The sequence below is a fragment of the Lampetra planeri genome, chromosome 17 (genome assembly GCF_965212315.1).
Source record: "Lampetra planeri chromosome 17, kcLamPlan1.2.h2, whole genome shotgun sequence".
In the NCBI taxonomy this organism is placed as follows: domain Eukaryota; kingdom Metazoa; phylum Chordata; class Hyperoartia; order Petromyzontiformes; family Petromyzontidae; genus Lampetra; species Lampetra planeri.
In genome coordinates, this window is record NC_136123.1 from 12,841,592 (window position 1) to 12,901,192 (window position 59,601).

The following is a 59,601-nucleotide window of genomic DNA, read 5'->3' on the forward strand; positions in this document are numbered from 1 at the left end:
GTGTTGGAAAAAACATTAAAGGGATAGTACATTGTGTTGTAGCTGACAATCTCGGTGCACATTCTATCAGTGGACTAGTTGAAAGTTTCACGGGGCCGTACATCTGTATATTTTGTCTTGGACATTCTTCAGAGTACCAGACACACGAAGTGCGGACCGGAGTGTTTCCACCTCGGACAAAGAAGGAACATGGTTTGCATGTGCAAACTCAGAGAAAATCCAAATGTTACTCATTGCTTTGGCGTAAAGCGGTCGTGTCCATTGACTGATAAATTAAATCACTTTCATTTTGAGTCTGGGTACCCACCAGATGTACTACATGACCTTTTGGAAGGCATAGTCCCAAGGGAACTAGCATTGTTTTCAGATTTTCACCAAGAAGAAGTACTTCAGTTTGACTGAGCTTAACGAGTTAATAACTGAGTCTGACTGTCAAAGTTCTGCGTTATAGGCCTATACATCTGATAGGCTATCAGAGAATGCACTGATTTGTTATTGAAAGCTATCTTTATTTTTGTTTAATGTTTCTTGGGTGTTCTAACATTGTGCTTTCTTCTGATGTGACGCTGACCTAGGCCATTGCAAGTGTTTGTTCGAAAGGAATAGATGCAAGATGCATAGAACATATGTAGGCTGTACTAGTTTACTTGTTAGGAAACCATGCTTGTAATTGTGCATGTTAAAAAAGATAGGTCCACCCGGATTGTGGATTATGGCTACTAGTGTAATAAAAGACTTGACCACGATCTCTGGCTCAGTGTCCTTTATTCGGTCCGTACTGCGTTCCCACACGGCTGTCTCTCTTATTCTCTCTGTGCTGGTACCGATGTCACTCCAGTCCACATCAGCAGCCCCGCTGCTGTTCTTGTCGCTCTTGCAGCCCCACAGCAGCTCCGCTGCTGTACCCTCACACAGCTCCCTTGGCTGTTCCTGCTGCAGCTCTGACAGCCTCGTGCTGTCTCGCCTTCTCGTCGCTCCTGCGACTCTTGGCAGCCACCCCGCTGCCCCTCACACACAGCCTTACTGCCTATCTCTATCTGCAGCTTTACACCTCCCAGTAGCTCCCTACTGTTCCCAGGGTTGGCTCCCGCTTCTGACGGTGCCCCCTCGGCTCGTACGCCCGCGTGGCCCCACACCTTTCCATTCACACCCCGACTGCCTTCTCCTTCCGGTTTACCCGCTTAAGGACCCCCTACCTTTCACCCACGTCACCTGGCTCCGCCTCCTCGTGACGTCACATCCGGAAGGTCGCTTTCGCCCGCATTACACCACCCTCCCCCATAGAAAAAACCCAGCCGACCTCGGCTGAACAACACCAAAGCGTAATGCGGTGAACCGACCTTCCCCCTTAAAGGACACTAAGCATGCAATATAACAACAAGAACAACACACAAGTAACATCGACGAACGTACGAAAGCATGCGATAAATACGACGGCAAGAACAAGAACAATAACAACATACAATCAACGAAACGTAAGCGATTTGGAACGAGTGCGGGTCGCCGGCCCGTCCCGGACGGTCGGCGGCCCACTTGTAGAATGGGGACGCGATGGAACACGAGAAATGACAGGGGGTAATTCCCCTGCTGCGATTGGAAGTCCACCGACATCTCGTGTCCCTGACGAATCAGTCTTGGTCGTATTCCGCGAATGCGCCTGCAGCGGGGTCGGAAGGGTCGCCGGGCTTGAAGGTCCCGCAGCCCTGGCAGGCGCCCTCCGAACAGGCCCACTCCTCCCCCGCGGTGTCACGGTCGGCCTGTCTGGAACAGGTACGACAGGCGCTCTAGCAAGATCAATGGACGCAGGCGGGGAAGAGTCAGAGTCAGCAGCAACAGACCCCGGCAAGGCAACATTGGGAGATGACGCATCACGTAGGGGAGCAACATATGGTTTCAACCGCGACGTATGAACAAACCAACGGCGAGAACCAAACTGAACGCGCGCCGACTGTGGATTGGGAACCTCAATGAGGCGCACAGGACCATGCCAAGGTTTGTGCAATTTAGGAGAGGTCCCCGGCCGCACCTGCGGGCAATGGAGCCAGGCCAGGTCTCCCACCTTCCAGGGGCACTCCCCCTCAGACCGCCGAGCATACCGCTCGTTCCGGGCCTGGGCTTTGGCCGTAGCCACGCGGGCGTTTTCCCGCGCCTCCGTAACCCGGCGAACCGTGTCCTGAATGTATTCAGGGAGTGGTTTACGAGGTCCCTTCACCCCAGTACCCAATTGCACATCCACCGGAGGCACGTTTTCCCGACCATACATAAGGTAAAACGGCGAATACCCTGTAGCCGCATGGGGCGTCATCCTGTACGCCGAAAGCACTCCGGGGATGTGCAGATCCCAATCCGATTGCTGTTCACTCACAGTATGGCAAAGCATGGCAGACAATGTCCTGTTCAGCCGCTCAACCATACCATCCGTCTGCGGATGGTATGGAGATGTCCGTATCTTCTTAGTCCCAAGGCCTGCGCACACTTCAGCCAATAATTTAGAAGAGAAATTTCGGCCCTGGTCCGTGAGGAGTCTCTCCGGCGCCCCCTTGTCCATAATGTACCCAAACAAAAAGGCGTCGGTGATGGCCGCGGCCGACTGATCGGGCAACGGCCAGGCCATCGGCCAACGGGAGAGATACCCTACCAGCAAATATTTATTTCCCCTCGCCGATGGTGGGAAGGGTCCCAATATGTCCAGTGCCACCAATTCATTGACTCGAGACACCTGAATCGACTGGAGAGGCGGCACGTAAGGATGTTTAGGCGGCTTACGCCGGGCGCATTCAGGGCATGCGCGCACGTGCCCTACGACATCTGTCGCCATGCCGTGCCAAAAATAATGACGTTGTAACGTCAACAAGGTCTTCTGCACCCCTAAATGCAATAGTGTGTCACAATGGAGAGTTCTAATCAACTCAAATCGCAAGGACGTTGGTACCACCACACGCCAGCTTTCCTGGAACCTTTCTTGCCACATAAGCAGACCATCTCGGAGAGCGGTTCGCGGCCCCACAGCCGAACTCGGACTCCCATTGTCCCTCATAGACCGCTTCCGCATGGACAACAACGACTCGTCCATCATCTGTTCCCGAATCCAGACAGACCGCGGCAGATTCAAAACCCCATCAGTCGGTCCCGGTTCCATCGGAGTATCCGACTTCCCGACGGCCAACGTAAGCGGCTGAGGGGGGTTCAGAATCGGCGAACACCTATGCGTCCCCGACGCACATTTACAAGGGGCGCGCCCTGGTAATCTGGAAAGTGCGTCAGCGTTCGCATGGCGCACTCCCTTCCGATGTTGAATTTGGAAGGAAAATTCCTGCAGCGTGTCCAACCAACGTGCCCACTGTCCCGATGGCTGGTCCATTTTAAGTGCATATTGCAAGGCCGCATGATCCGTACGCACAATAAAAGAACGACCGTAAAGGTACGGTCGAAATTGCCGTAGGAAAAAAACAACCGCCAAAAGTTCTCTACGAGTGACACAGTAGCGTGTTTCCGCAGGCGACAAGACTCGGCTACCATACGCCACGACGCGCTCTACGCCCCCTTTAGACTGTGATAATACCGCCCCAATACCTGTGTCACTCGCGTCCGTATCAAGAATGAAAGGGCGATCAAAATCGGGATAATCCAATGTCGGGGCCGTAGCCAATAGATCACGCAGACTCCGAAAGGCCGCCTCTTCCGGCTCTCCCCAAACAAATTTCCGTCCTTTACCCGTAAGGAGATGCAAGGGCCTCGCAATCGTCGCAAACCCCGGCACAAATCTTCGGTAATACGAGGCAAATCCCAAAAACCGCCGAACATCCCCCACAGAGGCCGGAGTCGGCCAATCCCGGACACACGCCGTCTTTTCCGGATCCGTGGACACCCCCTCTGCACTCACAATGTGCCCCAAATAACGGACGGACCGTTGCAGTAGGTGGCATTTCTTTGGTTTGAATTTCAAATTGGCAGAGCGCATCCTCGTGAACACTGTCTCCAGCCGCGTTAAATGTTCCTCAAATGTGCGGCTGAACACAATAATATCGTCCAAATATATAAGACACGTCTCCCACTGCAACCCCGTCAAAACGAGCTCCATCAATCTTTGAAATGTAGCAGGGGCCGCATTCAATCCCATCGGGAGGCAGTTGAATTGAAATAACCCCTGCGGCGTACGGAATGCGGTTTTCTCCCGTGAGGACTCGTCAAGGGGAAGCTGCCAAAATCCCGAAGAGAGGTCTAGTGTGGAAAAGAACTTAGCCCCCGACAATGCGTCAAGGGAGTCGTCCATACGCGGCAGGGGGTACGCATCTGCCACCGATATCTTATTCAATTTCCGGAAATCGACACAAAATCGCAAGTTGCCATCCTTTTTCTTAACCAAGACCACAGGAGCGCCCCATGGGCTGTTAGATGGCGATATAATGTCCGCAGCCAACATGTCTTCCACCGCCCCCCGAACGTGTTCTCGCTCCGCTGGACTCATCCGATGCGAATTTAACCGAATAGGGGCAGCGTCGCCCGTCTCAATGTGATGGGAAAGCAACGATGTGCGACCCAAATCCAAATCGTCGGAGCTGAACACATCCGAATACGTCAGCAACAATTTACGCAGCGCATCACGTTGCCCCACGGACAGGGAAGAATTTTCGTCACATAAGGTAGCGATCCAACGATTATCCGAACCCCTTGGCTCGGAAACACCAGCGACCACTCCCCGGCGATGCGGACAATTGTGCGTCGCAAACGCCGTAGTGGCATGTGCCACAACCGTACCGGCCGGAACACGGATGTTTTCCACCCCCGCATTAAGCACCTGTAAAACCGGTAATTGATCCGGCCGGACGATGGTCTGTGCCCCAACTAACGCCAATCCCGTTGTTATCGTGGCGGATGGTGACAACAAGACCCCTAATGCTCCTAGCCGATTGGGCAGGGGCTTCCGATACCGCAAGGGTATAAGCATCTGTGAACCAGGAGGGATGTCCACAGATGCGACGGACAGCGCCTGCACCTGTACGGCCGAAGCAGGTCGCCCCCAGGGCGACGGCAGAAACGAGATTCGATGGCCCCCCGGCAATTCAATACAATTCTCATTGATTTTAATCAAAATGGGCATCTTAGCCAAAAAATCCGTGCCTAGTAAGCAAGGAACCGCCAAAGATCTCGATATTAACACAACGCCCGAAGCCGACACATCCCCTATAGATATCTTAGCATCCACCTGGCCCACGATACCCATACTACCCCCGTTCGCAGCGACGCAAGACCCATAAACCGGACGCACAGCCCCCGGTGGAATGCCCAACAGATGGAAAATGACATTCGATATAATAGTCGCAGACGCTCCCGAGTCGACCAAAATGCGCACGTCCACACCTTGTATGGACCCCGGTACAGTGGACGAACCCGTAGCGGCCGCGACAACTCTCCGTGCCAATTTGCGCCACTGCGTAACTGAATGACAAGGCCCCGTCGATGGCCTTTCTTTAACAACAACAATAGGATCGCGCAACAAAGGTGGTGGGTGAGGTGTAAAGCCTTGCCGAGTGTCTGGTGCGTGCCGACATGCCTGTTTCGGAGGTTCCTTGGTCGGCTTGTCCGGTGTTGTGGGCTCCTGCTGCGGCGGACCCAGGAAGCGGGCCCAGCAATCTTTGGCGTAATGGCCCCTACGGCCGCAGCGGAAGCAATCGGCCTCGTTGCGCCGAAGCGCAGGTCTTGCATCCCGGCGGCCCCGTCCCGATGGCGTAGCGCGCGGCCCCGGCCTTCCGTGTCCCGACCATGGAGAGGAGGCAGCCGTCAGCTCCTGTGGACCCCGCTCATCCGGCACATAGATCGCCCTTGTGGGGTCCCACCCCATCGCGCCTCCTTCCTTGACGGGCCCACCCGTCCATGCCGCCACTTGCTTCCAGCGACGGAGATTAAACTGCGCATCCAGACACTTTGCTGCCGCCCGGGACGTGAGCTTCTCATGCCCACACACAGGCATGGGGATCCCCAGATCCCGAGACAGCTCCAGCATTTTTCCCAATATGAGAGGCTCGAGCAGATCCTGTGGCGTGTCAGGATATGCTGCCATGGCCAGCTCCAACACCGCACCCCTGAACGCCACGGGCGATTCTTCGGGTGCTCGTTGTCGTTGAGCGAATCGCCGATGCGCGTCGTCAGGTGGCTCATAGGCGTCGGCCATTTCCTCAAAAACTCCACATAAAGTCTTCTTCTTATCGGCCGTTATGGAACGGAAAAATCGAACAGATTCGTCGTCCAGTAGAGTCGGCAACACTTCCAAGGCCTCCGCATCGGTCCATCTTGCTGAACGAACCGCCGCCAAAAATCGGCAGGCGAAAGCGCTCCAATCGCCCCCGATAGAGAATTCCTTAACTGTAGTAAGGTGGCGACTCCGACTCCTCTTTACGCCGTCTTCCAATGATGGTTGTTCTGGAGGCAAATTCAAAATGGCGTCGGCCCGCGGCGTGGCCAAGATGGCGGTTTGGCGCCGCGGAGCGCGCAAGATGGCGTCTTCTTGCCGCGTGGCCAATGGCGGCGGCAGGGCAGGCAACGTGGCGGCCCGTGGAGCACCTTCTCGTTCCATCGTCGTCCTTGGCGTAACGAGGTGACATAGATGCGCCAGGACGTCTTTGAGTGTCTCCAGTTGTTCTGCCACCTGTTGCCATCTTTGGTCAGCGTCCGATGTTGTTGACGGACCCGCCATCGCGCCGACATCTTCCACGCCCGTCCCCGTGCTCGCCTCAGCAGGGCTCTCCTCCACCACCCCAGCAGAATCCGTGGTCGGAGGGAATTCGTCGTCGTCGGACGAAGAAGCCGATGCTGGCGCCGGGGGAATTTTCTTCCTTACTTGCCGTTTCACTTCTGACTCCAGTGTAATAAAAGACTTGACCACGATCTCTGGCTCAGTGTCCTTTATTCGGTCCGTACTGCGTTCCCACACGGCTGTCTCTCTTATTCTCTCTGTGCTGGTTCCGATGTCACTCCAGTCCACATCAGCAGCCCCGCTGCTGTTCTTGTCGCTCTTGCAGCCCCACAGCAGCTCCGCTGCTGTACCCTCACACAGCTCCCTTGGCTGTTCCTGCTGCAGCTCTGACAGCCTCGTGCTGTCTCGCCTTCTCGTCGCTCCTGCGACTCTTGGCAGCCACCCCGCTGCCCCTCACACACAGCCTTACTGCCTATCTCTATCTGCAGCTTTACACCTCCCAGTAGCTCCCTACTGTTCCCAGGGTTGGCTCCCGCTTCTGACGGTGCCCCCTCGGCTCGTACCCGCTTAAGGACCCCCTACCTTTCACCCACGTCACCTGGCTCCGCCTCCTCGTGACGTCACATCCGGAAGGTCGCTTTCGCCCGCATTACACTAGTATAAGTACAGGGAATGCAAGTCAATTCACGCGATGTTTTAATCTCTTTTAGCTGTTTGAAAAACACATTGGCCCAATTTGCGCATATAGAAAAGAAATAATATGAAAGTATTTTTACAGATGTGTTTTTAAACATTGACGTAATTTAAATGTGCTAACAAGACTAAACCTTTAATCACATCCAAAAAAGTAATCTGTGCCTGTAACGCCCACAAATTATAAATACATCCAGTATTGTATCCCTATTGTACACATACATGATTTCTGTCTTTGTTTTGTACTTGTAATATGTTGGATAAACATGTTGAGACAAAATTGCACGAATAAATGTTAACCTGCTGTTCCTTTTCATGGTTCTTATCTTTTTCATGGTGATCGGTTGACTTAACGTAAGTGAATTGTGGCACCACGAAGGCATGATATTGGGTGGATTAGAAATAGAAAAGTTATGGCAACAGACATTTAATATAAGTCTTTTATTTAGTAAATCCAAATCATTTTGATCCAGATATTTAGTAAGCTTATATCAATTTCACCCAGACAATTAGTAAATGTAAATCAATTTCACCCAGATCATTAATAAATATTAATCAGATTCCACCAGATATTTAGTAAATCTAAATTACCATTGCTCAGATATTAAGTAAATATAAATCACTTTTCCTTGTAAAATCTATTTGGATTTAAACAATTTGTTTAGGCTATATAACTCATCATTTTGAATCCTATTACTAAATCCAACACATTTTAACTGTTGCTTTTATTACCATGTACTTATTTTTTATTATTATTTTTTAGTTAATTTATTCAATACTTTTTATTCAAAGTTGTAGTGCTTAAAATCGACTCAATTATATCACGTGTCACTTTGTTGCCATAATTTTTTAAAGTAACAATGTGTCACATTTTTTACAGTGCAGGGGCGCCCTAATGTATGTCTGTTGTTAAATGTTTTAATTTCCCGGCGCGTAGACGCCTACTTCCTCCTTACCTTGTTAATGCGTCTTAGACGCCCTAATAATTTTCATAATGGGATTCGGCTTGTCACCCTTTTTGCAGCTGAGACGGCTGACTTTTTACACCGGGGGGGGGGGGGTGATATAATGTGAGGATATATCAGGCTCAATGACGTATCACAACTTGTCATGATGATTGGCTCTGCCGGTCCTGGTTTATAGCCAATGGGGGGAAGCCTAGGGGCGTGGCCCTGACGTAATGGAAAGGTGACAGCTGGAAGTAGGGGATTAGTTCTGCTGGCTTTGGCCACAGCCAATGGGGAGATGAGTCAGGGGCGTGGTCCCGGCAGCTTACGAGGGGGCCTAGAATATTCCATGGAGGCTAGCCAGGATTGGAGGAAACGTATCACGTGACCCGGGTATTAAATAGGGGTGGAGACGAACGACACGTGGTCAGAACGGGAACGAACAGAGGAAAGGGGCCACGCGGGAGCGGGGCTCTGGGTTGCCACGTGGCAGTGTGTCTCTCTCGCTATCTGTCCCTCTCACGCTGCCTGTCAGCAGCGTGAAGGAAAAGCTGTATACAAGTTTAATAAAAGACGGATTCCAGAAGTCGTCTCAACGAGCTTTATTACACTATTTAAGGTGAAAGATTGGCCTGGCTAAGTGCTTTCGTTGCGAATGTTTAACAAATATAAAACGTCCAGTCAACGTTCTTTCGGTTGTGATTCACCATGTCAGACGTTACCATTCCGTATCATTACGCATCGACTTGTGAAAGCTTCTGTGTTGTGCCATTGCCCTGCATTGTCCTGTGCAACTGCGATGGCGACATCGCCAGCAGCATGCGAGTCTGTCTCCACTGCTTGACGAAGACCCCCTGTCTCGTCGAGAAATGACCGGTATGACATTAACATAAGCAATGAGACTGTTACTCGAATTGAATACATGCCCAAACCTCTTCTTGGTTCTTTCGGTAAAGTCACGTGACTTTACCGAAAGAACCAAGAAGATGAATCCCTGCAGTCACGAAAGCTTTAAATCGAAATTTTGCCCAAACCTGTTGGCAAATTTAAACAAATTCGACTATTTTATGAAAAACAAGAGTGTTAATCAGCAAATATACTGAAACTATAGTCGTCGGCAACTTCATTCATTGCAATTCTGGTAACCCACAGGGTGAGCCAATCAGCACGTTGTCCTTTCATCTACAATGTACGAAAAGGCCCGGGATAAACACGGTGCGAATTTAACTGAGAACAAGCAATCTTGTTATTCGTTTCTGTTTAACGTGTTAGATAAGTCACAGTATATGTATCCTAATATTCATAAGTTATTATAGACAACAGATGTTTAAGGCTAGGGTTAATGTTTGATTTGGATGAGAAAAGCGTTAATACATATGTAATGTAGTAACTCGGCGGGAGACGACTTCACGGGTAGCACACTCTTTATTTCACCAACTTCGGTTCACAGGCGACTAACACCCACTGTAGTATCTCGGGTGACCAACACCCACTTGGTTACTCGGGTGACTAACACCCACTTGGTTACCCGGGTGACTAACACCCACTTAGCTACTCGGGTGACTAACACCCACTTGGTTACTCGGGTGACTAACACCCACTTAGCTACTCGGGTGACTAACACCCACTTGGTTACTCGGGTGACTAACACCCACTTAGCTACTCGGGTGACTAACACCCACTGAGCTACTCGGGTGACCAACACCCACTTAGCTACTCTGGCGACTAACGCCCACTGAGCTACTCTGGCGACTAACGCCCACTGAGCTACTCGGGTGACAAACACCCACTGAGCTACTCGGGTGACCAACACCAACTTAGCTACTCTGGCGACTAACGCCCACTGAGCTACTCTGGCGACTAACGCCCACTGAGCTACTCGGGACACACCCTGCCGGGGTGTCCGTCTCGACTGTGGGTCCCCCAGTCCCGACCCACGTGGGCGTCGAACCACGGGTCCCACAGTCTCGCCTCCGAGCCACACAGGGCCCCGGTCCCTACAAGGACAGCGGGACTAGGGGTCTCGGGGCACTATGTCTTCAACTCCGTCTTCGATCTTCAACTGGTTAACAACCCCGAGTGCTCTCGCGCGTCCCCCTTTATACCCCACCTGCGGACGTCGCTGAGAGCACCCATCCTATTTGACCAATCACTGGGCGCTGGCTACGATCCTGTTTTCCCACATCTCAGCGTGCCTCACCACCCACGCCGTGCCGCCCCGTCATCCGTCACTCCCGGCGCGCGCGTCCATACCACGCCCACAACGCGTGCCCAACCCCGCACCCCGTGCCGCCCCGTGATCCATCACTGTCACAGTCGGCGCGCGTCAACACCACCACTACATCACCCCCTACCACATAGCTCGCAGCCGACCCGGCTGCTATAAAAATATACAACACCCCCTCCCCCCAGTGTGCCCCGTAACACAACAACAAGAACAACAACCAACGTAACAACACAACACAACGCGAACACTGCCATCCGCAACCATCAACCAATGCCACTACACAACAACAGAACAATATATACAATCCGGCGAGTGACAATACCAAATGTGTATGCAGAAAAGAAAAAGAAAAAAGAAAAATTTTTCCATTTTTTTTTTTTTCTTCTCTTCCGACTCGTGCAGCGTCCCATTCTATCCGAGCGTCCCTAGAACGGGATATTACCCCGGCAGAGGGGGAACACCGGGCGAGCTCGGTGTTGAAAAATGTCTTCATGAAAAGGGTTGTGCCCTAGCCCGAGTCCGCCTTGCCGGTCCGTCGTACAGCACCAGACGCGGTTGAGCGTCCGGCGGTGCCGGCAGTTCAGGAAGGCACGGGCCAGGCATCGGGGACCAGCGCGTGCCGCGGGGTTCCGGTTCCCGACGGTCAGCAGCCGTCAGGCCCGAGACACCTGGGGGAGGGTCAGGTGGAGACACGTGAGGATCAGCCTGCGACACATACCTCCCCGAGTCGACGGTCACATCACACGCCCGGTCGTTACGGCACAGAACGGGGTCACACGGTGCCGCATAGGGCTTCAGTCTGGAGGGGTGCACGTACCAACGGCGTTTTCCCCATTTAATCTGTATACTCTGGGGTCGTGCAACCCGCACAATTTCCACCGGTCCCCTCCAAGGTCTCAACAATTTGGGGGACGTAGCCAACGGTGCATGTGGACAATGCAGCCAGGCCTTATCGCCTGGTTTCCAATCGTGCGTATGCACCCTCCGTCCATGCAATCTCTCGTTCGCGATTTGCCGAGACCGCGAATTCAATCTCGCCGCCTCCCGCGCTTCAGCCAATTTGGCGATATTAAATTTGATGTGGTCTGCCAATTTTGATTTTGCACGTGGCTGGGAAATCCCCAGTTGGACGTCCATGGCCGGATCGGCCTCCCGCCCATACATGGGGAAAACCCCGTCGCCGCATGAGGGGCCATTCGATAGGCCGCGAGTACCCCCGGCACCTGTAAGTCCCAATCAACCTGATCGTCGCAGACCTGTTGGCACAGCATAGACGTAATCGTCCTGTTCAGACGCTCAACCATCCCGTCAGTCTGCGGGTGGTACGGGGAAGTCCGCACTTTCTTTGTACCCAACAGGTCGCACACCTCGCGCAACAAAACGCTCGAAAAATTCTTTCCTTGATCCGTCAGCAAGCGTTCGGGGGCGCCCTTGTCCAAAACATAACCCTGGACGAAGGCGTCCGCAACCGCTGCAGCCGACTGGTTGGCGAGTGGCCATGCCATGGGCCATCGGGAGAAGTACTCTACGCCAACCAGCAGGAACCTATTTCCCCTCGGCGTAGCAGGAAAGGGCCCCAAGATGTCTAACGCAACCAATTCGTTTGTGCGCGAAACTTGAATGGATTGCAGCGGTGGATTAGCCGCCAATGGTGGCGGTTTTCTTCGGGCGCACCCTACGCATCCCTTAAGAATGTTCGCCACGTCGTTACCCATCCCCGGCCAATAATAGTCTCGCTGGATTAGGGCGAGCGTTTTGTGAAAACCCAGATGCATGAGTCGTTCATGAGCAGCCAGAACGACCCTACCCCGCATAGCAAAAGGCACAACAAGCACGTGATGCCGGGACATGTTGTCCCAATTCATCAAGAGGCCCTGTCTGCACACCCAGGAACCGACCCGCGCATCCCCTACCTCGGGAGCGTCAACTTTTCGACGTAGCGTAAGCAGGGAGCTGTCGGACATTTGGAGACGGCCCCACTCAATGAGGGGCAACGATAACAGCGAGTCCCTCCCCGTGGGAGCGTCGACACCCGGGGTGTCAGTGGCGGCGAGCGCAACTCCCGCGGTGTCGGCGACCGGGGGTTTACACCGCGCCGATCCCAGCAAACATGCGCAGTCCGTGCGCGGTGGCAACCGCGACAAGGCGTCCGCATTTGAGTGTCGTAATCCCTTGCGGTAAATCGTCGTGAATTGGTAGTCCTGAAGGACCTCCAACCATCGGGACAATTGGCCCGATGGCTGCGCCACCCGCATAGCGTATTGGAGAGCCGCATGGTCCGTACGAACCGTAAAATGACGGCCGTAAAGATACGGCCTGAATTGCTGTGTAAAAAACACAATCGCTAACAATTCACGGCGAGTCACGCAATAGCGTTGTTCGGCGGGGGAAAGAACTCTACTACCGTAGGCGACCACCCGTTCAACCCCCCCGACCACCTGTGAGAGCACTCCCCCGATACCCGTGTTGCTGGCATCCGTGTCAAGCAAAAACGGTTGTGTGAAATCGGGGTAACACAAGGGGGGAGCCTGCACCAAGGCGTTACGAAGGGAGCAGAACGCAGCCTCCTCTTCTGCCCCCCAGTGAAACCGCACACCCTTAGCCGTCAAAGCGTGCAGGGGCCTGGCTATGGTGGCAAACTGCTTGACAAACCGACGGTAATAGGAGGCGAATCCAATAAAGCTGCGAACCTCCGTGACCGAGGTTGGCGTTGGCCATGAGCTGACGCAGTGCGTCTTAGCAGGGTCTGTCGAGATCCCTGAACGACTCACGATATGGCCCAAATACCTGACCGATTCCCGAAGCAGAAAACATTTAGCCGGTTTAAATTTAAGCTTAGCGGAACGCATCCTGAGGAACACCGCTCTCAGTCGCTGGAGGTGCTCCTCAAAAGTCCGGCTAAAAACGATGATATCGTCGAGATAAATCAAACAGGTGTCCCATTGGAGGCCCGACAAAACCAATTCCATGAGCCTCTGGAACGTGGCGGGAGCGGAATGTAAGCCCATGGGCAAACGGTTGAATTCAAATAGGCCACCAGGTGTCCGGAAAGCGGTTTTAGGTTTAGATTCGTTATCGAGGGGCAATTGCCAAAATCCGGAAAGCAGATCGAGTGTGGAAAAAAACTGTGCTCCCACCAAGGCATCCAGCGACTCATCCATTCTGGGGAGCGGATACGCATCCGCCATCGAGATTTTGTTTAAGCGGCGGAAATCGACACAGAACCGCAAAGACCCGTCCTGTTTTTTAACTAGGACAATAGGAGCACCCCACGGACTAGAAGAGGGCGAAATGATGTCGGCCGCCAACATATCATTAACCACCGACTGCACATGCTCCTTCTCGGCTGGGCTGAGCCGGAAGGGATTCTGTCGAATAGGGGCTACGTCCCCCATAGCTATGTGGTGGCGCAACAGGTCTGTGCAGCCGATATCGTACTTATGTCTGCTGAACACGTCAGCAAACTCGAGTAGCAAACCCCTCAATGCTCCCAATTGCACCTTGGACAAGTTAGCAGACCCGGCACACAACGAGTCCAACCACTCTGTCCCCTCATCACTTGGAGGATGCGACTCGACACTGAAATCGGCGTGAGCAACGAGCTGTTCCTAAACGGGTAGCGGCGCGGCGTGAGCCAGCACCGTTCCCTGCGTAATTATGGCCGGCTGCGACCCCGTATTCAGGACCATTACGAACGGCTCACTGTCCCCTCTCACCATGGTTTGAGCTACCGCCAAGTCGAGGCCACTTTTGGCCCTGTTAGACGGCCCCAACAGTACTCCCTGTGCCCCCGCACCCACCCCGAGTGGTTTCCTCAACCGAAGGGGTACCAACATTTGCGATCCCGGGGGCACCCGTACAGTCTGAGTTGCCAGCGCCTGCACCGTCGCACAAACCGTGCGTATTTTGGTAGGGCTTGTCAAGAACGCAACCCGCCGTCCCGACGGAAGCTCAATGCAGGCCTGATCTATGAGAATTTTGATGGGCATTTTGGACAAAAAGTCCGTACCTAGCAAACAAGGAACGGCCAGCGATGATGATACAAAAATAGGGCCCGCCAATTTGATGTCACCAATGCAAATACTCGCCCGAATCTGGCCGATGATCCCCAGGGATCCCCCATTCGCCGCATAAAATGGCACATCCACAGGCAGAAGGGGTCGACTTTGGACGGGAAGAATGTTATAAATAAGGTCCGAAATGATAGTGGCCGACGCACCCGTGTCCACAAGCACTCGGACCTCAACCCCGTCAATAAACCCCGTTACCACGGACGACCCGGCCGACGCAGCCACTATCCTGTGGGCCAATTCGGACCATTCGACTGCTTGCGGGCCGTGTACGGACCCCCCCCGCCGAAGTGAACCCCCGGCACCCAGCCGCGGACCCCCCACCGCCAAGCGGCGACCCGAACGTGCCGCGTATGTGGACCGGGCGTGTGAGGTGCCGCGACTTGCCGGGTTTAGTTGGGATGACTTGTGGGCCTGGTCGTCGTCCCGACGTGGTCCCGTGGCGCGCTGACGCGGAGCCCGGCACCCGGCTGCGACGTGACCCCGAAGGCCGCAGTTGTAGCAGACGACGAGGGACGTCGTAGGTTTCGGTTGCTCCAGCTTGCGGGATGAACGTGTGGGTGAACGACCTCCCGTTCTCCACTCCCCCGGACGCGATACAGCGAAGGCCTGCTCCCGATCCGCAGCTGGCTGAGGCTCGGCGATCGTGGCGGCCAGTGCCGCGTTCTCCGCCAATTTGCAGACGACCGTCGGCTTGCGCTTGAGGACCTCGTACGCGTGAATACTCGTGGCGATCGCCAGGGAGCAGATATCCGTTTCGTCCGCCACATTGATGGGAACTCCCAACTCGTGGGCCAACGCCAGCAGCTGCTCCGTCACCATGGCGTCCTTCCCCTCCTTGTCCATGCGGGGAAAAGCTGCGTCCGCCAAAGCGAGCAGCGCCGTGCGATAGGCGAGCGTTGTTTCCCCAACCACCTTCCGCCGATCGTAGAATTGGTGGTGGCAGGTCGAGGGCAGGCCGAACACCTTAGCCATGAGGTGTAGCGCGGCCTGGAGCGTTGAGCGAGACGACCTTGGGGCCGATGTGAAGGCTGCAAGCGCGTCGTCATCGAGCATCGCTGGCAGAGCACGCAGGGCAGTGGTGTCGGACCACCCCGACATTTCTTGATGTGCGAGGAACCTTCGGTGGAAGGCTCCCCAGTCGCCTCCGTCTGCCTTGAACGCCGACAGCGCGGGCAATCGTTGCTGGAGGACTCGGTCGTCGTCGTCGTCGGAACGATTTTCCCCCGCGCCACTGTGGTTGTACAAAATGTCGGCTCTGTCAGCAGTCGCACCCTGGAGAGCTCCGGCGCGCGCCGATGACGCGGGCCGCGCTGAGTGGAGATCTCCGGCCACGTGGTGTCCCCGCTTCCCGCCAAACAATGGCAGTCCCTCAAAAACGGCGCCAACCTCAAAACTTTTGTCGCGAAGCGCCTTCTGGCGGGAACCCTCCAGCCGCGCCGCCTCCTCCAACCCCGCAGCCGTCCCTCCGCCCGCTGGAACGGAGATCTCCGCCAAAACTGCAGCGGCGGCGAGCAGCAACTCCGCCAGGCGGGAGTGCGCGTCCTGTAGGCTGGTGTCGGAGGCGAGCTGAGCGTCGGCCATCGCCGCGAAGTGCTGCATCGGCGGCAACTCCTCGTCCTCTCCTCCCGAGGTTGGTGTCTCAAGTACGCCGTCGTCTTCCCGATCTCGCTCGTGGGTACGGGTAGTCTTCCTAGTATCCATTCTTCTTGAAGACAGGTTTACTTCTGACGCCAGTTGTAATGTAGTAACTCGGCGGGAGACGACTTCACGGGTAGCACACTCTTTATTTCACCAACTTCGGTTCACAGGCGACTAACACCCACTGTAGTATCTCAGGTGACCAACACCCACTTGGTTACTCGGGTGACTAACACCCACTTGGTTACCCGGGTGACTAACACCCACTTAGCTACTCGGGTGACTAACACCCACTTGGTTACTCGGGTGACTAACACCCACTTAGCTACTCGGGTGACTAACACCCACTTGGTTACTCGGGTGACTAACACCCACTTAGCTACTCGGGTGACTAACACCCACTGAGCTACTCGGGTGACCAACACCCACTTAGCTACTCTGGCGACTAACGCCCACTGAGCTACTCTGGCGACTAACGCCCACTGAGCTACTCGGGTGACAAACACCCACTGAGCTACTCGGGTGACCAACACCCACTTAGCTACTCTGGCGACTAACGCCCACTGAGCTACTCTGGCGGCTAACGCCCACTGAGCTACTCGGGACACACCCTGCCGGGGTGTCCGTCTCGACTGTGGGTCCCCCAGTCCCGACCCACGTGGGCGTCGTACCACGGGTCCCACAGTCTCGCCTCCGAGCCACACAGGGCCCCGGTCCCTACAAGGACAGCGGGACTAGGGGTCTCGGGGCACTATGTCTTCAACTCCGTCTTCGATCTTCAACTGGTTAACAACCCCGAGTGCTCTCGCGCGTCCCCCTTTATACCCCACCTGCGGACGTCGCTGAGAGCACCCATCCTATTTGACCAATCACTGGGCGCTGGCTACGATCCTGTTTTCCCACATCTCAGCGTGCCTCACCACCCACGCCGCGCCGCCCCGTCATCCGTCACTCCCGGCGCGCGCGTCCATACCACGCCCACAACGCGTGCCCAACCCCGCACCCCGTGCCGCCCCGTGATCCATCACTGTCACAGTCGGCGCGCGTCAACACCACCACTACACATACGTTGATGTTGTCAGTCTCAGTTGTTAACACGTCTCCATGATGCAGGCATCTGTATAGAGCAGGGGTTCTCAATCTTTTTGGTAATGTGCCACCCCCCCTCCCAATCTCAGCTCCAAATATAAAATGTTCTTTAACTCAGGGCCACGATAGATGGAGATAAATAGAGAGATCACATGTCCACGCATCTGGTCATTGTGTTTCGTGTGGTAGGCGAGTGCGTTTATCACCGCGAACAAGGCGTTGACATTTCAGCGCAATTTTGACATTTATCTTGCACGGCATCTACGCCGCAGACTGCTCCCCTTTCCGATCATCCTCTCAGCCCCAGAGGGTACGCGATCCCTCGATCAAAAGGTGCTGGCGTAGAACCACTGCTGAGATACCTCACAGCAATCTCTCATCACAATTCCAAGGGACTGCAACGGTAGTGAGATGTTAACTACCTCGCCTGGGTATGAAGGAGGTCGTGGGTTCGATCCGCAACCCTGATGCCTGTATATATTTGGAATTTGCATGTCTCTCCTCCTGTGGTCGTGTGGAATTTCTCCGTGTCCTCCGGTTTTCCCTTCCACATTTATCAACATGCATCGAGAAGTATTTGGCTGCTATCATTTCCACATAACAAACTAAAGCTATTAAACTATGTTTATTTTAGCAGGTAAGGCCCACTGAAAAATATTTCATTTTTTAGAAGCGACCTGGCAATCACACATGATAGCTCAACAAAGTGGCTTATCATGTGGAAATTCTAGCAGCGAAAGTCTAAACGTGGAGGGAAAACCGGAGAACCCGGAGAAAAATGCACGCGACCACGGGGAGAGAGGGAGACATGCAAACTCCAAATATACAGCAGGCGCCAGGGTTGGGATCGAACCCACGACCTTCTGAAAACCAAGCGAAATAGTTAACATCTCGCCACCGTGGCGAGATGTTGCCACATTTAGAAACATGCGCTTAGCCTTAGAGTCTTGACTTAAAGCTTTCGTGACTGCAGGAATTCATATTCTTGGGTCTTTCGGTAAAGTCACGTAGATAGGTGTTTTTTTTATTTTAACTTTACCGAAAGACCCAAGAATATGCGTTAAGAGCATTTGGCTGCTATAAATGCCCACATGATAAGCCACTTCGTTGAGCTATCATTTGTGATAGCCAGTTCGCTTCTGAAAAGAGCTACACAGCTCAGTGGGCCTTACCTGGTAAATTAAATCAAAACTTTAAAAAGTTCAACATCTCCGGCATCTCTGCTCACGCCAGGAATCGTCTGGCTCGGCACTGAGTGTCGGCTGCCGGGGGTCGCCACCGTCTTACACCGTAGAGGAGTGGGCGGGGCAACCCTCACGCCTCCTGGTGGCCACTCTCGCGCATCGCGTCCGTGAGAGCGCAGAGCTCGAGAGGAGGGGGCAGAATAGAAGGAGGAGGGGAGGGTAGGAGGAGGAGGGGGGCCTGGAGGGGGATGGAGGAGGGGGGCCTGGAGGGGGATGGAGGAGGGGGGCCTGGAGGGGGATGGAGGAGGGGGGCCTGGAGGGGGATGGAGGAGGGGGGCCTGGAGGGGGATGGAGGAGGGGGGCCTGGAGGGGGATGGAGGAGGGGGGCCTGGAGGGGGATGGAGGAGGGGGGCCTGGAGGGGGATGGAGGAGGGGGGCCTGGAGGGGGATGGAGGAGGGGGGCCTGGAGGGGGATGGAGGAGGGGGGCCTGGAGGGGGATGGAGGAGGGGGGCCTGGAGGGGGATGGAGGAGGGGGGCCTGGAGGGGGATGGAGGAGGGGGGCCTGGAGGGGGATGGAGGAGGGGGGCCTGGAGGGGGATGGAGGAGGGGGGCCTGGAGGGGGATGGAGGAGGGGGGCCTGGAGGGGGATGGAGGAGGGGGGCCTGGAGGGGGATGGAGGAGGGGGGCCTGGAGGGGGATGGAGGAGGGGGGCCTGGAGGGGGATGGAGGAGGGGGGCCTGGAGGGGGATGGAGGAGGGGGGCCTGGAGGGGGATGGAGGAGGGGGGCCTGGAGGGGGATGGAGGAGGGGGGCCTGGAGGGGGATGGAGGAGGGGGGCCTGGAGGGGGATGGAGGAGGGGGGCCTGGAGGGGGATGGAGGAGGGGGGCCTGGAGGGGGATGGAGGAGGGGGGCCTGGAGGGGGATGGAGGAGGGGGGCCTGGAGGGGGGTGGAGGAGGGGGGCCTGGAGGGGGATGGAGGAGGGGGGCCTGGAGGGGGATGGAGGAGGGGGGCCTGGAGGGGGATGGAGGAGGAATGAGATGGAGGGGGTAGGTAGGAGGGAAGGGGTGGAGGGGGAGGATGGATGAGGGAGGCGGGGCTGAATGAGAGAGGCGGGGCTGGAGGAGGGGGCGGGGCTGGAGGAGGGGGCGGGGCTGGAGGAGGGAGCGGGGCTGGAGGAGGGGGCTCCTGTCAGGGTGGACAGGAGGTGACGCGGCCGCCGCGGTGCATTGCGGCCGCCGGTACCACCACAAGGCGTCCGTCAGCACAGCGAGGCCCAAGGCGGCAAGGTCCCACGTAGCGAGGGTGCACGCAGTGAGGGGGTCGGGGGGCCACGCAGTGAGGGCCAGTAGAGCAACCAAGGAGTCCCTGCTCGGGCCCATGGCCTCGCCGCAGAAGAAGAGAGGCGGCGTTGGCGGCGTTAGTAACGGCGCCGTGAAGTCGCCTTGGAGCAAAGCGCTGAGCGCCGGCGCGCAATGGGGAGACAAGGCAAGAGGAGGCCCCGTCCCATCATCCCTCATCGATCTGATATCTCATCGATCTGATGTCTCATCGATCTCTGTCATGTCTCATCGATCTCTAAACTCTCATCTCTGGTTTCTCTCTCAACCGTGCCTAGATAAGGGCCAAGCCATTCCCTCCTGCTGCCTCTCATCTCGCCTCCATCGCTGTGGTGTCCATCAGCTCCCTGGGACGAGGCGGGCCCACCGCCTCGTCTCCAACCATCTCCCACCCCACCGCCTCCCACCCCACCATCTCCCACCGTCTCCCACCCCACCATCTCCCGCCGTCTCCCACCCCCACCATCTCCCGCCGTCTCCCACCCCTTCCAGCCCCCGTCTCCACGCGGCCCCCCCTGGCGAAGAGGCCCCCAGGGGGGACACCCAGTGGAGTAGCATGGGCGAGATGTTCACTCCCTCGCCTGGCGTACAGGAGGTCGTGGGTTCCATCCCTACCCTGACGAGGCCTGCTGCTGCTGTATATTTGGAGTTTGCGTGTCTCTCTCCTCGTAGTCGCGTGGATTTTTCTCCGGGTCCGCCGGTTTTTCTCCTCCACATTTAGAATCAACATCACGCGTTCAGATTATTTGGCTGCTTTACATTTTCACATTATAAGCCACTTTGTTGAGCTATCATTTGTTGCGTCTGATAAAGAGCTACACAGCTCAGTGCACTTTACCTGGTACAATATAAAATATATATAGTTGAGTGGAATGGTTTGTGGGGTTTCAAGTCGCTGCTTTTAAAGTGGCGACCAGAGACACATCAGCCGCACGTGAAACCCAATACATGCCCTTGCCACTTTCAGGCATGGCAGTATTTATTGCTTTACAAGTTTCAAAAATAGTCGCGTGACATTGCATCTCATTAAGACGTTTATTTATTATACCAATGCTCCGTAATATTTGTACATTCAGGGTAAGTATGCACATCTAGACACGACTTCAGTGTTGCATCTGGCGTTTGTCGCGTTAAAATCATTGCAGGAGCCGTGCAGGCGATATTCCTTGCACAAGAGAGTTGTCTCCGTGACTTCTCATTTGGTCGTGGGTTTTTGTTGGTTTGTTATATCTTTAAACAACTTATTTTGGCATTCTCTGCCAAGTATCGTTATTCTCCCGAGTGATCAATGGCGGTGGCTTCGGGTGGCGCGCGGGGTCTCCGTAACGGCTTCGTCTCTGCGATCCTCTTCAGGACGAGTTCCTGGACGTCATCTACTGGATCCGTCAGATCATTGGGCTGGTTCTGGGTGTCGTCTGGGGAGTCGTTCCCCTCAAGGGGATTGTCGCCATCCTGCTGTGAGTACGCGCAAACCAACAACGCAATGCTCGTGTACCACCCCGAGCTGCTTCGTGTGCGTGTCATCCTACCGCATTGATAAACTAAAACTCAACTATCTGTATTTGAAATTCAGCTATCGTTTTTTATTGTACCAGGGTAAGGCCCACTGAGCTGTGGTAGCTCCTTATCAGAAGTGACCTGACTCACACAAATGAAAGCTCAATTAAGTGGCTTGTGGAAATTTATAGCAGTCAAATACTCTTAAACGCCTGAGGTTGATTCTAAATATGGAGGGAAAAACCAGAGGACCTGGATAAAAATCCACGCGCCCACGGAGAAACACGCAAACTGAAAATATACAGCAGGCGTCAAGGTCAGGATTGAACCCACGACCTGCTGCATACCAGGCGAGGTAGTTAACATCTTACCAGTGACACCCACTTAGCACACAGGTCATCAGAAACTTGCAAATGTGTGATGTTCATATTTGATGGTGGTAAACACATCTGATTGGATTGTTGATGATGTAATGACCCACATTTAAAAACTGTATTTTTGTAAACACTGGTTTAACATATACGAATTGAAGCACTTTGATTCTTGTTATTAAAGTACATTAGGATCTATGGATGAAATGCACCTTACAAATAAAAATTATTATTAACATGAGCTTAACATGCTTTTTATTGATACCATCTGGCCAAGGAGGACAGAAATGGGGATGGAGCAGAAGCTGAATCCACAGAGCCACGTGGCTTATGGAGCACTGGAACAAGTATTGGAGCCAAGCTCTTGATTATGGAACAGCCCAGGAATATTGCTGGGCCGCCAAGCCAGTGATCGTGGACGCATAGCGTCAGTGTGTTATGAGAAGCGTATCTTTAGGCAACTGTGTGAAGCATTTTAAAAATATATACACTCGATTTAAGGTCCCTATTACTGTGATTTATTTTACGGGGAGGGGCGTTTGGTGAAGAAATTGAGCTCTCAAGACTTGCAACGTTACTCATCTTCACTCTGGTCTCAACACAAAAGATGACCGTATTATATGTGCGTAACTCTGTAACGTCAGAGGAATAACAGTAAACAATGGTTGTCCTAACTCTAAAGCAAGTCTCCCTGCTGAAACAAACCTGGGGCGATGCTCGTCTCTTGAAAGGAGATTGGTCACAGCTGAAATTTCTCACAGTTGACTTTCAAATATGACGATAGGCCGAGTTCTCCACGCATTGCTGAATACTTTAAAAGTTTGTCTGAAGTTTTAAGAAGCTGCAGTGGGGTCAGCACGGACTTGCAGGGGATGGCCAATCGTGGCCAACTTTGATCTCCCACTCGCTGGGTTGTCAGCTGTATTTAGACATAAACCACTCTCCCAGTCACAGTATGTGATGAGTTCTGATCGTCTGAACAAACAACGCTATCATATGGACACCATTAATGTTGCTCGCAACTCAGGGTTTAACGATTCACCACCTCCACAATTCAATGAGTTGTCAAACAGTGGTCACAGTTCAATTCACAAATACATTCCTATCTGCCATTATGCTGCATATAAAATCTATAAGTGGTATGAATGTATAACATGTAAACAATTGCTTTTTGCCTGCGCAGTGCAATGCATGTTTGAAACGTAAGATTCGATTTTGTTACCATACTGAGAACCCCCAATGAGCAAGATAAAAAAAGGCTGAGAACAAGACCCTGCCACTTGCCCCTTTTGATACATTTTCACGAGTCATATTTGAATCCAGCGTTATTCCCATTCAGGGAGCGCACATTTTGAGTTGTGTGGTCCTGGTCTGTGTGTTCCCACAGATTCTGCGTGATAAACGCAGGCTTGCTCTACTTGTACTTCAGTAACTTCCAAAAGGTGGACGAGGAGGAGTATGGTGGCACGTGGGAGCTGACCAAGGAGGGCTTCATGACATCTTTCTCTTTATTCTTGGTGAGACTGTCCTCATTCTTATTCAGCGCTTGGCATTCTCACAAACAGTAATTTTTAAAGTAAACTCATTTTAATTTGCAAGTTTGAATATTGTAGTATAATACTAAGGAAAACAAAGAGCTGTCGTAATCTGTAAAATATGGTCTATGGAATGCTTGATTTTCACTCGATCATATTTTCAGTAGCATATTTGAATATTGTTGCATGTAGCTATATTATGTCATTTGAATGTGAAGTTGTAAAAATCATTCGAGAGAATCTCATAAATCTTGACTTAAAGCTTTCGTGACTGCAGGAATTCATATTCTTTGGGTCTTTCGGTAAAGTCACGTAGAACAATTTTTTTAACAAAAAACTACGTTTCAATCGCAACAGAAGCAATCGTCATCAGGAGAAATATGACGATTTATTGTGTTGCGATGGAAACGTCGTAGTTTTTTGTAAAAAAAATTGTTCTACGTGACTTTACCGAAAGACCCAAAGAATAGAATCTCTGATACTAATCATGTACAAACCCTGTAGCCAAAATATCTTCAACAGCGATTGGAGCACGATCTTATTAGACTTCAGAAGGGAGGCCAAACCTGGTTACAACTTAGATGGTTGAGCATTATCTAAAGGTCATAATAAACAATTAAAGATCTACCAATGAGTGCACAAACAATCGGTAAAATTGAATTGTTTTTTTCAATCAATTTGGCAAATTCCAGCCCTGGGAAATTAGAAATACCTGTGGAGGGATGAACCTTTCACAGTGTAGTAAGGTGCATAGGAAAGTGTTTCCCCCTAGTGTGCGTGTAAAATAATGTTACTTGAAAAGGAATCGCGAAAGGCCGAATGCAGGCTTAATGATTCACATGGGCGATGCACTGCTGGCGAGGGATCTGAATGACCACACGGCCTCGTGACATGACACCAAAAGACACTGAATTTGAATACAAGTGAGAAAAAGGCAATTGATAATTGTTTTTTTACCCTTCTATCTGGCAACAAAACTGACACCTTTTTACAAGGAGTCATGTTTGCATAGACCGCAATACCTGCAGTCATAATACAAACAAAAGACATAACTCTGATAATGTGCACTGTCCTCAAGTAGGATGCCGGACCAGCTAATGATAATGTGCACTGTCCTCAAGGACAGTGCACATTATCAGAGTTATGTCTTTTGTTTGTATTATGACTGCAGGTATTGCGGTCTATGCAAACATGACTCCTTGTAAAAAGGTGTCAGTTTTGTTGCCAGATAGAAGGGTAAAAAAACAATTATCATATTTTTACTGGCAAATGAGGTTCCCATAGTGTAAAAAGGCAATTGTTTACATTGTTTTCCTTTTTTTCAGGTTGTCTGGGCGATCTTCTACACTGCATTACATTTCGAATGACCTTGGATAATTTTGAAAAATAAATATTTTTTTGTCCATAGTTATGGTAAAGTTTTTAAACATGTGTTTTAAACACTGCTATCCCATGCAAGCACCATTTATATTGTGGCCAGACTACTTTTTTTAATAGTTTGAACCACACTTTCATGTGTATGGGGACAGTTTAATGAAATATCATAGCCCAAGTCATAGTTCACTACATATTAATTCAAAGCTTTGGTATGGAGACTATTGAAAATGTGCCATCCGTCAGAAGGACATTTAAGGCTGGTCCGGCATCCTATTGTGAAAAATACGCATGCATTTAGATTCCTGAGCGATGACCAGTGTACAAGCAAGTTTCATCTCAAAAGCAATCGCGTGAACACATGGGCAGTAATCAACATTTTAAGTGTCCTTTTAAGAAGTACTGTGTTATGGTATTTTTAACCCACAAATTGGAAGATACCAAAGTAGCATATTTTATCCGACTACATTTTGGCAGCTGCCAGTATCTTAACAGGACTTATCTGCAAACAAGTTGTAGAATTTTTCAAACCCATCAGAGTGGGCTGTGCACCCACCACAGGTTAAGAGCTCATCCTCCACGCAGAATGTTAAGGTGGTTACGAAATGAATAAAAATTAAGCGATTTTATACGTGTTGTATTCTCAATCATTTAATCCACACATTTTTATTTTTTTACATTTATTTGCAGTGTCTATCTTAATACAGCATAGACTCCAATGTTAAATTTATGTTAAATTTAAATAATCACTGTAAACGTATACCTGTGACAATCTAAATCAAGATGCACTTTGTTACGAATGGCATAGGATACATTTTTAAGCTGTTGAATGAGGCACTTGAGCAGAGCCTTGCTCGACGATGCTTTAGAATTTGGATGCCGAGAGGCTGAGCATCCACTTGGGAACCTTTATGAAGCTGGGGATAACGCACGACATCCAGGCGAGCCCTGGGACCTGTGTCACCAAAAACTTGAGTGACGTGTAGTTAACTGGCGCGCTGCCTGCAACACAACATTCACAATAGTAAAACAAAACGAGAACAGCATCAGGCGAGGACCCTTTCCATCAGACTGTTCCCAAAAAAACTGGTGTCGCAGCAGCCATCGAAGTACCTGGGTTTCAGCCACTTCACGGAAATAATTTACATTTGAAAGGCGCATTTGATCCATATATTCCAATGTGCCATTGAAAGCAGTAAATAAACAGAACTAGGAAATAAAGCGCAGTTTTTAAAGAGATGAGTTTTCAAGACAGACAAATATTGCCACCGATTCTGTCTTATTAAGCTCACTTGCCAGCGTACGTTATGAAAATCTACCAGTAGCAAAAGGTGCGCATTTTATTTAGCACCTGTGCCGCTACCCCATGAATGCTGCTCCTGGTAAAGGTGTTTCGATTACATATATATTTGCACGTTATCTCTTCTAAGGCGTTTTTCTGTCTCGGTGCAGCAGATTTTCCAGTCTGGTCAGATGTTCCCAATGTACGGATATTTCACGTCAAATACCTCGTTGGATTATGGTTTTAACTCTACATAAAGCACCAGCCTTCACCCCTTATTGTCAAATAATTGTTTGTGTTCAACTGTATATTAGAGGTCGAGGCCCATTAAATGTGACAAAAATAATGGCCTCGAACGAAAAATATTTGACAAAAACTAATTATCGCTATAACCAGCAGAGGGCACTGGTGAATAAGTAGCGAGAGGGTCGCTTGTCCTCAGGATGGGATGACACGACACCTGACCCTCGCCAGACTAAATTATATAAACTTTATTTAATTTACCAGGTAAGGCCCACTGAGCTGTACAGCTCTTTTTAAATCCTTTATATTAAATTCGCTTGCTTGCTTGCGCACTTACGACCGTGCAAATCTTTCGGTCGTTTTTTAACCCACTTTCCGTGATCCAATCGAGCTGACATTTTGCACAGACTCGTTGTGCGTGACAATTTATTTTCGTGAAATTTTTTTTCAAAAATTTTCCACTTTTTAGGAAAAAAAAATTTCAGATTTAATTTAAAATACCAATGTGATAAAAATGAAACTCTTACTCAAGAAAAACAGAAATGAATAATAAAATAAAACCGATGCCACGCATATAAAGGATTTATAGTGAAAAACTTTGTTTTTACGGGTTAATTTTTTCAGAAGCGACCTGGCCACAAATGATAGTTCAACGAAGTGGCTTTAATTAAAATTTATAGCAGGCAAATACTCTAAACGCTTCAGACTAGATTCAAAGCTTTCGTGACTGCAGGAATTACTCTTTGGTTCCTTCGGTAAAGTCAAGTAGAAAAAAATGTAATAATAGAATACGACGTTTCGATTGCAACACAAGCAACCGTCATCAGGTAAAAATGAGAAAAAAAACATCGTAAACTTAGAAACACAGTGTTAACCGACTCTCTGTGTGGCATTACATTACACTTCCTAATTTTACTTCATGTTGCTTTCTCAAACTTCCGATTTTCTTACTCTAAATATTTCCGTGCTGCCTGTTTATAGTCCATTGTCTCTCCTCCGGCCACTATGGTCCGGAATTCCACGCAACTCTCTCATTGTCCTCTGCCCCAATCCCCCCCCTCTCTCTCTGCCCCAACCCCTCCCCCCTCTCTCTATTTCAAGCCTCGACAGTGGCGCTGTCTTTCTTTTTGTCATTTGGAGGAGCGTGGTCAGCCAGGTGGGGTGTTGGCTGTTATGTTGTCCGGCTTTCTGTGTTGTGTTGCATTGTGTTTCTAAGTTTACTATTGTGTTTTTCTCATTCTTACCTGATGACGGTTGCTTGTGTTGCAATCGAAACGTCGTATTCTATTATTATTTGATTTTATTTTCTATGTGACTTTTACCGAAAGAACCAAAGAGTAACTCTAAACGCTTGTATCTGAATGTGGAGGAAAAACTGGAGGACCCGGAGAAAAATCCACGTGATCACAGGGAAAACACGCAAACTTCAAATATACAAGCGTCAAGGTCGGGATTGAAGCCATGACCTGTATACCAGGAAAAGTAGTGAACATCTCGTCACCGTGGTGCCCTGAGATACCTCTCAACTGGCGCCATGAGCCAGGTACCACTCGCCAAACACTGGATAAATGTCAAGAGAGAATTTGCAATCTCGTTTGGGTGACTTATCTGTGCAATAGCCGTGGGCAACAGGTACATTCTATCTCGAGACAGTTTCGGTGCAGAAATTTTGGCAGTGGCTAACAGGGAAATTGAGGATAATAGGGTTGCAGATAACAATGAGCTCAATTGTGCAGTATATCACAGTAATTATAATTCCATCGAGATTAGCCCATCTGGATCAAATTAGACCCACGGAATCATGGATTGGAACTGGTTTACATTTTGGGTCACAATCGAAAGCAGGTGATGCGTTTCAATTGGAGCTGAACTGCACCCCTAGAATTTGAAATTCAGCAACTGCTTAGCTCCTCGAGATGTAGCTTGGGTTTGAAAATTAGTGTGAGAATTCCATTAAATATGACGAATGATGCCCCACTTACCATCCACATCCTTGAGGCCATACTCGGAGGCAAGATCAGCTGTCATTAGCACTCGGCCAGACTTCTTCATGATGTTTTTGTCTGTTAAACAAAAATCGTGCATATTAATTGTTCATGTAACGCTTCCACAACATGCACACGTGCCACGGAAATGTTAGTTTCGAAATAACGATTTTTCAAGCCACACATGACATCACACGGTGTGTGACGGGAGAGGACATCGCAGGAATGACGTCAGGGTGGGAGGCACATGCTTCCTTTTAGTGCTGGTTTTTTAGCACTAGTTTTCATCTCCAAGTGTCGGGCAACACGTTCATAAAGTTTCGCAGTTTCTGTTGAGTAACACTTTATATTACAGTTTTGCTCATATTGGATCTTCTTTACGGAGTCGTAATCATGAAAAACTGATGCAACGGAATATTAGCTCTGTTCAACAATCTACTAGAACTATACGTTATACATTAAAATTACATTTAAGGCAGTCCTCGACTTACGAACACATGTACTTACGAACCTGCTTCCATGATTTTTTTGTTTTTTAACATCGACATAAAACGCGAAGCCGCACTTCCAAACTGAACTGCGGAAATATTTTGTTCAGCGGAGAGATCCTCCGCGAGATGTAATGAGTCAGCCTCGCGCTGGGAGTAAGTGAAAAAGTGAGTGCGTGTGTGTGCACGCGCAGATATGTGTGAAGGTGAGAGTATGCGTGTGTGTGCGCGCATGCTCCTGTGTGTGTGTGTGTGCAATTGTGGTGACTCATTGTGCCCCTTCTGACAAGCCAGCATCAGGGCTCAAGGTAAGTGAAAATAAAACAGATTGTTTTTCTATTTGTTACTTTATTTTGTTTTATTTACTAATAAAGTAATTATTACAGTATTCCATGCAAATGTACAATATTTCTTATTTATGAGTGTAACAATGCTTCCCTTTTTTGTTGAACCATAACACATTTTATAACACTGCGTTTAAATGCAGTACATTGTTGTGTTTCGACTTACGAATCCTTCGACTTTCCAACGGGTCTCATGAACGGAGCCCGTTCGTAACTCAATGGACTGCCCATATCACATTTCAGGTTCCTGCTTGACATTGTGCCATCTCCAGTCATCAAGTAGCATACATGCCACTTGATTGATGTTCCCAAAGTATCCATATAGAAGTTAGAGTAAAATCAAGAGTTCAAACTGATGATAATCCATACTCTGGTTCTTTCGGTAAAGTCACGTAGGTAGAAAAAATATATAATAGATCACGACATTTCAATCGCAACAACAAGCGACCGTCTTCAGGTGAGAGAATCAGACTGCTGTGCGAGGCATTATATTGACCCGAGAGGGGGGGAGGGAGGGGGGGTTGCCACATCGGGCAAGAGGGTGAGGCCAGCGATTGTGAGAGATGGACTTTAGGGCATGTTGAGCATGAGAGTGCAATCCAAAGGACCTGTGAGCATGAGAGTGCAATCCAAGAGATCGGCTGTAGGGGGGAGAGAGAGGGGGGGGGGGAGAGAGAGGGGGGGGAGAGGGGGGGGGAGAGAGAGGGGGGGAGAGAGGGGGGGGTGGGGAAGGGGGGCGGGTAGAAAGTGGGATTCTGCAGCAGCACTTGAGTCACTGGGGGAGAGATCTAAGAGAGAGGCACAGAGAGTCGGAAATAACAGCTGACATAAGCAGGTAGGATGGAAACATCAGTCAGTTAAGACTTTACCTGGTTAATAACGTCCTTCCCATGATTGCTCAGTTTGTACCCATCTTCTCGGTTGAAGTAGTGTCTGTGTTTATATATCTGGATGGCCGCATTAACAAATCTCTGAAGGTAGCCGGTGGGTTTGCAGAGTACCTTCGTCTTGAAAAAATCAATTTAATGTGAGCCCACAGCGTTAAAACAATGATCAGCAACGGCAGAGGTATTGGTCCTACCGTGTTTCAGATCTGCCTTGTGTTCACGAATGCGGTCCGAGACATGTCGTTTCGTTTCCCCAATGTAACTGCTACCGCAACCACAACTCAGTTTGTAGACACCAGGGTATTGCATGTCAGGAATCACATCCTTTACAGATGTGATCAAATCACGGATTTTGTGTACTGTGTTGAAACGAACCTGGATCTTGTGTTTGTTTATGATTTTGGAAATATTTTTGGTAACCCCTGCTATATATAGTAAAGTGATGGTTTTGGTTGGATCCTCAGAAGGTTGTCTCCCCATGGCTGAGGAGACAGCTTGGCCGATTGTATGGTCAGAGTATCCGTTCATCCTGAGGGCTTGGTGTACGTGCTCCAACTCACTGGCTAGGTGCTGCTGGTCGGAGATGCAACGGGCCCTATGGTGTAGTGTTTTGATGAGGGAATTCTTCTGGGCTGGATGGTGGTGGGAGTCAGGCTTTAGATAGGCATTTGTGTGGGTGGCTTTCCTGTACACAGAGTGTCCCAACGAGCCATCAGATCTCTTCTCGATCAAAACATCCAGGAATGGTAGCTTGCCATCCTTTTCCACTTCCATGGTGAATTTGATAAATGGGTGTATGGAATTGATGTGGTTGAGAAATTGATTCAGTGCTGGCAGGCCATGGGGCCAGATGACGAACATGTCATCTACGTATCTCTTCCACAAGGAAGGATGTATGGTGGATGTCTGGATGGCATCTGTCTCAAATTTCCCCATGAAAACATTCGCTACCACTGGCAATAAGGGAGAACCCATTGGGGTACCCTCATTCTGTTTGTAGAATGTACCATTCCAGGTGAAGTAAGTGTTGGTAAGGCAGTGCCTCACCAGAGTTGGTACATCTGGATTCAGTCCTTGTTGGACCAAGTCTTCAATGATTGCAATGGTGTCAGGTACAGGTACCGTGGTGAACAGGGAGACTACATCGAAATTGACAAGCAAATCATCTGGAGAGAGTGAGATGTCCTTGATTAGAGAAACCAAGTGAGCTGAGTTAAGTACAGCGGAGGTGGTCTTGGTCGTAAAAGGAAGCAGGGTCTCAGACAGAAATCAGGCCAGTTTGTAGGTGGGTGAGTTAATGGTGGAGACGATAGGACGGAGCGGGGGTACCTACTTTGTGGATTTTTGGAAGGCCATAAAATCTGGGTGGTCTAGCAGCCGAAGGTTTTAGGGAGCGCTGCTTGGTCTGATCGATTAGAGAAGTCTAATTAGTGATGATTTGTTCATGAAGCCATCCAGATATATAAACACATACACAATTTCAACTAAGAAGATGGGTACAAACTGAGCAATCATTGGAAGGACGTTATTAACCAGGTAAAGTCTTAACTGACTGTGATGTTTCCATCCTACCTGCCTATGTGAGCTGTTATTTCCGACTCTCTGTGTCTCTCTGTGCCTCTCTCTTAGATCTCTCCCCCAGTGACTCAAGTGCTGCTGCAAAAGTCCCACTTTCTGCCCCGCCCCCTCTCTCCCCCCCCCCTTCCCTCTCGCCCCTACAGCCGATCTCTTGGATTGCACTCTCATACTCACATGTCCTTTGGATTGCACTCTCATGCTCACAAGTTCCTCACAATCGCTGGCCCCACCCTCTTGCCCGATGCGGCAACCCCCCCTCCCTCCCCCCCTCTCGGGTCAATGTAATGCCTCGTCCACAGCAGTCTGATTCTTTCACTTGAAGACGGTCACTTGTTGTTGCGATCGAAACGTCGTGATCTATTTTTTTTCTACCTCCGTGACTTTACCGAAAGAACCAGAGTATGGATTATCATCAGTTTTACTTAAGCGGTCGATGTGGGCATCTTGAGCGTAATAATCCATGTCAGGTAATGATTTGTCACAAGCGTGTTCATCAGGTAAGCCACTCCTGTGCGTGAAAAGCATAATTACCTTCAGCCAGCCCGACTATGCACTTCCCACTCAACTCTGGTGTTTCTCCATTCTCGAAAGCCTTCGCCATCTACAATGACAGCAAAGAAAATTTAGCCAAATGACGACTCCTGGATTCAGGGCACACTTTTTGCCACGGTGCTTGTGACATGGCCCAGCGTTAGCGCGTTCACAGCATATGGCAGAGGTGTGTGGTTCAAAACAGGCAGACTGCCCTGATTAATACTGCAGGGTGTATTAACCATAAAATACTATGCGCCATCTGCTTCACAGTGGACGTTAAACATCCCCCAATGTGATTTGAAGAAGAGTAGGCCATTATGTAGCACCTCGATGATCCAGATAACCCACATTACTCCATTAGGCTTACAGCAACGTCACCCACTGACTCTGAACAGTGAGCAGGACCCTCGTTAAAAAGTGTTGAGTCAAGAAGCGTTGTAATAATGATATTAACAATTACCCGCTGCTCCGTAATGGATTTTTCTGTGTCCCTGGCCACCAACTCCTGCACCAGCTCCGTGCGCACGGCACCCGGCCACAGCGAGACGTAGGCCACGTTGTGTTTGCGAAGCTCCACCGCACAGTCGGCAGCCAGGCGGTCGCACTGCCACGGGGTCACAGGGGTCACAGAGACGTATTTCAGTGCACGCCAAGCACAACATGGATTTGTCCCATGCATAACTGCCATTGCATGTGAAGAACGCTAAGTGTATGTGGCCGGGCCCTGTGCATCTCTTATCACTGATGAATGGTGGTCACACCAACTCCCCTGCGTAAGGAATTAGGTTGTTAACGATTAGTGACTTTGTGCCGGCCACTGGCAGAGGTTTCAGGAGTAAAGAACGTGATGGTGGCTGCAGTTAAATAAAAACCCTCATACACTTGCAATTCGGAATGTAATGACACACCCCCTTCTTCGCAATTTGATGAACTATTACGATTCAATGCAGGCACCAATACTTTTTTCTTTACATGACAGTAAACTTAGGGCCTCTAGTGGCTGTAGGGGTCATGTAAACGTATTATAAGCAGCAACACGCGAGTTGGAAATTCTTGCACGCACAAATCCATGCGTGTGTCGTGAACGCAAGATTCGATTGTAATCAATGGACTGTGTTAAGCAACTTTGTATTTAATGCGTGCAACTTGCGTATTATCGCTTAATCCAACACTCGTTTAAATACACGCTAAAGCCGTGGCTGCCAACATTCTATGATGCCACTCGGCACCGTTAAACCCTAATAAAAATTGTAAACCACCGTGCAGTAGAGAATTCGGTGTCATGTGGACAATAAAATCGCATCTCAGAATCAGAATATTTATTAATACTGGAGGAATCCGATGAGCTATAAAGGTCTTCTTCACAGATGTTCAGTCGGGTCAGGTCAGAACGTTACAACAACAAACAATACAAAAACATGATATGAGTGAAAAGTATTGGAAAGGTAAGCAAATCACGAAGAAAAAAATCCGCGGAGCACTTACTGGGCCACCAGGGGTGTCACAGACCACTGCCACCGCTCTAGAGCTAAACTATAAACTATTTTTATTATAAACTATTGAAGCGTGGCTTGTGGGAAAATACGGCAATGACGGTACCACAAATCAGTGCAACCGACCACACAGTGAACAGCTTGTCTGGAGGAGACGTAAAGCCTGGACTAACTTCAGCACAGTCTCATCAGCAGTCGGGCTCACCCAAACCTATTTTCTTTTTTATGTTATCTATTTTTTATTTTGACCAGGTAAGGCTCAATTAGCTCTATAGCTCTTTTTTGGAAGTGTAATGTAGTAACTCGGCGGGAGACGACTTCACGGGTAACACACTCTTTATTTTACCAAACTCGTTCACAGGTGACTAACACCTACTTTGTATCTCGGGTGACAAACACCCACTTAGTATCGCGGGTGACAAACACCCACTTAGTATCTCGGGTGACAAACACCCACTTAGTATCTCGGGTGACAAACACCCACTTAGCTACCCTGGCGACTAACGCCCACTGAGCTACTCGGGTGACCAACACCCACTTAGCTACTCGGCGACTAACGCCCACTGAGCTACTCGGGTGACCAACACCCACTTAGCTACTCGGCGACTAACGCCCCTGAGCTACTCGGGTGACCAACACCCACTTAGCTACCCTGGCGACTAACGCCCACTGAGCTACTCGGGACACTCCCTGCCCGGGGTATCCGTCTTGACTGTGGGTCCCCAGCCCGACCCACGTGGGCGTCGGACCCCGGGTCCCACAGTCTCGCCTCCGAGCCACACAGGGCCCCGGTCCCTACAAGGACGGCGGGACTAGGGGTCTCGGGGCACTAGGTCTTCAGCTCCGTCTTCTGGTCTTCAACTGGGTAACTCTCCCCGAGTGCTCTCGCGCGTCCCCCTTTATACCCCACCTGCGGACGTCGCTGCGAGCACCCATCCTATTCGACCAATCACTGGGCGCTGGCTACGATCCTGTTTTCCCACATCTCAGCGTGCCTCAGCACCCACGCCGCGCCGCCCCGTCATCTGTCACTCCCGGCGCGCGCGTCCACACCACGCCCACAACGCGTGCCCAACCCCGCACCTCGCGCCGCCCCGTGATCCATCACTGTCACAGTCGGCGCACGTCAACACCACCACTACAGAAGCGATGTGGCCACAAATGATAATTCAACGCAGTGGCTTATAATGTGGAACTTTATAGCAGCCAAATATTCTTAAACACTTATTTCTAAATGTGGAGGGAAAAACCGGAAGATCCGGAGAAAAATCCACGCGACCACAGGGAGAGAGTCACGCAAAACTCCAATCATACAGCAAGCACCAGGGTCGATATCAAACCCACGACCTCCTGCATGCTGGGTGAGTTAGTTAACATCTCGCCACAAAGCTGCCGGGGGACACTCACAGCTGCCTTGCCGACTCCGTAGGGCACACTGAAGAGGTACCGAAGGCCACCCATGGACGAGATGACGACAATGAGCCCCTGTCCCAGTTCCACCATCATCTGGCTTGCGTACACCGAGCATAGGTAGTGTCCCCTGGAGCCCGCACACACGTGGGCGCACGCACACAATCATGCGAGTCATTTCACACATGTTTCCCACTTCAAACACAAGGTTTTTATAGATATTTTTTCTGCAACCAGCATAAACTATACAATGGAAAGCTATCAAACAATACACGAGGCATGTTCATATTTCTGGATTCATCTAAAAACGGATCCGCTAGCTTTATTTAATGAAAAATAACATTGCGTTATGCAGACACGAGTTTCATTATGATCCCAAAACGTAGGTTCAATGTATTTTAGGAGGAAATTGCAGCAGACAGGTCTACAGAGGTTACGCTTTGACGCGGCTGTATGTCTCCTGCAATGATCAAAACGCAAAATTATTTTTGGTACCGTCAGCGCCTCGGTCTGTGCAGCATGAAATTCAAAACACCTTTTGTTATGCAACGTGCAGAGAGCTTGAACGCAAAGTTTGTACATCAAAGGGCATTTGTTTGTTTTGGAGTTAAATTCACACCCCCGTTATGTTTTATATAAACACATTTCTACACGCTGAGAAACACCGTGCAAGCTGTTGTGCGTTATGCCAAAAGCTTGTTTGTGTGTGTCACGGTATGCATGAATGCATTCATTTCGAGTTTGTGAGCTTTGATGTGTCTCATTAAAGCCGTTGCTGTGCATTACATTGGAAGGGTTTCTATGCTGCGAAATGGGGCATTCAAGTTATTGATGATATCCATGACTTGAAATGTATTACTGAAAAATGGAATGTTTTGTTTGAGCTGCGCCAAAGAGTTGGCATGCTTTCCTAGCTCACAATGCCAGCCCATACCATAGTCACTGGTTTAATTAACCAGAGTATGCACGATTCATAAACAATAGCACGCACAATTCATAAACAATGGTACGCACTATCCATAAACAATACACATTCATAAACAATATTACAAACAATTGTTGAGATAAAGTATTAATTTGTTTTACATGAAACAAGAAATTATGAACCCTGCTGTATTAGCAGGGCATATTTCATACAGCCATATTCAATTAAGCATGGAATGCGTCCGCGAGGACACAACACCGAGATGGAGCGATGATGTCAGTAAATGTGAAGGTGCTACATACACATAGATCACAGGAACATGAGAGTTGGTGGAGGCTCGGGGAGGCCTTCGACCAGCAGTGGATTGAACCTCCCAGAGTGTGCCGACTCACGCATGACCTCTGTGGGCTCTTTGTGATTACCAGACTATTCGTGAGGCCCGCTCTCGGTACCTGTGGCCACCGTGCGTTCTACAAAGAGCATTGTCCACTCATGCTGTTCCTCCCCTCTTAAAGTGCTAAACGTTCCCACAATGAAAAACATGTTCCCATACCGAGTCCTGTGTCTCCGAGTGGCTGTGTGTCTCTGTGTGTCCTTGTCTCGTTGTCTGTGGTGTCCCATGCTGGGTGTGTTCAAAGCAGGTACTGCCCATGCACATTCTTTGATCACAGTGCATTTTAATTATTTAAAAAATTGCGGTGAACTCCATAATAATTGGATAGGTGTGATCTCGGTCATTCTTCCAAATGACTCATTCTGGCCTGTGGAGGTCTCACCTAGTTAAACAAAATAAACCTGAAAACTTGAACCATATACATCCCAGATTGCTTTCCCCAGACTACTGCTTTCATAACTAAAAATGATCAGCGTCGTTGATGCAGAATATAAGTGGAGTGATATTAAACGTCACTACCGTGTCGGGTCAGTACACACATGACGTCACTGCTGTTGGGTCTGTACACACATGACGTCACTGCCTGTTCGGTATGGAGGCTGTTGACGATTGCCAAGGGGGTTGTGCCTTGGCACTCTGAGTGACCCCGGCTGGACACGTGACCAGATCCAGATGGGGGCCAGGGGACCCTGGGGGTCACGTGGTCGGGGAGTGGAGCCTTCTATCGTGGGTTCGAGAAGGGGGACGTGGCCAGGGTGTGGCCAGCCACGCCAGGGGGGCTTATAAGCCGGCTCAACACAGAGAGCTGGGCTGTTCGTGCCTGGAATGAAGACGTCTAATGATGAATCTGAAGAAAGAAGCCTCCAGTCATCGTGGCCAAGCAGAAGCCCTCCTGGCTTGGCCACGCCAAGTAGTACCCGAGTATCCAAATGACTCATTCTGGCCTGTGGTGTCATCTGGTCCAACCCATGTGAGACTAGGCTCTAAGGAAAGCTGTCTCGGGTGTGAACCAATCAACTTCAAGGACAGTGCATATATTATCAGAGTTATGTTTTTTTGTTTGCATTATGGCTGCAGGTATTGTGGTCTATGCAAACATGACTCCTTGTAAAAAAAGGTGTCAGTTTTTTTGCCAGATAGAAGGGTAAAAAAACAATTATCATAGTACCCGAGTGTTAGCGAGAGTAGGACGGTGGTCACTACCTTATGTGAAGGGTGTGTTGCAGTTGTTGCAGTTGTGTTAAATAAATAAGTGTTGCCTTCGCACGAGTGTGTGCGCCTCTGTCGAACCATTACATAAGTAATAAAACGAATAAGCAGACAATACGCCTACTTCACGTTTGTACCTATTTTACACATCTCATCAGCCACAAGGCCCATTGGGAACACATAACCTCTGCAGCATTGGCTCAATACGAGCAAACCCTAAACTGGTTTCTAGAAACCATATGTAAACAGGGGGTACATGCATGCTGGGTCCTATCTGTCGGCATCTGGAAGTTCTTCAAAATTGGCGGTGCAGTGGCCGAGATGTAAACTACCTCGCCTGGTATGCAGGAGGTCGTAGGTTCCTTCCCGACCCTGACGCCTGTATATTTGGAGCTTGCATGTTCTCCCTGTGGTTTCGTGGATTTTTCTCCGGGTCCTTCGGTTTTTCCCCTCCACATTTAGAAATGTACGTTTAGGGTATTTAGTTGCTATAAATTTCCTCACGATAAGCCACTTCGTTTATCTATCATTTGTGGTCAGGTTGCTTCTGAAAAAAGCTATATAGCTCATTGAGCCTTACCTGGTAAAATCAAATTTTTGGTAAAAAATAGGTTTGTGTGAGCCCGATGAGGCAGTGGTGCACTGAATTCAGTCCAGGCTCTCCTCCAGTCAAGCTGTTCGCTGTGCAGTCGGCATGTTGCACTGAATTGTGGCACCGTCATTGCCACACCACCATATTTGCCCACGAGCCATGGCCTAAACAGCAGGGAACTGTAACGCATCTCTTCTGACAATGGCAATTGGCCAGTCGGCCCCAACGATTTACAAATGTAATGCTGCTCCGAAGCAAACCAACTACACAATTACACATGCTAACGCTGTGTACACACACCTCTACACTACTTAAAAACAGTTTAACGTGTAGTGACATAAGAAGGGAGGGGCTGCTGGGGGCTCTGGGTTCCCGGGCGGGTCCAGAAGTTTAAGCCTCTGGGCGCCAGGCGCTGGGTTCCCAGGGGGTCCAGACGCTTAAGCCTCTGGGCGCCAAGCGTTGGGTTCCCAGGCGCTTAAGCCTTTTGGCGCCGCCAACGGGGGGGGCTGTGTGTGCTCTGTGGGATGTCTGGTGGCGCACATGGCCCCACCCCTCGTTGGACTAGGCATAAAAAGGGGAGCTCCCTAGACGATCGGGGCCAGTTGTAACTCAAGACCCAAGACCCACGACCAGCCATCTGAAGACCCTGGGATGTTGTGAGAGCCAGTGGTGGGACTCTGGAACTCCCGACTCTACGACCTTGTGAGGGCGAGTTCCAGAGCGTAGCCAGAGTAGAGTATCTAGGCTGTGTACCTAGGCTGTGTACCTAGGCTGTAACAGAGTATCAGGACTGTTGGAGTGTTGTATTGTAATAAAGGAGTTACCTCTACAAGTGTCTCCGGAACCCGTTACAAACGTATTGTTCGTTGCATCCATGCAAACCCAGTAGAATAGTTTATTTAGTACCACACAACGAAACTAAATAAATGTACTCAGTTATTGTAAAATGTTTCGGTTTTACATAGCAGGGATAATCGTGCTCTAACCTATGAGTGGTGGTGCTTGTTTTATCATACCCTTCACTCGCCCCAGCTACTGCCGAGTCACGTGCATGCCTTCATTGCTTCTTAAACCAACCATTGACAACTCTCTCTCCGCTAAGGCCTTCCAAAATCCCCCAGTCAGCTGATCTGATTCGAACCTAGCACCTCAGCACTGCTAGCTCTGATCTGCCCGGCTACAATAATAAGAGCATTGTAATATTTAAAGCACAGAGTTGGAATGGTATACACACCTCAGACCAGTGTTGTTGATGTCATCCCAGTCTGTGGCAGGCTGCTCCCAAAATGGCTTTCCAATGCCGCTGAAAATCGTCTTTGGCATTCACATTTGGGACGGGAAATGCAACAAAGACAATCTACATATGAGACTAATACTTTTGTTAGTGTTCATTTACGCCAAATGAGGCTCAACAAGTAAATTACATAAACGAGTATGGAAAGTTGTAGGTTTGCATTTGGCTAAGAATTTGCATCACAACTCTTGGGCACTCACTTTGACGCCGGCGTACGCGTTGTTGACCAAGATGTCAAGTCGGCCCTTCTGCTCGCGCCGCACGCGCTCAAACAGCGCTCGCACTTCCTCCTCCTTGGTGGAGTCACAGGACACGGGGACGCAGCGTCCACCACGTGCTTCCACCTGCCAGAGACACGGAGAGTGGGACAAAGCCAATGGCAAACACGCGCCGTGCCACCACACACCCCACCCCCATGCCAGCCAACACACACCGTACCGTCAAACACCCCTGAGTTTATCCTCGATTAGTTTTGTGGACTAGGAGCTAATTTCACAAACCTTTTCCACTGCAAATTTGCTTATCCTCGAAGAGCACTACACACCCACCCACTTCAATGAAGATAAGTTCCACTGCAGGTGTAGTGACGTAAATGGAGTCACTATGGCGTATAGCGCCAGCTACTGTCACAAGAGTGGAACTGTGTGTCTTGGGCCTCTCTTTGGCACCATGCCATACCAGTAGGTATAGCATGGAAGCGGGCCCTAGAGGGCATGGTTCGGATGGCGGTCAGAGAGAGGGCATGTGAGGACGTGACAGTCTGGGTGACCCCAAGAGGGCAAGTGACCGGGACAGGGTAGCGAGGGGGCCCAAAGGGTGGCTTGAGGGACACGTGATACTCGGTCGAGAACCTTCTGGTGAGATCCAGAAGGGGGCGTGGCTGAGGGCGGAGCGAGGCCACACTCGGTAGCATAAAGCAGAGGTCCCGAGATCAATCGTGGCTGTTAGAATGGAACCCGTCGGTGCTACGTTTCTTCGATCCTTGGTCCTCGGTCTTCGGTCTTTACGCTCAGCATCGTGGGTCAGGCAGTGTGTGACTGAATGACCCGGTTATGTAGTTACCCCGTTGTGGTCTAGTTAATAGTGGTAGTTATCACCTAGATATAGAACCCGTTGTTATGTTAAAGTAGTAGCCCTGTTAGGGCAGTACAATAAATGTGTTGTCTCCAAGTTCTAGTATGTGCCTCCGTGAAGAACACTACACAAGTAAACACATGTCGATGTAAACAATGTCATCATCACTGCCTGCAGGACATGATGCCACGATGCCAAACAAAGCAACGGTCAGCCACTCGCGACCGAGGCATCGCCATCACCTCCTCGGCGGCCTGCCGCAGCGTCTCCTGGTTGCGCCCCGTGATGTAGACCGTGGCCCCTGCCTCCGCCAGCTGCAGGGCGATGCCTTTGCCGATGCCGCGAGACGCGCCCGTCACGATGCACACTCGTCCACTCAGGGAACCCGCCATCACGAGCAGTACTGCGCACACACAGACGCGCACACACCCGGGGAGAAACCACGCCAGTAAATCATGACCATGCCAGCGTGATATCTTTGTAACCAATGGTTTCACCACAAGCCTTCTGAGATTGACCACTGTTTTTTTACACTGAAACCTGGGTGATGCAATGCACCATTAGTGCCACAAATGTAGCGGCACGGCACGGTGGTAGCTCGTTCGCTGCTCGTGGCGAAGGTTCGCAGTTCAAATCCAACAGGCCGCCCTGATTATTACTGCGGTGTGCATTAAGACTAAAATAGACATTTTCTGCTTTGCAGTGGACGTCAAAGATCCCGGGATGTCATTTGAAGGACAGCAGGCCATTCTGTGCTGACGTCACAGTTGAAACTGGCATTATTTTAAAAACTTCTCGCAAATTATCTCATTGGGAAACTTAGCAATATGTGCACTACTGCAAAACTAAATTTCAAACAAAACGGCAGGACTCTCCGAAAAAAAAGGTATTGAGACTCAGCGAGGCTGTCAGGTGGCCGTGTGGCCTATGGGGCCGTGTGGCCTAGGGGCCGCAGCATCAAGGTGTCCATGCTGCATTGCTGAATTTGAAACCTGGGGTCACCACCACCCTAATTAACCCAGGTGGGGGGGTGGGTCCCAAAGCGTTGTGAGGTGCTGGTCTCAGACTGGCCAACAATGACTGCACACACATAAACAACCAGCGTATCAAATGTTTGTTCACTCAATTCGGCTTATTCTGTTCTGAGAACTAAACGTTGCTTTGCTACGACTTGCACGACGCATGCTTCGCAGACAATATAAAAATCAGGGTTGTTTAAACAATAGCCAGCAAACCGGTAACCATTTTCGCAATAAATTGCCAGTTCTCAAAGTCAGTAATCGGTAACCGTTTCCAATGGAATACAATCGATCTTCTATGATCGGGCACGTGATTATCCAGCTTCCAAATGTATCCGGCGGTCCTGGACCTATCCAGCAAAACCGCTCCAAAGGCTGTACCAGTCCAGTGACTGGTACAGCCTTTGGACCCATCATGTTGTTGAAACAGCATAGTAGGTACAGTACATCACGCCATGCAGAGTCTTCAAGATGAAAGTGGTAAGTACGGTACAGTAAATACAGTACCTTGATACAGGATATTTATTTTTGTCTATTTGTATGATTATTTATGCCAATTTCAGAGTAAACACATTTTTTTAAAAACACAACACCTAAAACATGTTATGCAATAATGTGCAAACACAGGCTATTTAAAATAATGTGATTATCCAGCGTTTTTGAAACTCCGACGCCCCTCTTCCCCCCGAAGCCGCCGGATAATTGGTGGTTGACTGTATTTAGTGATGAACGCCCCCATTGGCACATGCGAACAGCACGGTGGCCTAAATTACCACGTGGTGGTATCGTGCACTCGTTGCTCACTCACGCCGCTGCTAGGCTGGGCCTCCGCGAGAGACGACTCGGAAAAGGTGGGCGTACCCACACTTTACCCCACCACAAACCAGAGCTTCCACTCAATTAACAGTATAAATGGCTAGACAGGTTAAGGTGGATATGATAAACTCACCCCAATATTTCAACTGCCTGGCCTGGAGATTTACATTTTTCAACAGCATTGGATTTCATCGTCAAGTTCAATTTTCCAAAAACATTCCAACACACACTATCGTTGGCTCTCTGTGTCATAAAGCGAAAGGCAGAGCTGAGAACTCCCTCCTCTTCATCCGCGTTGGTCCAATTGTAGTGTCTTCAAAGATTACTCACACCGACACGTAGTAACAAGTCACCTGCTTACACTTTATTACTCCTGTTCACGCGCAAGTTGTAGGCACTACTATATCTATCTTTACTGTCACATACACTTGACTTCTCTCCGCTCTCACCTATTCTGCACCTCACCTATCCTGCACTCAGCCACTCTGCACACAGCAACTCCGCACTCGGCAACTTTGCGCACAGCAAATCCGTACTCAGCGGCTCTGCACACAGCAACTCCGCACTCAGCGACTCTGCACACAGCAGCTCTTAGAACTCTGCATCTCCACCGCTGCCCTCACTTATGTTGCCTCATACCCGCTCACCCGTCTGTCCCGGGTGGGGGGGTTCACCCAACACCCGCCCGGCGACGGTGAGGGTTGAGGCTTTGTTGACGGCTTGAGCGGCAGCGGCGAGATGTCTTCACTCTTGGTTTCCGGGCAACTCAACTCCGCGCACGCACACTCCAGCTTATATCCCCCTGCTCATTCCGAGTCCTCACGTTCCTTCCCCTTAAGCTGCCGCCTGCCCGGCACCTGTGTCCTCATTAATCCCTTATCATCACCCCGACGCCAACCTCCAGCCTCAACGTTCCCACCTGTTCGACCTCGTTTGCACCCGCTTCTCCGGTGCAAACCTCATGTTGCAACACGCACACCTGTTTGTCCTCAGTTGCACCCACTTAACTGCACGCACCGCGTATATCTCTCCTCTACACAATTACTGGACTATATGAATTTTATTTTGGAGAGATCTGCACACATTTCCTCCACGAATTGCAAGATCCGAACTCTTTCATGACTTCTGGTTCCAAAAGCACTGGATTGTGAATGGGCTTTAAATTTTATCAGACCAAGTAAGTTGTGGTATATTTTTTAAAGCTACTTCATACCTTAAAATACATTTTTTTTAACACTCAAAAATAAAATTACAAGCTGTATGTGGGTTAAATTTGGCCTTCATGGAAATAATGGGGTTTTGATTGAGAATATACAGGGCACCTCACCCCAGAGTTTGCCCAGTATTGAGCACATGCTGTGCTGCAGGTGAGCCCCACGCTAGATTTGACAGCGACTTTTGACCCAAATTGGGTAAAAACCATCAATCATTGACAGCGGATAGCTGCCATTCAGAGCTACGATAACCAAGAAAACCAGCCGTGGTCTTGGAAATTAGCGTAGCAAACTTACATCTCCTATGATACCTTTGATTTGTAGTATTCAAGTTGTTTAATTTTATTTGTTGCTAATGGCAAATCCAATTAACTGCAGTAAATGCAGTCAAATTTTCTACAGGAATTCAGTCTAAGCTGATAATTGCCCATGAGGAGTTTGCAGAGGTTGCTTTGATCCCAATGTTTAGTCAACCATATTTTTTCATTCTAGATTTGAAGCTTTCGTGACTGCAAGGAATCATCTTCTTAGGTTTTTTCGGTAAAGTCACGTAGAAAGTAAAATAAAATAAAAACAAAAATCACGACGTTTCGGAGGCAACACAAGTCTCCGTCATCAGGTGGGACCGTCACAGCCAGATTAGCTGTATCAAGTGAGGCAATGATTCAAGATGTAATCCCTTAAAAGCGAGTTGAGGGGGGAGGGAGAGGGAGGGGGGAGCTCATCAGACTATGGTAGCCAATGAAAGGAACGTATCGGGAGGGAGGGGGGGCGAGGCCAAAAGGGTGGGCGATGGACGTGGAAGCGCTTGTGCGCAAGCGGCCAATTACTGCACACGCCAACACAATGGAGCGATTGTGCGCAAGCGGCCAGCCACTGCACCCGCCAACACAATGGGCAGAGAGGAGGAGGGGAGGTCTAATACACATGATAGACAAAAGGACGAAAATGATGATGGGTACAAACTTAGGGGGAGCTCATCAGACTATGGTAGCCAATGAATGGAACGTATCGGGAGGGAGGGGGGGGCGGGGGGGGGGGCGAGGCCAAAAGGGTGGGCGACGGACGTGGAAGCGCTTGTGCGCAAGCGGCCAATTACTGCACACGCCAACACAATGGAGAGAGAGGGGGAGGGGGGGTCTGATACACATGATAGACAAAAGAACGAAAATGCCCATGTTTATACCAATGTTCAGCCAGCATTGGTATAAACATGGGCATTTTCGTTCTTTTGTCTATCATGTGTATCAGACCCCCCCTCCCCCTCTCTCTCCATTGTGTTGGCGTGTGCAGTAATTGGCCGCTAGCGCACAAGCGCTTCCACGTCCGTCGCCCACCCTTTTGGGCCTTCCGTGTCGTTCAGGTGTTCGCGTTGCCAATCGATGCATTTATTACCACAATTCTATTGAAAACGTTTCTGGTTCTGATTTTCATAACCAGTAACAGATTATAACAGCGGTCACCGGTTCTGACTTATGAAAGTGGTTACCGGTTTGGCGTTTGACAATGCTAGTGATCACTGTTCACGCATGCCCCCACACGCTTGTGCCATTAGAGTCAAACGAATGCATCAGCAATTACATCTGATAGCTTGTTTAACGATTTTCGTTCTACCCCTGTGACAGAAAAAAAACTTAGCATTTTTACAGAATGTTATTTTTTCGTGAAACAATTAACTTAGGAAACTGTCCAAATATCAACTGCATGTTAGGCTAAGGGCCCAATTACTTGAGTGATATATATTATGCCTGGTAGGATGGTTTAGTTTTATTTGTATGTGTTTGGTGATTTGTTTACCTTTCTTATACTGTACTTTTCATTACTATCATGTGTATGTACTGTTTGTTGTTGTTAACGTTCTTACCCGCCCCAACTGGACATCTGTGAAAGGGAGTTTCATAGCTCATCGGATTCCTCCAGTATAAATAAATATTTTTTGATTCTGATGTATCGGGGAGATGCATTTAACCTTTAAAATTACAATTGTGTCGATATTAACCACCCAATGCATATTTGTTCAAGCAACCTCATGGGCAACATTCGGGATTTATAATTTCCAATAGGAATTGGGCTACCCTACAGCTTGATGGTATTAGCGTATCGCCAACCATGGTTGCACAATTGACGATAGATGGTTTATGGGTGCAAGGGTCAAGTGTCTCAGATTCTGTACCACTCGCATGCATCATCCTGCGAGAGCAGGACTGTTGTTCACTACCCCGAGTGGGTTGAAATGGCTAGCCGATTCTCTGTAGTTTGAGAAAGGATGCATGTCATATATATCCTGCCACAAATGAACCACAACTTTCAACATATGAACCACAATACCTTGCTGATCTCGTCAAGGAGCATAAACCAACATGCAAACTTTGGTCATCCTCGCAGCAGCGGCTTTTGGCTAACCATCGAATAAAGACGGTCACTGCATTGTGCACTTTCAGATGCATGTGGCGGCTTGAAATGCTATTATTTCTGATATTAAAAAGCAACTGGAGCTATGCACTTTGAAATCTATATTGAAAACTCATTTCTTTAGAACAGATTTTTGTGTTTAATTTGTTGTCCTTCCCCACACCTCCGATTAGCGCAGTTGGCTGGGTATGGTGCGAAAGAAGTTCAACATATGCTTGTGCTAACACAAACGTGACGTGCACTGGGTTTCCAATTCGCAGTTGACAAATAAAAATTCACTCCATTTGCAATCTCTCTCCTGCTCCTCACCCACTGCCTCATAAATGCATTTGCAGTTAGAAAATAACATTATGAACATATGCTCTGGTATATAATTTTAGTGGTATAATTTTTCACCTCGTGCCATTGATTTTTCCAAACTACAGAATGTATTACAAACAAACAAAAACACAAAGTCCCGATTACATTCCTGTGTCATGGCAAAAAACACTGTCTCAACAAGCAAATGCATCACAAGAAGAAGACCATGTAAGAGGGATCAATGATATAGCAGAGAACTTTACTTTACAGGTTAATACTGCAGTTCCACTGAGAATTGTGCAACACTTCCTGTGGTATTTAGACACTTATCAGCAAGGCATAGTTGCTTATGCAACTATGTACTTTTTTACTTTCCAGACTCCAACCCTGCTTATCTCGAGAAACAAAAGAAAGCTCGAGAGATATCAGGGGACTTGCTCTTGCATGGCAAGGTCGTGCAGCAATAACTGCTGCTGGAAAATGCGAGCAGAGCCAGAATTGAGTGGAGACAGCACCACTCAGCAATCCAGCCCCAATAACAGCGGCTCTCTCCTCTCACCGAAGCTACTAGAAAAAGAGCGTAATAGCTTATAAAAAAATAAGAATATGTTTTACCCTTTCTGGCAATGAAACAGGTGTTAAGATGTTCAAACACCAAATAGAAACCTTTTGCAAGGAATCCAGTCTGCATTAACCACACGTACTTGCTGTAAACATGCCAACAAACTGTACATGTTCTTTGGTTCTTTCTGTAAAGTCATGTAGATATAAAAATAATAATAAAAATAGAGTGAATAAAAAATATATAAAAAACACAAAAACACAGATGTAGACTGTAACCTGGTTAAATTTAGACTTAAAACTTTCGTGACTGCAGGAATTCATATTCTTTGGTTCTTTCGGTAAAGTCACGTTGATAGAAAAATAATAATAAAAAGTGAATAAAAATAAAAAATTATAAAAATGAAATAATAAAAAAGACATTCATGTAGACTGTAGCCTGGTTCTTAATCGGAGTGAGTGTACTGGCAGTCTATAGTATAGACTATAGCCTGGTTATCAAGTTTGGTGAGTATACTGGCAGTCTATAGTGTAGACTGTAGTAATTGTTATTAAGCTGGGTGAGTGTACTGGCAGTCTGTAATGTAGACTGGCGCCTGGCTCTTAACCTCGGTGAGCTTCCTGGCATTCTATAATGTAGACTGTAACCTGGCTTTTAAGCTTGGTGAGCGTATTGGCATTCCATAATTTACTGGGCGTAGTACCAGCCCTAGCGGGGCTTGGGTGAGCGCTGGTCAGCGCGGAGGCACCACGTACAGTGTGCGGTGCGGGCTCCCAGTGAGGGAGCGAGAGGGAGTGTCAGCCAGCCAGGGTTACGTTGGGGCATGATACGCTGGTTGACCTGCCGACACGTGACTGGATGATATTGGAGGGGGGCCACCGAGGGACAGGGGCTGCTGGGCGGTCACGTGGTATAAAAGAGCTCTCGGGGAGCCTTCGGGAAAGAGCTCGAGAGATCTAGAAGGTGGGCGGAGCGAGGGGCGGAGCCAGCCCCAGCCCAGCCCGATATAACGAGGGGCCCCGTGAGGGACTCAGGGTTCTTCTTGTTGCTGGTGATCCATGTCGGATAAAAGAAGCTTCTAGCCATGCGGTCCAGCACCAAGCTTGTGGTCTGGGCCGGAATAGCGAATCGTGTCGAGTTCTGCCGTAGCGTGGCTAGATGGGCATTCAACACCCAAGTGTAGGTTATGTTATATTGACTTATTGAATAAATAGTGTTGCTCCCAAGACAAAGTCTGCAACTCAGTTGGACTCACGACAACTGGTGTCGGAAGTGGCCAACTTGCTAAACTGTAGCTAGCGGTAGACAAGTCATGTCTACACGTCGCAGAGTTCGTGTACAGGCGTCGGACGACGAAGACGATGAGGAGCTGATTCCACCCACGGCCGCCGAGGATGGAGCGGAGACGCTGCCGGCATAGAGTGCAGTCGGGGCGCGCGGCACCTCGCCTTTGTCGGAGGAGCTCGTCAGGGACGCGCACAGCCATCTAGTTGACCTCCTCCAAGCGGCGTCCTCGCTCCTCATTGAGATGCGGTCCCTGCCCTCGACGGTGAAAGAGGGAGCGGCGGAGTTGTCCGGACGGGGCGACTCAGCCGCCATTTCACAGAAGGCGGCAACGCAATCGCCGCTGCCCACCGCCCTCGACGATGATGCCTTGGCGGCGTTCCTTGCCATTCCGCTGTCCGAGAGGTCCACCCTCATGTAGGTGTTTGACCAAATGGCCGCAGTTTTCAAGCCTCCGCTGAACAGCCGCCAGAAGTTCGCCGTGAGCCGGAAAGAGGATGGTGAGTCGGCTCTGGCCTACCGAAGTGCGCTCTTGGCGCTGGCGAAGGCCACGTTCCCGAAAATGGACAACAGCCTTGACGCCTTGGTCCTTGAGAAGATGTTGGGACTCGCCAAAGACCTCCATACTGTGCTCCCCGCCGAGGATGGGGAGGTGTCTTCGCTCAAGATCGCCAGGTGCATACAGGCGTAGCAGACCCTGCAACGAGAAGCCTGCTCCCGCGTGCTCGCTGCATCAGCGGAGCGGCGATCGTCGGAGTGACGGCGATCGGCGGCGGGACAACCAGCGGCGGGCGAGGTCTGCATCGTCCCAGTCCAGCAGTGGACTGGTCACCTGCTACAACTGCGACCTACCGGGGCACGTTCAATGGGGCTGCCGGGTTCCTCGCCGGCAGCCCCTCGGACATTCACCTTCCCACGACTCCCAGCTCTCTAAGGCGTGTCGCGGCACACCTCACACTCGGCCCCGGGGTTCACTTCACCCATCGGTGGGGTCCGATTTGCATAGGGGTCGCACACAGTTTCGGGGGGAGTCGGTGCATGTTCACGACGCGCGAACATGCACCGGATCAGTGGTCGGAGCTGGCACATCGAGTGGTTGCGGCAACCGCGGGGTCGTTGGCTGTGCTTGGGTTCATTGAGGGGGTTGAAATTCGCATGCTTGTTGACACCGGCGCGTCTTCAACCATTATTTCCGACCTCATTTACAATATTTTGCCCCCCCCGGTGTCAGACTTTGGAGCCGTTGGATGCTCCGTGTTTCGCCGCCAACGACGGATCATTCGGGATAATCGATCGGATTGCTGTTGCGTTGCACATTGGCGATGTCACATTGTCGGGCCATGTTTTGGTTTCTACGGCCCTGGCTATTCTGGGGACTGATTTTCTCGGCAAAATGCCTCTGAAGATTTGTATGGACCAGGGCTGTTTGGAATTGCCGTCGGGACGGCGAATGGCATTTCTCCCATCTCCGACCCGCATGTATTCTGCTAACGCCACGGTGCAAGCGCTTGCGTGCCGAACGGCGCGCAAATTTTGGTGCCCCTTCGATTGCGTAAACCGCTCGATGCGCGCGCTGTGGGGGACAGTATTGTGTTGGGTCCCTCAAATAAGCTTAGTCGGGGGATGTCACTCGTAGCGGCTCAGACGCTGGTCTCCCGGGACCAGGCACCATTTATCCAAGTCCTTAATGCCGGGTCGGACACTACGGTCATTCAGGAGGGTTCCGGCATGTCCGGAGGCGAATGTCGTGGGAAATGTCGGGGTCAGTGTTCGGGCTCATGGACCTCGGAATGAGGGCTGGATGGATAGGCTCTGCTCGGAATACGGCGATTTGTCCATGGGACAAATGGGGAATCTGAGAGCGCTTCTGCGGGAGTTTTCGGACATTTTTAGTAAAAGTAAATTCGATATCGATCGCACGTCCCTTTTGAGCCACCATATCGACACGGGAAATGCCGCCCCCATTCAGCAGAATCCTTACTGCCCGAGTCCAGCCAAGAATTAACACGTTCAGGCGGCGGTTGATGAGATGTTGGCCGCAGATATCATCTCGCCATCCACCAGTCCATGGGGTGCTCCAATCGTCCTAGTTAAGAAGCACAATGGCAGTTTGTGGTTTTGTGTCGATTTCCGCAAGCTTAACAAGGTTTCTGTTACGGATGCATACCCCTTTCTTCGTATGGACGATTCATTGGACGCTCTGGCGGGCGCGCAGTGCTTTTCCACCCTTGACCTTTTGTCGCGCTTTTGGCAGTTGCCGCTTGACGAGGCCTCAAGGCCCAAGGCGGCTTTTCGAACACCACAGGGGTATTTCGAGTTTAACCGGCTTCCAATGGGGCTCCACTCCACGCCGGCCACCTTTCAGCGAATTGGTTTTGGCGGGCCTCCAGTGGAATTCGTGCCTAATCTACTTGGATGACGTCATTGTTTTCGGTCGCACGTTCGATGAGCATTTGGATCGCCTGCGGGCTGTTTTCGTTAAGATGTGTGCGGCCGACCTTAAATTCAAGCCCCAAAAAATGTCACCTACTCCAAAAATCTGTTCAGTACTTGGGCCATATAGTCAGCGAATCGGGAATCGCGTTCAGATGTGGTCGACCCCCACCTCGGCCAGCGAGGTGTGCAGTTTTATCCGCTTTGCTCTTATTATCGACGATTTGTAGTGGGGTTCGCATCTATAGCAAAACCTCTCCACGCCTTGACAGTTAAGGGACAAAAATTTCATTGGGAGAAAGCTGCGTTCCACTCTATTCGTAACGCCCCTCCCCTGCGTTATCCCGACTTTTCGTTGCCGTTCGTTTTGGACACGGACACCAGTAATACCGGCATTGGTGCGGTGTTATCCCAAGTTGTTAATGGCGTGGAGCACGTGGTCGCGTATGACAGCAGAGTGCTGTCTCAGGCCGAGCAGCAGTACTGCGTAACGCGCCGGGAGCTATTCGCCATTGTCGTTTTTGTGCAACAATATCGGCCGTACTTGTACGGGCGACATTTCAAGGTGCGCTTCGATCACGCGGCGCTCCAGTACGCGCTGCGTGTGGATCAGCCTTCTGGTCAATTGTCACGCTGACTCGCAATCCTGTAGGATAGTTCGTTCAATGTCACGTATCGTAAGGGTTCTCGCCATATCAACGCCGATGCCCTATCACGATTGCCAGTGGGCGTGGAGTGTGCTTGTTTTTCGGGTTCGGGTCGTTGTCGACTGGCCGGCTCGCCCTCCCCATCCCCTCTCGTTGCGTCTGCCGCGGACACGATGGCAGGGACGGGCGACGTCTCTGCTGCATGGGATGAGATTTTGGGGTTGGACTACGAGGTGTGGGGAATGCCGGCGTCCCTCCTTAAGTTGTGCCGGCGTGTCGAGTAGACCGCCGATGGCACGGCTCCGCGGGGTGTCGCCTCGTTCGTCCTGCGGGGTGGCCTGCTCATGTACTGGGCCAGAGGATTGCACTGTTATGCTATTGTTGTCCCTACTGCCCTGCGTGGCGAAGTTGTTTGGGCTGTGCATAAACGGTTGTTGCACCTCGGAGTGCAAAAGACATGGGCCACTCTTAAATTGGATTTTTATTGGCCAGCCATGGCCTCCGACGTCGAGGATCTGCTTAAGGGCTGCGTGCAAAGTGCCCAGCGGAAGCCGCCAGCGAGATCCTGTTGCCCTCCGTTTAAATCCATCCAAGTGTTGCGTGTAAATGAAATTGTTGCGCTCGATATTCTCGGGATGTTTCCTGCTTCCGCGCGTGGAAATAGGTACTTGCTTGTGGGCATTGAGTATTTCTCACGCTGGCCTATGCCCTGGCCGCTCCCGAATCAATCGGCGGTGACTATTACCGAGGCATTCCTCAATAGCGATGTTCTGGATAAGGGTGCCCCCGAGCGCCTCTTGACGGATCAAGGCAAAAAAAATCGTCCAAGCTGCTGTGTGACGTGTGCAATTTGCTGGGGATGAAAAAGGTACGCACGTTGCCGTACCACCTGCAAACGGATGGCATGGTCGAACGCCTACACCGGACTCTGACCTCCATGTTGAGTCACTTGGTTAGCGTGTCACAGGTCGACTATGATTTGCATATTCCTGCGGTTCTTGTCACTTATAGGAAGGCCCCTTATGCGTCCACCGGCTACTCTCCCTTTTTTATGTATGGGAGTATGATCCTCCCATCGATGTGCAGTTACAAGCCGCGCCCACCCCGAAGGTGTCCAAAATATCTGATTCAATTCGGTTCACTCTCGCCAAACTTTCCAAGGCGCGGGAAGCTGGCAATGTTAACTCTCGTGCCAAATAGTTGGCTAACGAGAGGCTCAAAGGCGCCTGTGTTTCCCTGTGCGATTGGTCACCGGGGGACAGGGCCTGGTTGCATTATCCGCAGGTGCCAGTCGGCACATTTCCCAAATTGCTGCAACCATGGAGGGGGCCGGTTGATGTGGTTCGAATCATGCGGCCGCAGTGTGTCCAGATTCGGTTCGGTAAGCGGAGCTGGTTTGTACACCCCTCTCGTCTGAAGCCGTTTATCGCGCCTCGTGAGTTTGTATCATCTCTATATCGCAGGGGCCGAGCGTCGGGTGTGCCCGACGAGCTGGGGCGTGCGTCTGCCGACACAGATCCTCAGGTGAGTGTTTCTGTTCCACCCCCAGGCGCCTCGCGATTGATGCCTCGCACGCAGTCGCTCGTGTCGGCCTCACGTGCTCTGGACGTGAAGGACCCAGCGACCCGGCGACCCGGCCTACTGCTCTTCGTGAGGAGCCGGCTTCGTCGGGTCGATTTCTTGTTCCCCCCGGGCCTTCCAGGGCGGTCGAGCCCAATTTGCCTGGAGGACCAGCGTTACGGACTCGTTCAAAGACTCGATTTGCGTGATCCCCACGCATTGCACACTCCCACACCGTCATGGGCTGTCGCGCTCGCATGAGTCGTGGCGAGTATTTGGCCGATCCTGCTCGCCATCGAGCTCACGGGCGTTGTTACACGATGTGAGTGGGAGATGTTGTGGGGATCTTGTACGACGCGATTGTTGGGTTCATCTTTTCTTTTATCTCTCCGTGTATATATTGTACAGTTGGGTTTGGGTAATTTATTGTGTTGTTATTGTTGGAGCACACTTGTTTGTTCTGTATAATTGTACGTCGGTTGCTTACTTGCGGGGAGGGGGTTGGCATCCGAGACGGCTGGAAGCTACGGCGGGGGGGGTGATGTAGTGACTGTGATTGTCACTGTGTGGTGCCGGGCTTACGAAGCCATGGCGGATGTGTTGGCATTATGTGTAGCCCACTTACTGGGCGTAGTACCAGCCCTAGCGGGGCTGGTCAGCACGGAGGCACCACGTACAGTGTGCGGTGCGAGCTCCCGGTGAGGGAGCGAGAGGGAGTGTCAGCCAGCCAGGGTTACATTGGGGCATGATACGCTGGTTGACCTGCCAACACGTGACCGGATATTTGAGGAGGGCCACCGGTGGACGGAGGCCGCTGGGCGGTCACATGGTATAAAAGAGCTCTCGGGGAGCCTTCGGGAAAGAGCTCAAGAGATCTAGAAGGTGAGCGGGGTGAGGGGCGGAGCCAGTCCCAGCCCAAGCCGATATAACGGGGGCCCCGTGAGGGGCTCCGGGGTTCTTCGTGTTGCTGGCGATGAAGATCCACATTGGGTAAAAGAAGCCTCTAGCCACGCGGTCCAGGACCCAGCTTGTGGCCCGGGCCGGGATAGCGAACCGTGTATAGTTCTGCCGTCGCGCGGCTAGATGAGCATTCAACACCCAAGTGTAGGTTATGTTATGTTGACTTATTGAATAGTGTTGCTCCCAAGACAACATCTGCGACTCAGTTGGACTCACTACAAACGTTAAGTCAAAATTAAACTGTACAGGCTCTGATATATGTGTAATAGAGTCCATGTTCGTAGATCTTTACTTCTGACACCAGATGTAATAGAGTTCACGACTCTTGGACGCCGGAGTTGGAGGCACACGGGTTTTATTCACACAGCACGGTTCTGGCATACAACACTAGAGGGGGTGTCGGCCCCCTCACCCGGCTAGCTGGGGATACACGCGCTAGCTACTTCCTAGCCTGCCTCCTAGTCCTCCTCTAACGGGCTAGGGGAGGCTATCTGGCCCGACACTGGTAAGTCGGGCCCGGTACCCTGAGTCCCAGACCAGCGCTGACAAGAGCACCGGCTCTGGATCTCGGGACCACGCCGCTGGCTCGGTCCTGTTCGGCCCTGATAAGGACGGCGAACCAGGGGAGTCCAGGGCTCTAGCTAAGACGTCTTCAGTCTTCACTGGTTAGCTTAACAAGAACCCCGAGCCCTCCGATACATCCCCTTTTATACCCAACCCCCCGCTGAGGGGTGGGGCCCCCCCGGGGTGCCTGGCGCGGACGTCGTAGAGAGCACCTCCCCGTGCACTCACGTAGCCCCGCCCACTGTGTTTGTTTGCCATAAGCTGCCATGCATAACGGGCTCTCTCTCTAACACCCCTACATATGCATTGTCTTTGAAACTAATTGGCCTACACCAGAGACAGCCTTCTTTAGAGTCTAGTCTCACCAGTGTCAGACCAGAGAACGCGAAAAGGCGAACAGTAAAAACCACAAGTACGTGTGATTAATGCAGACTTGATTCCTTGCAAAAGGTTTCTAATTGGTGTTTGAACATCTTAACACCTGTTCCATTGCCAGAAAGGGTAAAACCTTTCTCGGTAAAAAAAAAATCTATTCTTATTTTTTCATACTTAATGCTGGCAAAAAGGTCCCATTTTGGAGCTTCATAGCTCATCGGATTTCACCCGGATCAATAAAGATTTCGATTCCGAGTGACAGCGACAGCTCGGGTGAGCCGGCTCTTAACAATGAGTTGGGCCCGAGCAGAACGACGGCTGAGCCGCTCACGTGTCTGTGAAAGCAACGGAGCGGCTCGAGCCTGGGCTGCCGAGCAGCTCCAAAGCCTCCACCCCCCGTCTCCTCCTCCTTTCTGCGTCCTCGAGACGAGACGATCCACACTCTCCACACCGCACGGTCCTCCTCACCGCACGCAGCAGCAGCATCAAGGTGCAGGCAACGCTCACGGAGCAGCGGCGGCACCCCCCAACACAGCAACGGCTGGCGGTCGCCACTAAGTGGCGATGATGTCACGACGGCACTTGTGCCAGGCTAGGTGCACTTTGAGGCCACGTGAAGTGTCGCAGAGGCCGCTCTAGACACTGCTGATACAGTGCCGGTCATCAGCTCCGCATCCTCCCGCAACCAACATCGGTCCATCTCTTCTGGAGCGCGCCCGTTTCGCCCCATCCACACACAGACACGACTCCACAACAACAGCAGCCGCCATTCGCCACTAAGTGGCGGTGACGTCACCACGGCGCTTGTGCCAGGCTATGTGCACAATAACTCTACACACGCAACTCCACACGCGCACAAAGTCTACAAACAACTCCACACACACGCAACTCCACACAGGCAACTCTACAAACAACTCCATACACACACGCAATGAACTCTACACAGGCAACTCTACACAAACACGCAACTCTACACAAACACGCAACTCTACACACGCAATCAACTCCACACAGGCCACTCCACACACAGGCAACTCTACACACGCCACTCCACACAGGCAACTCCGCACACGCAGTCCACTCCATACACGCAACTCCACACAGGCAACTCTACACACGCCACTCCACACAGGCAACTCCACACACGCCACGCCACTCCACACACGCAGTCCACTCCATACACGCAACTCCACACAGGCAACTCCACACACAGGCAACTCTACACATGCCACTCCACCCAGGCAACTCCACACACGCCACTCCACACACGCAACTCCACACAGGCAACTCCACACACGCAATCCACTCCCCTCAGGATCGTCGCTCACAGGGACGAGGCTGTCACCTGCAACTCGCAGCTCGCAGTCGCTGCTCGAAGCGAAATAAAATCTCGGAGTGACGTCACGAGTCAGGAGGCCCACATGACGTCACGCGAGGACGGCGCGAGCGCCGCGAAGTCGCCCGGTGACGTCATAAAGCAGAAGGCGCGCGGGTGACGTCAAAATGCAGCAGCAAGGAGCGCGGGTAACGTCAGAATGCAACAGCAGGTGCGCGGACGACGTCACAAAGCAGCAGGAGGCGCGCGCGAAATTAACGGCAGTTTCTAAAATACTGCAGCCGATAAAATATAAATTAAAATACAATAACATGTGTAGCGCTGCTAACTCGCGGTAAAACCCCACGAACATTACCTGAGACGTCGTCCCACTTTGTGGGCGCCGCCACGGCGGCTAGGAGATGTTAACGACCTCGCCTGGTGTGCAGGGACCGCGTGGGTTCGATCCCGACCCCGACTCCTGCTGTTGTAAACTGCTATCGTGTGTTTGTATTATTTGTTATTGTTGTTGTAGCGTTCTTACCCCGTGCCCCTACTGAACATCCGTGAAAAATAGCTTGCAAGCTCATCAGATTCCTCTAGTATTAATAAATATTGATTCTGTATAATTGGGAGTTTGCGTGTCTCTCTCTCCCCGAGGTCGCATGGATTTGTCTCTGGGTCCTCTGGATTTTCCCTCCACATTTAGAATCACGCGTTTAGAGTATTTGGCTGCTGGACATTTCCACATGACAAGCCACTTCTCGTTGTGCTATCATTTGTGATATCCATGTTGCTTCTGATGAAGAGCCATCTATATAGCAGCTCAGTGGGTCTTACCTGGTAAAATAGAAAGTCAAGTTTAGCAAAAAGCTTATGGACCATAGCTACTCGCAGAGGCTTAAAGATCAAACACGTCAACATCTAAGTAACTGAGATCCGAGTCCCGGCACGGGGATGGTGGCGTCCATTATGGGGGTTGGATCGGAGAGTGAACAAACAACGACGAATATCGGCCGCCGTGAATTCAGAACGCGCGTTGCATTCTTCACATTTTGGTTTTCACTCACGAAATAATGACCACGACACGGGGCGCGTATAGTAGACGTGAACATTAACCCGCTCGTGGCGGTAACAACCGAGTTAGGCGCTCCTAACGAGCTGGAAACTACACAAACGTGTGTCCCTGCGAACGTGAAGACAGTCATCTTCATTGGGAGGCTCGCGGGCCGCCAGCGGCCCCTGGTGGCCTTTTCAGTGCGGCCCCCGACAATAAACAAATGAAAACACACCCCGTCGTCGTCGTGCTGCTGTCAAACCCCAACAATGGTTTCAAACAAGGCCGTAATTATAATATATATTGGGGGAGGGGGGGACCACATCCCCCCCATTATTAAAATATGCTCAAAATGTCCCCCCAATATATTGGTATAAAAATTGCTATGCTGTGTAAATAAAAACAACAATTTTCTAAACATTGGCTACAATATCTGGACTTGTCTTCATATAAATCAATGCATAGATTTATGTTTATATGATTGTGGTTGTGATAGTACTTTATTAATCCCTAATCTCTGCCATTACATACAATGAAACTTCTTCTTTAGTGCTGCCTAACGGCGTGTGCGACTTCACGATGATATTGGTCCCGGTCTAGCACGGCGTGTAGAGTTTGTGCTGTTGTTAATTGTAGCCATGTTTTGATGTTACTGAGCCATGTCGTTTTTGGCCGTCCTGGTCGTTTTTTCCCTTCGAGTTTTCCTTCCAGGATTTGCTTTAATAGCTGGTATTTGTGGTCGTTTCGGGCAATGTGGCCTAGGTAGTAACACTTCCTTCTAATGATGGTCTTCAGCAGTTGCCTGTCAGTGCCCATATCTTGCAGAACTTGTGTATTGGTGGTTTTGGCTGTCCATGGGATTTTCAGCATTCTTCGATACAGCCACATTTCGAAAGCTTCGGGCCTTTTTGTTGCTGTTGTTGTCAGTGTCCACGTCTCTACTCCGTACAGCAAAATTGACCAGATGTAGCATTTCAGTGTGCGCAGTTTCAGTGATGTACTCAAGTTGCGGTCTGCAAGGAGTGTTTTCCATTTAATAAATGCTTGCCTTGCTTGTTCAATTCTGCTCTTGATTTCGACTTCATGGTTCAACTGATCGTCAATGATTACACCAAGGTATTTAAATCGGTGTACTTGTTCCAATTTTTCGCTGCCCAGCTTGATTGTTATTTCGCTTGTAGTTCGGCTGACCTTCATAACCTTTGTTTTCTTTTTATCAATTCGTAAGCCCCATATTTGACTCTCTGCGGCAACCTCGTCCAAGATTTGTTGTAGGTCTTGTTCCGAATCGGCCAGCAGTGCAGTGTCGTCGGCATACCTGATGTTGTTGATGTATTGTCCATTTACTTTAATACCAATGTTTTTATCTGCTAGTGTTCGATCAAAAATCTACTCCGAGTAGATGTTTAAAAGACTCGGTGACAGTGGGCAGCCTTGTCGTACACCTTTTTGTATTGGTGTTGGGTCTGTCAATTCGTTGTCATATCGTAGTTGGGCTGTTTGCTTCCAATAAAGAGCAATGATGAAGTTGATGTCGTTTTTATCTAGTCCCAGTTGTTTTAATAGAGCTGCTAGTCGGTCGTGGTCTACTGAGTCAAAGGCTTTCTCGTAATCTATGAAGCAGATGTACACTTCTTTCTGATGTTCGTAGCATCGCTGTAGTAGTATCTGTAGACAGAAGATTGCTTCTCTTGTGCCTAGTCCTTTGCAGAAGCCAAACTGTGTTCTTCAATGCATTTTCGCATGTGGAGCGTATGCGCTGTTGAATCACCTTCAGGAAGACTTTCAACACGTGGCTCATCAAGCTTATCAGTCTGTAGTCTTCGCATTTCCGGCTTGTTAAAAAAGTAAAAACAGAGCAATGTAATACAATACACTATTAGACATTGTAAAAAATAAAGAAAAAGTCCATCCCATGTGTTAATGAATTTTTTAAATATTTTAGGCAGGAAATTACTTTTAAAATTTAGATATTTTTCTGTGTTGGGACACCCAAACACCTTGGAAGATTTGGTCCCCCCCAATGTTGACTCCATGGCTACGGCCTTGGTTTCAAATGTGTGGCGGCCTTCACTCTCACTGGCGATGTCTTATCGGTGAAAGCGTCTCCCTCCCCCCCCCACTGAAAATGAGTGAAGGCCAGGGCCGCCCCTAGCGGGGGTGCGGGCCCAGGCAGAGGTCGCAATCGGGTACCCGATACCCGTACCCTACCCGATACCCGGCTACCCGTACCCGGCCGGGTACGGGTACCGCTTTGCGACCCTGGTGCGACCGGGTATGGGTACGGGTAGGCCGTGAGTCACTGGTGAGTAACCGTTTGTCACTCATTTCCCAACGTCTTGCCTCTTCTCACAATTCAAGTTCCTAGAATCAACCCATCCGCGCCTGCAACATGGCTTCATCCCAGAGGTCGCAATCGGGTACCCGTACCCATACCCTACCCGATACCCGGCCGGGTACGGGTAGCCGGGTATCGGGTAGGGTACGGGTACCCGATTGCGACCCTGGTGCGGCCGGGTACGGGTACGGGTAAGGAATCAAAACCCGTTTGCTATCTCTGGGCCCAGGGCAACTCACACCGCGTGTGGGCCACCCCACCCCCAAAGCGCGGGGCCCGGGGCAGTCGCCCGATTCACCATGTAGCCCAGGGGACGGCTCTGCGTAAGTAAGTAGCGCTTCTGTCTCCCTTT

The 59,601-nt window shown here is 50.5% G+C and overlaps 2 protein-coding genes across 3 annotated transcripts; one reads left to right on the forward strand and one right to left on the reverse strand.

The window, feature by feature from the left end:
• Nucleotides 1–19,721: 19,721 nt before the first annotated feature.
• On the forward strand, nt 19,722–25,290 carry LOC144723393 (GEL complex subunit OPTI-like). The gene is made up of 4 exons (XM_078602131.1): nt 19,722–20,032; nt 21,238–21,341; nt 23,140–23,269; nt 24,613–25,290. The coding sequence occupies exons 1-4, from the start codon at nt 19,925–19,927 to the stop codon at nt 24,652–24,654; spliced, it is 384 nt and encodes a 127-aa protein (XP_078458257.1). The 5' UTR covers nt 19,722–19,924; the 3' UTR covers nt 24,655–25,290.
• Nucleotides 25,291–25,296: 6 nt separating this feature from the next.
• DHRS1 (dehydrogenase/reductase 1) lies at nt 25,297–55,976 on the reverse strand. 2 transcript variants are annotated; one of them, XM_078602129.1, is made up of 9 exons: nt 55,885–55,976; nt 40,636–40,796; nt 39,520–39,663; nt 39,260–39,339; nt 34,903–35,035; nt 32,463–32,606; nt 32,000–32,069; nt 28,169–28,249; nt 25,297–25,663 (listed from the first exon to the last, which is right to left on the reverse strand). In XM_078602129.1, exons 2-9 carry the CDS (start codon nt 40,783–40,785, stop codon nt 25,527–25,529), a joined length of 939 nt encoding a protein of 312 aa, XP_078458255.1. In that variant the 5' UTR covers nt 40,786–40,796; nt 55,885–55,976; the 3' UTR covers nt 25,297–25,526. The 2 variants fall into 2 exon arrangements, with proteins under 2 accessions (XP_078458255.1, XP_078458256.1); XM_078602130.1 differs by having other exon boundaries at nt 55,868–55,959.
• Between the last annotated feature and the right edge of the window lie 3,625 nt (nt 55,977–59,601).

What these genes read in the sequence shown, in the direction of transcription:
- LOC144723393 (XM_078602131.1), top strand. Translation starts at nt 19,925, where the DNA reads ATGGCCTCGCCGCAGAAGAAGAGAGGCGGCGTTGGCGGCGTTAGTAAC. An exon ending in GCGCGCAATGGGGAGACAAG is followed by an intron (nt 20,033 to 21,237) that starts GCAAGAGGAGGC and finishes GATCCTCTTCAG; the next exon opens with GACGAGTTCCTGGACGTCAT. An exon ending in CATCTTTCTCTTTATTCTTG is followed by an intron (nt 23,270 to 24,612) that starts GTGAGACTGTCC and finishes CCTTTTTTTCAG; the next exon opens with GTTGTCTGGGCGATCTTCTA.
- DHRS1 (XM_078602129.1), bottom strand. Translation starts at nt 40,785, where the DNA reads ATGGCGGGTTCCCTGAGTGGACGAGTGTGCATCGTGACGGGCGCGTCT. An exon ending in CATAGTCGGGCTGGCTGAAG is followed by an intron (nt 28,250 to 31,999) that starts GTAATTATGCTT and finishes TTTGTTTAACAG; the next exon opens with ACAAAAACATCATGAAGAAG. An exon ending in TGGCCTCAAGGATGTGGATG is followed by an intron (nt 25,664 to 28,168) that starts GTAAGTGGGGCA and finishes GTTGTGTTGCAG; the next exon opens with GCAGCGCGCCAGTTAACTAC.